This window comes from Pan troglodytes, chromosome 13, assembly GCF_028858775.2.
Source record: "Pan troglodytes isolate AG18354 chromosome 13, NHGRI_mPanTro3-v2.0_pri, whole genome shotgun sequence".
NCBI classification, from domain to species: Eukaryota; Metazoa; Chordata; class Mammalia; order Primates; family Hominidae; genus Pan; species Pan troglodytes.
In genome coordinates this window covers 29690318-29762406 of record NC_072411.2, presented here as the reverse complement: position 1 = coordinate 29762406, position 72089 = coordinate 29690318, and positions in this window count along the sequence as shown.

Here is a 72089-nt window from a genome sequence, read left to right as displayed (position 1 = left end):
CAGCAGCAGGGTAAAGATGTCCACTTAGCCTTCGGAAGAGGAGTGCTGTCCATTCAGAAAAGGCAGAATCTCCTGACAAGGAAGCTACAAGTCAAGGGTGGGACTATCTCCCCTTCACAGAATCAAGTTGACACCAGGGTGTTCACAGTTAGGAGTCCAAGACGGGAGTGCCCCCTTAGGATTTAGCTTGTCTGAAAATAAGTTTCCTGGAGTGGGGAGAAGTGGGGAAGGGGTTAAGTCAGGCATCCATTCAATAGCTGGTTTTATCTATTTTTTTCTGAAGCAAAACCACGGGTGGTGTAGAGAAAGATTTTTTTTTTTTTTTTTTTGAGACAGAGTCTCACTCTGTCGCCCAGGCTGGAGTGCAGTGGCCTGATCTCGGCTCACTGCAAGCTCTGCCTCCCAGGTTCATGCCATTCTCCTGCCTCAGCCTCCGAAGTAGCTGGGACTACAGGCGCCCGCCACCACACTCCGCTAATTTTTTGTATTTTTAGTAGAGACAGGACTTCACCGTCTTAGCCAGGATGGTCTCGATCTCCTGACCCCATGATCCACCTGCCTCAGCCTCCCAAATTTTTGGAATTACAGGCATGAGCCACTGCACCCGGCCGACAAAGATTTAAGAATCAGACATGGGCCGGGTGCGGTGGCTCAGGCCTGTAATCTCAGCACTTTGGGAGGCAGAGGCGGGTGGATTACCTGAGGTCTGGAGTTCAAGACCAGCCTGGCCAGCACGGTGAAACCCCATCTCTACTAAAAATACAAAAATTAGCCAGGCGTGGTGGCATACGCCTGTAATCTTAGCTACTCAGGAGGCTGAGGCAGGAGAACTGCTTGAGCCCGCGAAGCGGAGGTTGCAGTGAGCCAAGATCGTGCCACTGCACTCCAGCCTGGCTGACAGAGCAAGACTCTGTCTCAAAAAAAAAAAAAAAAAAGAAATCAGACCTGAATTCAAGTCCTGGCTCCACCCTACTTTTCCCACGTGAATTCTTCCAGCCTCAGCTATGTCAGCTGAAAATGAGAACTGGGTAAGCCTAACGAGGAAAGCTTTGTGCAGTGTGTGCCCACGGCATCTAGGATGTGCTCCTGCCTCTTGTGCACACTGGGTTCTCTGCTCCTGTGGACTCTGCTCTGGCATGTGACATTTGGTCCATGCCCCTGCTTGCCTGCCTCTCAGGCTTTGTTCACTCTGCTTCATGAGTACGCCTGCTTGGACTGAAGGACCTCACCTCTCAGGGAAGACAGTGGAGAGCTGCTAATAAGTCCAGATATCTGGGCTCTGCCTCCAGGGGTTCTAATGTCACTGCCCTAGCACTGGGGTCATGCTGTGAGCTGAATGTTTGTGTGTCCCTCAGAATTCATATGTTGAAGCCGTAATCCTGAATGTGGTGGTGTTTGGATGCAGGGAAGTGATTAGATTTAGATGAAGTTTTGAGGATGGAGACCCCCTGATAGGATTAATGTCCTTATAAGAAGAGGAAGAGAGACAGAGTTTTCTATCTTCCATACGAAGACACATCAAGAAGGCAGCTGTCTGCAAGCCAGAAAGCAAGCCCATGCCGGACACCCAATCTGCCAGCACTTTGATCTTGGATTTCTCAGACTCCAGAACCATGAGAAATAGGCATTGCTTAAGCCTCCCAGTCTGTGATATTTTCTTATGGCAGCCTGAGCTGACTATGACCGGCCCCAGTGATTTGGCCCCAGTGATTCCTTTATGCAGCCACAGTGTGGTGGGAACCACAGCAGTAGGGCCTCTAAAGGTTCTCAGAAGGTAGACGTCTGAATGAGTGCAGCTCTGTTCACCTGTGTGATAGCTAGATCCCAGGTGTCAATTAGCCTCATCGATCTCAGCAGTTGAATGCCATTCTCTGGGAGCCTAGGAGGAACAACAATAAGGAACCACAGTGACAGGGTTAAAGAGACAGCATACACAGAATTTAGCACCCTCCAGGAAAGCTGAGGACAATGGATTCCTCAGGGCTTGGGGAAAGGCACCAGCAACAATTTTACTGCTTTCTCTTGCATTTTAACTCATCAGAAATTCCAGACTACATTGGGTTTTCTATTAGGTACATGTACCTATTTATATATACATATATATATATATATATTATATATATGTATATATATACTTTTTTTCTCTTCTAATCTTTACAAGTATTAACCCAGGAGGTGGATATTACTATTCCTGCTCAGAAAGATGAATTAAGTTGTTGAAGATCATATGGGTAGAAGTTCAGAAGTAAGGATTCAGATACGGATCTTTCTCGTTTCAAAATAGAAGCCCTTTCTGCCCTGTTACACCACGTTCTGATCGCAGAGCAGAAAAAACAAATCGTTAAAACTTGTATGTTATATAAAGAAATAGAAATATTTTCTGCAACCAGTAACATCAGAGGTTTGAATTCTCACATTTCCAATGTTCTCAGTGAGTACAAGGGCACTTATAAAATTTTCAAATTCAAGATTCACATAGTTTTATTTTCCTTCTTGGATAAATATATCACTACAAACTGTTTTTGCATATTCAAACATATGCCCGGAACTCCATTCAGCCTGGATTTGGTAGGGTTCAAAGTTCTTTTCATGCCCTACTTTCTTTTCATGCCCTGTGGAATGGGGATGAGGAGCACTTACCCCATGAGGCTGTTGGAAGAAAACAGTCATCATTCCACATGGCTGCCAGAGCAGGAGCTTAAAGGACATGAGTCCCTCCATATTATCCCTTCTTTAGGTATTTTTATTTAAACAGATCCCCTATAGGAGTTTGCTTTGTTATCACTTGCCTATTTCAAATGGAAGAATGATTTGTTATCTGTGTAAACCCTATGTAAACCTTTAGCATATCTTAACATTTATCAACACAAATTATTCACCCAATTTTTTTTTTTTACACAAGACAATTGGCTAGGTGCTGAGGGGGCACGACAATACCTAAGGCATGCTTCTCATTCGCTCATAATTTAATTGGGGAGAAAAAATTGTATATACAAACAGAAGAAGTAGATAATGTCATACAATATGCCAGACTAGTGACAAAAGCAATGAGTGTTACTAGAGTTTGTAGGAAGGGGTAGGCAGCCTGTGGTGGCCTGAAAATGATGTGTGGCAAGTTGGAGCTACATTTGGGTGTTGAAACACACATAGAATTGGCTCAAAAATGCAAGTATAGTTTTTTTGAAAAGTCATTATAAAAATGATAGTAGTGAATTGTGTATTATTTTCAATATTAAAATTTTTTGATTGAAAAATATTTATATTAAACATTTTAATTTTTAATTGAAAATGTAAATTAAACAAAATTTTATTAAACATTTTTATTAAAAATAGTTATATTAAAAAAATTAATATTGAAAATAGTACACAATTTTTAAATATATTACATACTAATACACAGTATTACATAATAATACACAATATTTTCAATATTGTATTTCAATATTTTGTTATATTAAAATTTTTCAAGACACAAAAAAGTACAAAAAAAGAGAGAAATTACCCATCATCCACACTCTAATCACTGGTAATATATTAATGTTTTTACTCTTAGCCTTTTTTGCAACATATAATCTTAAAATTGTTAAACAGAGTTGGAATAATTAAATGCATGCATGCATATATACATTGTTAACCTTAAGTAATAAGATTCAGTAAAGAGAATTAAGTATAGAGCATGTTCAAGTGCAGAACTTGAGGATGGCCACCTGAAAGCCACAGTCACTCCAAACTAATGGGGTCAGCGTTCTGAAGTGTATCTTGTTCAGATACGCTTAGGGCAGCCCTCTCACTTTACTATCTGCTATTGATTTCCTTTGCTTCCTGGAGTGTCTGGTTTAAATGGCCTGGAATCTTAATAATGACTAATTATTTTGGCAATAGTATGGCTTCCGATAATTCTGAAATGAAGTGCCCATTTTTCATGGATTGACTGGAAGAAGTTAAAAATCCCCTTTGTTTCTATAACATTCCAAAGTCATGAGTTAGTCTGAAAGCATATCTGCTATCTATGTAAATATTAGCAGTTATTTCTCTTGCCAATTGACAGGCTGTAATCAATGCCGTTAACTCTGTTTGTTCAGTTGAGGTCACTTCTGGAAGATGAGCGCTTTCTGTTTCCTCAGTCAAAGCTGCTACAGCATAACCTGCCCTGATATTCCAGATTCATCCTTTAAGTAAGATCCATTTGTAAACCAAATAACATCACTGTTAGTAAGGGGGGTTTCTTGCAGGTCCATTCTAGGAGAGAGAAGCTGGTTGTTTAAGAATATGCAATTATGCATCATTTCATTTGAAGGCAGGGACAGAAGAGTGGCAGGATTTAGGTTATTTCATCTGGAGATTCTAATATGGAGATAAGAAAGAAGAAGAGCTTCATAAGAAAGAAGTCTACTAACTGAATAGCATTGAATGTGGTGCGAGTTTAATGTTAAACGCACTTCCACAGAATGTGAAATAAAGGAAAGATCCCATCACTATTTCTTCAGTTACTCTTACTAGCAGGACAGTAGTCGTTACTGCCTTCATACAAGGCAGCAATCCTCTAGCCATGGGGTCCAGCTGCTAACTACAGTATCTACAGGTCTATCTTCAGGTTGATCTTCATGTTTTTGAGTCAGAATGCCTAAGGCATTTTCCTGATTTTTATGAGCAATGAAAATAAAATATTATAATTTGGATGCCCCAATGCTGGGGCTATCTATAAGACTTTTGATAATTTCTTTTAATGTTAACTGATTTTCCTCTGTTCATTCCAGAGGGTCTGTCTTACCTTGTTTTAAAAGAGTATATAAAGGTTGAGTTTTTAAGAAGTTTGGGATCCAGTTTCTAGAGTATCCTGCCAACGTCCAAAATCCTGTCAGTTGTTTTTCAGTTTTTTTGGGATAGAGAAGGCCGATATTTCTTTTGTTCTATCTAGATTGATTAAAAGCCCTTCCTTTGATATTAGGTGAAATATATTGTTTCTGATGGAATGGAAGCTTTTCCTTTGAACCTTGTGTCCCTTTAAAGCTAATAGTTGTAATAAAGAAATTCCCTCTCCTATGCAGGCTTGCCCATCCCTTGAACAGAGAAGTAAATCGCCCATGTATCATATCAAGGTGGATCTCTAAGGGAATTCAACATCCAATATGTTGGCTTTTAATATTTGTGGAAAATAAGTAGGACACTCAGTGTATCCCTGAGGTGTCTAACTGTCCATGTGTATCGTCTGTCTTCCCACATGAAGACAAAGGGATATTAACTCTCTTTATCTACAGGAATGCAAAAGAATGCACTACACGGCTTTATTGCAGTGAAGAACTCACCTTCTGTTGGGATGGGAGTCAAAAACATATGGGGCTTTGGTGCTACTTGATGTAAGGACTGACTGTCTGTAATTGCTCTCAGATCCTGTACCAATCTCTATCCTTTATCATTTGGATTCCTTATGGGGAGGATACAGTGTTACATGGGCTTGTAAAAAGAATAATCAAGCCTATTTTATATCATTCAAAATTATAGGTCTTATACCCTCTGAGTCCTCTGATCTTCGAGGATATTGTTTAAGGTTCAGAAAAAGTTTCGATGGATCTATTTGAATTTTAATAGGGTCAGCCCAGATACTTTTCACAATACCAGTGGAGATGTTTGACCACAATTAATCAGGTACTATTTTTAATAGCTCTTATAATTCTTCACATCTTCTAACTCTAAATATAGTTCCCCTTTTTGGGAGAAAGAGATGTGGGTATTTTATAATTCTAAAAATCCTCTCCCTAACAAATGGATGGGGCTGAAGAAACCAAGAAAAAACATGCATTCCTTGTAGGGGAACTGCCTGCAAAACTATAGGTTGAGATTTATATACTGATATTTAAGTATTTGTTTTACCCCCACTTGTATTTTTTTCACTCCTTGTAGTAAGGTGGAATTTATCGCTGATAATGTAGCTCCAATGTCAGTAGGAGCTTGTGTTTGGTCTTCAATTAAACTAGTTTCAATTTTCCCTAAGGAATTAGTGAGGAGAAAAGAGAAGATGTCTTTTATTTCCTCAGAGCACCCCTGTTCTCCCTCTTCTTTGGCCTGTTGCTGTTCTTTCCATTTTTAATTTTATATAATCCTTTTTGAAATATCTAGGCTTTTCCCAGTAATTGCAAAGTGGAGGACTGGGTCAGTTTAGGAACTTCTTAAGCTGTTTGGGAGCTACAAATTGGTAGGACAATTGTTTAGCTGATTTTACTGCTTTTGCTTTCTGTTTAACTTTCCTTTCCTTTTCTCCCTTGGTTAGAGTGTGGGACACTAGATCAGCAAAATTAACAAGATCATGAGTTTGAGAGGTAGCCCAAAGGGGACATTCATTGTCTCTTTATTATAATTGCCAATTCTTCATCCAATCTGTTTACAAAGTTGAATAAAGGGGATTCAAGTTGATTTTGGTATGATTTTGGTGGTTAGTATAACCTTCTTTTGATAGGCCTAAATGTTATTTAAAGACTTTTGTAAACATCTTTTATAGTATGACACTACAGGCTCACTGAAATTTCATCAGCATTGTTGTATTTTTTTCCAATCAACTACTCTTTGGAAAAGTAAAGGGATAGTGTCTAGTAAAGCTGTGGCAGTATCGTTGGCCCATTCACAATGTGCTTCAGAACATTTATGGAAGTCCTCTGAAGGATTTCTCCAATTTGCCTTTGCTATCCAATCTTTGGCTTTACTTTCTGACACCAACATGTGAACCACTGGCCCAGTAATCACTTGATTAATGAATGAAAGCTATAAAGATAAAGAATTGCAGGCATGTTGGGAAAGTAGAATGAAAATGTTATTTTCACGGGGAGGATTGAAAAACATCGCGGACAAGTTTGGAATGGACTGTGGGGTGCCTTCAATACAAGAACGACTGGTAGAATTGTAATCCTTAAACCTAGGAGACCCACAGAGGAATTCTGCAAGGGCATATCACTATGAGACAATCCCCTGGGTAACTGTGAGAAGGTTGGAAAAGGCAGACTGCAAACAGATAATCCACTGGTGAGTTTGTACCACTCAAGAGTCACCCTTAGGCTATGCCAATTTTCTACGCATGAAGTAAGCATTTCCGGGATAAGGGTGAGGGTGGGGTGGAAAAGAGGCTGGGAAGAAGTGACCTGCAGGATGTAAGAATGACTGTATGTGGACAGAAGGAGTCCAGTGGGCCTTAGTCACCTGTCCTGGAGGACTGGGGTCCTCTGGGTGTAGATGGAGGCCGCGGGAAAGGAGCTGGTTGGAGCTGCATGAGCATGCTTTTTGGTGTATTGATGTTATATGGGCTGCTGGCATCTGGATCTCAGAAACTGACCAGAGAATATCTGGAAAGCTCCAAGTGATGAACTTTGCTTAATAATGGATGCAGGAAAGTTGAGGTCTGATTAAATTTGGTGGACTTTTCAATTTTAGGAAACAAAAAGAAACAAAAAAAGAAATAAGATGTTCACACAAAAAAATTATTGTGGCAAACAGTGACTATAGACAAGAGGGTTTTCTTTATTCGTTTTAGGGATTAGGAATAACCAACATAAAATGGACTAAAACTTGAAAAAAAATCTGTGTATTGCTGGGGCCTCCCAAGCTTTAAAAAATTTACTCCGTTATTATTTTCTAATCAATGCCCACAGCCATTATGCCAAACAGGGCTAGGGGGCTGGAGGACAGGCAGGAAAGCCAGTTCCAGGAGCTACTAACCATCTGTACAGCTGAAAAAAATTCATCTAATCAGCAAACAGTCTGGAAATCCACCAGTGAAACAGAGAACAGAAGATGACAGCATCAAGAAATCAGACGGGTTCAGAGGGAAAAGGTGCATCTGGGTCCTTGTCAGAGGCATTTGGCAAAATGCCAGACTGCTGCAGCAATCAAGCACTTCATGCCCCTACCAAGGGCATCACCTTCATGATCACAGACACAGATCCTCGTGGGGGCATCAAGCAACACCATCCAGACCACCCCAGCTATGTCACCAGTGCTGCACACCAGTGTCCATGTGTCCACATTCCAGGCACCACAACCTCACCTTCATGATATGGAGCCACACAAGTGGCTGCAGAGGGGTTGCCCAGTTCTCCTTAGAGGCCATCTTAGCACAGGAGAACTGAACCCTAACAGATGCTCTGACACCAGGCGGCTGGTGTGACCTTCAAAACGCTCAGGTCCAACTCATAAGAACAGGGTATGTCCTCATGAAGAATTGCAACTACAGAAAGCAACACATAAGCTAAACAACCAGGAGTGCACTCATGGCAGGGAGGGACCTTGTGGGAGTCTAGGGCAAGTAAAGCTGGGGCAATAACAGGCCATCGACTGAGATCGTGCTTGCAGCCAGGCCCCGCTGCAGCCACCCCGTGTGTCATCTCAACCGATTCTCACAGCTGCCTCCACCCTGCAAACAGGAAACTGAAGCTCAAATACATTAAATAGATGGCCCAGAGCTTGGGGGTCCAGGAGTTCTGAGCATCAACCCTCACTCCATCTTTGGCTAGAGAAGACAAAAGGGGCCAGACCCCTCAGACCCACTCCGTGGAGGCTCTGTGTGTGTGTGTCTGAGGATGCCGCACAGTATGCAGAGGACCTGGTGAGCGCTTCCCTCTAGTGACATTCCCATTTCTAATTTAAAGCTAGCCTGATGTCAGGAAACTGGCCCTGAGCCCAGGTGTGGCTGTTTACTAACTCTGTGGACTTGGGACATTCACTCTGCCACCCCTCAGGGTAGCAGGAACGAAGAAAAAAAAAACTTTGCTGCTGCAAAGGTGCTGGCACCTTAGCACCACCTCCCATTCCTGCACCCGGAGTCTTGGGTGAGAACCTAACTACCAGGTCTGGTGCTGCCCACGCATGGAATATGAATGCCCACTTTGGGGGCATCATGGCCCCACATACAGCTCTGCACATCCACAAGTCCCATCAGAATAAGACTTTGTTTTCCATGACATTCTCTCCAAAACATTCACACACTCTCACCTCTCCGGCCTCAGCCACAGAGCTCCCTGCTGACAGAGGCAGCAGCCTCTGCAGGGCAGCCGAGGAGCCTGGAAGAGATGACCACTTTCTGACGAGAGTACCAAGGCCCTTTCATGACACCCCACAGTCCAGCGTGCTCTAAGCCTGTTTCCTCATGTGGCGGATGGGCTCATGGTTCCCCTCCAGGTGTGCCGTGAGTGTGTGGATGAGAGGACGTGAGCAAAAGCCTGGCACACCACAGGCATGCAACATTAAGCAGCTCCCATTCACTCAGCCAACCTCCTGGAGCCCCCCCCGGGTATCTGTTTCTAGGGTAAGTGCTGAGAAGCAAAGACAGTTAGGAAGAGCTTCAACTTCTGAAGAACTCCCAACCCACAGGATAGGCAGAGAAGCAGATGGCCCTGGGACAGGTGACCTAAGGAGCACAGGTCAGGAGGCTCCTAATAGAAGATACTTCATGTTGGTGCATAAAGCCTCCCGCAAGGCACCCTCCCGGTGGGGCCCCCAGTACCTGTGGGTCTCTGCTCTCCCCTGCCCCATCTGTGGGAATCGGAAGAGCCTGCCAGCCTGGTGTGATTTAGACGTGGCTGGAATGCTCACTCCCTAAGCCTTACACTGTCACAACTCAACAAGACTGAGCGGTAAAAATGGACTATCTGGTGAGTCCAGAAATAAGAATAAAACTGGTTTTCTTTGGGGAAACGCCACCTTACACTATCAGTCATTAGCACCTTAAAGAAAATCAGTTCATCGTATGTGCCCATTGCCAAGGAAGAGCTTCACAGCTCCAATTTCTCCAGCCCTGAGAGGCTTTCACTGACTGTCTTTCCCTGGAAGGCTCCAAAAGTTCATATTTATATCAGGGAGATTCATCATTCTTTTCGAAGAGCAGTCCCAGGTCGCGTGCCTCCATTGTTATGACATTTGTCCTCAGAATCGCTCATCAAGACAGACACGGTAATGGTCATTTCAAACACAGCACAAATGATGCCAGTGGCAGAGGGGGGCCAAGACTTCAGAGCCTGGAGTTGAAGTAAGAAGCCAGGCTAGGGGCTTGTCACACCCTGGAGGGAAAATAAATAAAGCTGCAAGGTCTCGGCACACATTCCGGTCTTTGACTGATTTGTAAGCTCTCCACCAGAGGCTTGGCTGGTGTGTGAGTACTCATCTTACCAGCTACATCAATGTCACTAGGTATTGACGGTGATGATTCCCAAAAATAAATTACCTGCAAGAGAAGGAAATAGCAAAAGACTCGCAAATGAAATATCACTCATTTCTTGTCATATATATTAAAATAGATATAATCTATTCTACTTTAAATTAAAAGTATATCGGTTGAACTACGTACTCTTTTAAACCATTTTATTTGAAATAAAAATAAAGAAGTTGGCATAGCAAGCAATTTATTTGTGTCTTCAGAGAGGATTTGAGGTTTCCTGCTTTGAGGAATGAGAGTATCATAATTTTTTGGTTTTCGTTTGCCAACTTGACACTTCTGTCGTGGAGACTTTTAAGGGCAGAGAATGAGCCACAGCCCTCCAAGGACAGATCTGCAAATGTCTCTGTCATGAATGTCTGGCAGCCTGGCTGATAGCCTGGCTCCCACACCTGCAAGAAGTCGGGACTCAAGAGAATCACAGTCAGCTTTCTTGGCTTGGGAGGGGACGGCAATTTGCTCTTGAGAAATGTGTCTTTACACCAAAGTGCTCAACCTTCTTTATTCTGCCTTGTTTTGTTTTTTAAAGCACTGGCAGATACTGAAGAAAGAACCCGAGCCAGAGCTCATGTCAACATCCCTGTTGGCACGTGCCCTTTGACTTTCAGGTGATGGATCGGACTGCAAAACTACATGTGCACACACACATGCACATACATGTACAGACACAACCACACAGAGAAACAGATGCACACACAGACACACATATACATACACTCACTCACATGTATGTACAGACACAGACACACACAGACACACATTCACACAGAGACACACATATACATACATACACCCACTCACACATAGACACACATACACTCACACATATGTACAGACACAGACACACGTATACAGGCAGACACATGTATCCAAACATATTTACACACCCACTCACACATAGACACATACAGGTACACACACATCCACACATACATTTGCACCCACTCACACACACACACATACGTACACACACAACCACACACATACAGACACATGCACATACTCACTGGTGCACACATACATACATCCATACATATACACACATACACCCACTCACACGTAGGCACAGACACATTCACACATATGTACAGACACAGCCACATGCACAGAGACACACACAGACACATACACACAGGCACACACATATTCACACATATATACACATACACCCACTCACACAGACACACACTCACATATATATACAGACACAACCACACACATATACATATACACCCATTCACACACAGACACAAACACTTATACATATGTACATACATAACCACACACACATACAGACACATGCACATACATACTCACCAGTGCACACACACATACATCCACACATATACACACATACACCCATTCACATACATCCACACATATACACACATACACCCCTTCACATGCAGACACACATATGCACATACATATGCAGATACACACATACACACACCCCTAACTTCTCAATTTTGGGGTGTAATTTTACTGCTCTTATATTGTACCAAGAACATAATATGAAACCAGCCATATGAGAGGTGCAAAATGAAGATCAGCTTCATTATATTTGATTTCCAAAACAGCCAAGTTTTCCAGGGCAGAGAATCCAGCTCAGTGTCCCACCTCGTGCCCTCACGGGCACCTGGACCAGCCCCAGTGGTGCCTCCTGCCAGGTTCGTTCCACCACGGAGGCTCCCAGGGCCATCTCCAGAAACATCCTCCAAAACTTTTCTTTCCAGAGCCTCCCTTAGAAGCACAGTCAACAAAAAGATTTCACTGTGTCTCTAGGAGAAAGAGATCACTTCAGTTTTCATTCTCCGTGGAGTCTAGGCTGTTTTATAAATAATTGACCCCATAGTGGGTACATGCCATTATACATTTATTCAAACCCGTATGCTAGAACTAAAATGTGTGTCAGCTGATCCCCACTGTACAGTGGGGAGCTTAGAAACCAAGCAAAGTAAGACACGGCATAGAGAAGCCAAACAAAGCTAAAGAGAAACTTTGCCTTGTGGCATGAGGAAGCAGGGACATGGTGAATTAGAGACGCCATTGCATCTCCTAGAGAACTGCTCTCAGAGGGCTCAGAGAGACAGGTACCAGAGCCACGACACTACAAGCAAGCTAAAGGCCCATTAGGATTGGAGCACAGTTCAGGACTATGGTGCTATCACACTGCAGGATACAACTCAACCTTTACAAGGCACCAGATAGATAGAGTTTAGAATATTTTCCAACTTATCACTGATTGTAAAAGGCAATATGTGGAGACATGAAGAATGATCCTATTTATAAAATACACATGTGTATATGGACATATATTTTATCATATTTACAATTTATATTATATAACACATTGTATGTAATTACATATAATGTAATACTAATATATAAGGTGTGTGTACATAGATGTTTATATAAACTGTGTGTATGTTTATAATGTATTTAATACCAATCTAGATATCTTTCAGGTAAAGGTATGCTGGAAGTTTGTAGTGAAGAAGGATAATTTTCACACGTTGCATTTTGAACTTTTGAAATGACAATGTATTTATATGTTATTTCACTAAATTATTAAAGGTAGAAGTAATTTACTGTAGATAAAAAGTTTGCAAAATTGTAATCAATTTCTTTAGTTACCAGTTGTAAAGTATCTACTGCGTATAAGGGACTGAATGTAAGTTATTACTGATTTTCATACATGACAGGCAAAGGGAATATTGTCATCCCATTTCCCACATGAGGGATCTGAGGCTCAGAGTTAAAGGAATTTGCCCAAGGACACAAAACCAGGATGGCCACCCAGGGCTGCCCACTCTGTGGCCTGGGCTCTTTCTATCTTATGCAGCCATGCTTCTACCAGGTGCTCCATGGATGTGCTGATATTTTCAGGAGCATAAAACCCAAATGCTCGCAGTCTAGCATAAGAGGCTTAAACACGAACACAGGAAGGGCTTCTTGGTGCAAAGTTAGGACGCCATAAAACTTAATCCTGGAGTCTTCCCATTTTTATTTTGGAAGCTCTACTACAATCTTAAACTCTTGGCTCTCCCAGAGTCCTATTTCACAGTCTTACCCAGAAGGTTGTGTTCTCAATCACTGCCCAAGTTAAAAGGGTCTGATGCAGAGTATGACTTTATTATTTGTCATATTTCTCATTCCCTCCATTCCACCAATATTTACTAAGTTCTTATATTCAGGGCATACACTAAGTAGTGGGCCAAATATAAAGAATATATTATCCTTACCTTCAAAGAGTATAATGTGCATCGAGAAACAATTTAGATTCCATTAAGTCACTAATGGACTCATCTATGTACATGTAAATGCATCTATGTACTAAACAACATGCTAGGAATGGGGCCACATTAAAAGCTTAAGGAGCTTAGGCTAAAACAAAAAGTAATTTGGCCTCTATAGCATTTACTATTTTATTATTTAGCAAGCTAGTAATTGAGGAGCACTTATTCTGTGACAGACTCTTTGCTAAATGCCTGGGAAGCCAATGTGCCATGCATAGCCCTCATCCTCCCAGCAGACACAGGGCAGGAAGGTCAGCTGACAATGGCAGCAATGGGCTCTTATTTAGAGCTTAGGCGTGCGCTTCAGCTGCTCCTGGAGTAAAATGCATGTGCAGGGCAGTTAGTGCACTCTGTGGGAGAGGCAGGAGTTACCAAAGAACAATATTGTTTAGCCAGTTGCCTGTAGGCAGCACTGTTTAGAGATGACCTTCATCAGCCCCTTATGTGTGTTAGGCTGTGTCCTAGACATCTGCCCAGTGCTCTGCAGATCCTTCCCACCCGCTCTGATGTGCTCAGGCTCCAAATGACCCACAGGCTTTCCTGGTCCAGGGCTTGACCTCCTCCCAGCTGAGCAGAACCTAACATTCCCGGGTATGAGCCTAACTACCCTTCCGGATGACAGTGGAGTCTCTTCACCTGTGCTTTCTAGGCTGGATTCACAGAATCGTCTGTCTCGCCGATTCCACCATGTATTAGCTTTTCCCAGCCCCACAGCAAGATCTGTTATCTAATTCTTGCCACAGTCAAATTCACTGTAACTTCATCTCATCATTTCCCCTCCAGCTCCTTGCCCACCCCTTCCTCTGGATCCCATGTGGCTGCCTGGTCTACCATCATGGCAGAATGCGAGTCTCTACAGAACTGAACACCCATCATGGGGAGGCTGCTGTGATGACTCAGGAAATGCTTCCTCCTTCATAATATTGAACCCAGCTTCATGATGTTTAATATGATTACTATCTTGCTCCATAACAGAGTCTTTTCAGCATGGAAAAATGTCTTCGATAACAGCATGAAGTGTCTCAGATAACCAACATGAAGAATGCCACATAACAAAGGCACCAAATAACAAAATAATCTGTTTTTCCACTCAGATGCCTTCTAATATTGCTCACACTTTTATGAGAGCACAACAATGTCCATCATAAATAATGCAAAGGCTTGGCATGCCCTGAGCTCTCTGTCACCAGCCAGGACTGAATTGCAGAGTAAAAATATTTCATTTGGGGTACTCTGTACACAGCCATATATTTGTCAAGGTTTTATAACTCTTAGGACTCCGTGAATATAATCAGTCCTGCATCCTCTCACTGACTGAGGATATCAAAGTGTATGTGAAAAGGCAGGTCTGACAGTGCCCTTATTCTCTTTATTGTGGTAGCGGTGTTTGTGCCACTCTAGTTAAGGGTCTGCCAGCAGTTTTATTGGGTACCACGGTTGCAAGAGTTTCTAAGTTGGCTCTGAAAAAAAAAGTTCTTTTAAGATAAAACTTGTCATGCTAGGATACATTTTTTAACTGAATTTCTACAATTTGATATGGCCATTTGAAAAGCGACAGCATTTTATGATTCTTAAAACCCACTTGGCTCATTAGATTACACTGTTACAAGAGGTCCTAAACCATCTCACCCTTTATCAAAAATAAGGTATGGAGCAGCAGAAGCAACTCATCTCAGCCCCTCTTCCCCACGGAGATGTTCTGAATGGGTCACTCTCAGACAAAGCACTGAATCTTAGGACTGAGATAGAACAGGGATGTTCCTGTCATCCATTTTCCTGCTTATGGTTGGAGAAAAATATTACTTAATTGAGTAACATTAAAAAATCTAGTTTTAAAGTCATTCAGAGAGAAAAACAGAAAAAAAAAACCTTTATCCATCTCCTGTTGCCAGTTCCAAATTTCACCCTTCGTCTCAAAAAATATGTTCTTGCATATTTAAACTTTACCCACAGCATAGGCCCACAAGCTCTGCTTCATCAGCCAGCCCACAGGAGACTCCTAAAAGTGACTCCAAAACACCTAGTGCCCATTCATCAGTTCATGTCACTAGGCTTCTACAAGGATGGCTGGGTGGATGGATAGATGGATGGATGAACAGACAAACGGATGGACTGATAGATGGATAGATGGATGGGTGGGTAGATGGGTGGATAAAAGAATGGATGGGGTGGGTGGAAGGGTAAATGGAAGAATGAATGGATGGGTGGGTGGATGAATGGATGGATGGATGGATGATGGACAAGTAGATGAACAAATAGGTGGATGGATAGGTGGATGAATTGGTGGATGGATGGATGGATGGATAGATGGACAGACGGATGGATGACTGCAGAGCTCAGCAGCTGAGGCTTTGAAGCTTGACTTCAAGCAAGTCAACTTTTATCTCCATATGCTTAACCTGCCCCCTCCAAGAGACGCAGGTGTAATCCCTGCACCACAGACTAGCTGTGATGGTAATGCACACATGAGAAGCACTAACACAGATGCTGACTCAGCTCAGGAACTAGCTCAGGCCTGCTGCCACCGGATCACCATCACTACCAATGTGAGTATGTTACACTTTGCTGTCCTGTAGCCATCAACATTTCCAGATGTTCAACACTTCTGTACAAAGCATCTTGGTCATCTTACCAAGTAAAATCATTCTGGTTTCCAGTGATTTTGCTTTCTTTTCTAAGCCTCTCCTCAGACTCTCCTTAACACACAGGTCCTGCACATTGCTCTTCCCTTGGGTAGATCAGGACTTATTGAGAGAGAGCTCAACTCCCCAGCAGGCCTTTCTGGTGGGATGCTGAATCACGGCTCTCTCTGAACATTCATGACTCAGCACTGAATTGGATGTCGAGTTAAACGTATTTTGCCAGGCACGAAGTCAGAGCTTTATTCCAGGCCTTCGGGTCTGTTAAACTTCCCATGACCAGCCCAGGAAACAGGGCTGGAACAAGCTACACTTAGCTTCTGGAAGTCAGATTAATGCACAGACAAGACATGGCTTTGCCAGACTGGCTGTCCTGGCTGTGGTGTCACGCTTGGCTTGGAGTGGTGGCGTTACTTTGAAGCACCCCTTGCCTTCTACCTCCGAGTTCACCTCCTATAGGATGTGGGGCTCTTGCACATTTCGGTCTTCATCTGGAATGTATTTACAGAACAGTTTCCAAATATATCAGAAGGGGACTTTTAAGATATATCTCCATCAGGTCTTTTCTAAATTTGATTACATATGGGCTTCTTCTAAATAATTCAACAGAAAAAGAAAGCTCACAGCTGATTTGGCTTTAAATGCCATCCCAGGGTATAATGCCAGGCACATCATATCTGCTCCAACATTTTGATGAATGAACCAGGGAAAAAATAACAAAATTCTTATCCTTCAGTATAATGAGTTAAATTTCTGGTCCAACATGAATGTATCAGGCCACAAGCCTCCTCTCTGCCTTACCCTATTCCACTTTCAGGCCCCCTAAATCTAGCTCCTTGGAGTTTCTGCACTCATCTGTTTCTGCCTCTACCACTAAGCCAGGACTCAAAATCCTATTTCCTAGCAAAGCAGATAAAGCAGCAGCCACTGCAATGACCATCTTGAACCTGGTCCAAACACATGAGGCCAGCAGGGCAATGGTGTGGGAGCCACGTTCTCATTGTGCCTGTGATCTGCAAGGGCAAGTTAAGATCCTCCCAGGCACCTGGAAGCAGCCCTTCGGCATATGGGAAGGAAGACCTGCCGGTCTTCCCTGATTCCAACCCCTGTGAAGTTTAAGCTTTCTTTATAGAGGACAAAGTTTATTTCACTGGTCCCAGAATGCAGGATAATCCCTGTGGCTACGAAGCAGCAGCCTCTGCCTGTCAGTGTAACACACAGCCATCCAGTAATGGGGCAGATAAGCAGATATCATGGAGCCGTTGAGCGGAGGTTTGTGGGTTTCAGACAGAAGTGAAATGCATTACACTGCTAGAAGAGACTATGAGTCATCTTCTCTGTTTAAAAACCAATGCTATATGCATTTGTCAGTTGTCAGAAATGTACTATGGTAATGCAATACAGTCACAGTTGGGGAAACTGGGTGTGGAGTATGTGGGAACGCAGTACTGTATTTGCAGGTTTTCTGTAAGTCTAAAACTATTCTAGAATTTTTAAAATGTATTTAGAAAAGAAGACTGTGGGCCGGGCACAATGGCTCACGCCTATAATCCCAGCACTTTGGTAGGCCAAGGTGGGCAGATCACAAGGTCAAGAGATTGAGACCATCCTGGCCAACATGGTGAAACCCCGTCTCTACTAAAAATACAAAAATTAGCCAGGCATGGTGGTGCACACCTGTAGTCCCAGCTACTCGGGAGGCTGAGGCAGGAGAATCACTTGAACATGGGAGGTGGAGGTTGCAGTGAGCCGAGATTGCGCCACTGCGCTCCAGCCTGGCAACAGAGCGAGACTCCGTCTCAAAAAAAAAAAAAAGAAAAGAAAAAAAGACTGTGACAGGGGAACACTTGAGGCCAGGAGTTTGAGATTAGTCTAAGCAACATAGCGAGACTCTGTCTCTAAAAACCTAAACTAAAGTAGCCAGCCATGGTGGCGTGTGCCCTGTGCTCCCAGCTACTTAGGAGGCTGAGGTAGAAAGATTGGTTGAGCCCAGGACTTCAGAGTTACAGGGAGCTATGATCATACCACTGCACTCCAGCCTGGGTGACAGAGCAAGACTCTGTCTCTAAAGAAAAATAATAAATAAATAATAATAGTCAATCTATTTTCTCCCAGGAGGGTTATTTTTTGCATAGCTTTGTAACGTTTTTCAAAGTTTGAATAATGTTGTATATACAATTTTGAGTACTACCTTTTAACCTTGTCTGTGAAAGTCAGCTATTATTGTAAACTATTTGAATACATTATTTTCAATGGCCTGATCATGATCATTAAACAGATGTTTAATAGTTTAATTACACATGTCTTTATGTTGAACACTTTACAAAAACAATGTTTCATGTGAGATCTTTGTTTCTATGGAGAGCCACACTATGCCAGAATATATTTCCTTCCACGTCTAATGCACTGAAGGGTAGGGCCTCACCAGACTGGGTTGCTCATGGTAAAGCTGGCCTGGGTTTTACTATCTGGGCCAATTTCTTCATAACGTTGGATGACTCTGTGACCTGGCTGCCCTCTGCCAATGGCACCCAGAAGTTTGTCTGTCTCTTAAGCCAGAGGAGGTAAAATAACCACCCAAAGGACACGTTTCACAGCTGGAGTGCTGTGTCCAGCAAGCCCAGACACCATCCCAGATGCTGTATTGGTACCAGGCTCCCAGCACAGGAGACTGGAGGCAGGAGTCCACCTTTCACAGGCAGCTGAGAAAGGGGAATCAGACAGCAAGGCCTGCTAAGGATGGCACCAAGATGCCGCCACCTATATTGTGATCTTCTAGTGGGGAGAGCAGCCCTGGGGTGGAAGTTAGGAGGCCTGAGTTCTCACTCCCACATTCTTTCACTGTATTCAACAAGTTAGTGAGAAACTGCTCCACGCCATGCCATGTGCTAGACAGGAATGCAGACAAGAAGACAGTCTTGGCTTCCAAAAATGTCTAGGCTGATTTTGTCTTCATTTTTCTTACCACCAATCTTGTATATTTTCACTGAGGTACAAGTGAGGAAATCTCGAACTCTTTGGCCTTGACCCCACAGACCCCAGCGTGGCTATCTGCATGCCTTTCGTTGGCAGCTCTCGCATGCAAAGCTGCCACTCATTGTGGCATTGGGCCCTGCTTACCACTCTGTCCCTGGCAAACCAGGCAGGAAAATGAGGAAACCAGCCACAGGTTGGACTTAGGCCACAGGTTGCTGCCACTGAACTTTACTGGGCATGAGGGGATACTACGGCATGTCAGAGAGGATGGAGCTGCCACGTATCAGCTGGGACAAAGGAAGTCCAAGAGAGCAATAGAGCCCGAATCGCTCTCCTGCTGAGACCTCTCCACGAGACCATTTGGTCTGGGTAGCAGGATTGTTTGTCTACTTTATACACCCTCTTCCCCCTTCCAAGGTAAATACTGTCCTGGCTATTTAAAATTGCCAGTGACAATGTTGCTTTTATAACAGGCCTGACAGGTTCTGTATCCCAGTCTTTGCTACAATTTTTGAGAGATAAAAATGGAACTGGAGTCCTCAGAAGGGCCTATTTTGTGCCCTGATGGCAAATGAATTAATGGAGTGATGTGACTTGCCTCCTCCCTTAGCCCACCCCCTAGTTCATCCCTAATGTCCGCCCTCTCAAAACCATTCACGGGTATAGGACCAGTGAGCTGTATTTCTTGATGTTCATTTTTTTTCCTGGCCGTTCCAAGTTTGTGTGGGGCAGAGATTGTTTTTCATGCTGAGTTATAGTCTACTGGAACTGTTACCTGACAAGAGTCTTTTAAGTGGAATTGCACTTGTTACTGCTATAATAAAATCCATCGAGAAGATGAACAGCCAGCCATTACAGGCTCATCTCCTCTTCTTTTCAGGTGAAAGTCTCACACGTGGAAAGTTTTACAGCACATTAACATTTTTAATGTTATCCCAGGTTTGCAGTTTTAATAGCCAGGAGAGCTCTTGAAAGGCCGGTGGAAAGCCCTGAGGCAGAAGCAGATCGGCGCCCCACAAGGCCAGTCCTCAAGGCAGGCAGTGGTGTTGTGGCCTGTGGAATCTTCCTCCTTCAGTGCCTCACGGGCCAGCCTGCGAGGGGCTGGCACAAGAAGCCCTGTCTCCAGGAGTCCTGGGCCAGCAGGGGGGCAACTGAGCGTGGGGCAGGGCAAGTCTGTCATATAAAGATGGGGCTGCGGAGCTCTTGCACAAGGGTGTCATATAAACTTCACCATGTAGTAACTGGTTTGAAGCCACTGACTCTAGCACGGTGTTAAGAAGGATTCTGTGAGCCCGGGAGCGGTGCCTCATGCCTGTAATCCCAGAACTCGGGGAGGCCGAGGCAGTTGGATTGCTTGAGGTCAGGAGTTTGAGACCAGCCTGGCCAACAAGTCGAAACCCCATCTCTACTAAAATATAAAAATTAGCTGGGCGTGGTGGCAGGCACCTGTAATCCCCAGCTACTAGGGAGGCTGAGGCAGGAGAATTGCTTAAACCCAGGAGGCAGAGGTTGCAGTGAGCTGAGATGGCGCCACTGCACTCCAGCCTGGGCAACAGAGCGATACTCCGTCTCAAAAAAAAAAAAAAAAAAAAAAGAAGAAGAAGAATTCTGTGATTCGTCTGTGCTCAGCAGAAAACAGGGCCTCTGTACTGCGGGTGCAAGAACGAGGGAGTCTAGGTGCACACGCCTCTCTGCCCTGAACTTGCCATCCATACCAAGGAAAGCAGACTGTATGCTTCCTACTCTCCAACCACATAAAGACAGAAAAACTCAGCACATGCAGAAACAGGGGCCTGCTCTATTCTGGTGGAGCCACTCCAGGCCTCGACTGTGCGTAAAGGGTGGATTGTCTCACGAGGCACCACGATGCCGCGGGCTACACCATGGTCTTCCAGAGGGGACAGCAGCTCTGGGATGGAAGTTAGGAGGCCTGAGCTCTCACTCCCTCATTCTTTCATTTTAACCAATAACAAGTTAGTGAGAAACTGCTCCATGCTGTGCCATGTGCTAGACATGAAAGCAGACAGGAAGAGAGTCTTGGCTTCTAAAAGTGTCTGGGCTGGTCTTCATTCCTCTTGCCACCAACCTTGTGCACTTTCGCTGAGGTGCCTCAGGAGGAAATCGCCAAGTCTTCCACTCAACAGGAATGTATAGAGGATAAGGATGGGTCAGGCACCAGGAAGGAGTGGGAGACCCAGGGCACATCTTGACCTTCAGAGGCTTAGAGCAAGAAAGCAGGCAGGTGTGTAAGGCACACAGATGCTCTGCAGGAATCTGCAGAGAGAGCTAGGAAGAGAGGAGGGGCACTACCTGGGGACAGGGTGGACAGGGTGCTAAAGGAAGGCTTTGCAGGTGCCCTTGAGCTGAGCCTTGATAGGTGGAATCAGCACTCTTCATGCAAGGAATCAGGCAACGTCAGCAGGAAGAGAAATTTCAGCAAAGTTCCAAAGGTGTGGAAATGAATCAGGCCTGAGCAGCCTCACAAATGTTTTTGTACAGCTGGAGGTAAGCAGCAGCAGCATCTGAGAGGAGCTGCAGAGGGGCAGGGGCAGGTCTGAGAGCCCTTGCCACAAGGTCAAAGTGTGTGACTTTGTCTTGAAGGGCAGAGCGCAGTCTGCAGTCCCATGTTGTCTTAGAAAGCATCCTTACCGACAGCCTGCGAGACAGAGGGCTGAAATGTGCAGGGCAGGAAGGCCCAAGAGTCTGCCCGTGGCTGCAGTCCAGGAGGGAGAGGACTATGGCTGCATTTCCACATCTGGCACAGGGCCGGGCACATAGCCATGCCTGGCAAAGACTTGCTGAGTGGATGGGTTAACAGAGAAAAAGTGGATCTGTGAGATGACACTGGCAGTGGAAATGGGGGAGGGGACATTGGTGCTCCCTAGGGAATCAGTGGGACCTGTACTTCACATGGGCATGAGAATTGCTGGCTGGGTGCCTGTCCTCTGTGGGGAGGCAGCCATGGGACCTATGGCTGCTCAGGGGCCCTGGGCATAAATCCCCAGTGTCTAGTCGAGTTCATTGTGCATGGTTTGACTCCTTTCCTCCCACCTGGTAACCTGGAACATGGAGTTTTGCCTGGGGCAAGGCCTCTGATCCATCCACCTACATGCTGTTCTACAGGGATGGGGCAAGACAAACTCTGAGTCACAAACATGTTCAGGCAGGGTTGGGGCCTGACCCAGGTCTCTCCATACCCCAGCCTCTTTCTAATTCACCATGGAGGCTGCATTCTCTGTAAAAAGTCGAAAATCATTGACCAAATCCCTCTTGACAACTGTAATATCTTTGTTGTGGTTTTCAAGAAACTACTTTTTTTCTTCTTTTATGACTTTCAGCTCAATTTTATAATTGAATTAGTTGTTAAGAAAAAATAAACACTGCACAATATAAGCTGCAAAACAGCACCATTGTTTAAGAGAAGAATCACTCTGAGCAGCTCTAGCTTCCTCAAGAAACATCTGCCTGGCAATGCCGGTGAGGGGGCACATGAGGGTCATGGGCCACTGACTCCTCCCTGTGAGCCGGTTCCCAGGGGTGTGAGGGAGGCAGTGTCTTGGACTGAGCATCTGCCACTTGCCCGTTGCTATCTGCTTCGCAGCAACCTGCTGCTGAGAATGTGTGCCACTTACGGATAATGGGACAGGCTCAGAGAAGGTCAAGGACTTCCCAAGGTCACCTGGAGAGTAAGCCTAGGCCCAGAAGCTCATGCGTTCTTAGCAAAGTTGAAGGCCAGTGATGAACAGGACTGCCAGAAGGGCTTGCATTTTGCACCCTGAGTGTCCTCCAAACCCTGCGTGGGTTTGGTCATGGCTGAGCAATGACACTGGAATGAGAGATACAGGACTGCTTGAGTCAAAAACATCAGCGCTAGCAGGCTTGAGACTCCAAGCTTCCCGGACATTTCTGAAACAGGCCTTAAAAAGGAGAGAGATGAGGACACAGATAAAGCCCACATTGCTATAAAAGTCAATGTCTTGAACTGAGTTGGAATTCACATCAACATGCCCTTCCCATCCCCAGAAGAAAGCAGAGAACGTGCTGTCAGGGCCCTAGACTGGCAAGGAAATACTTGCGACTTCGGGATGGTTTCTCTGTAATATCTGAGAAGGGATCATCCCCCAGGTCGGGCTGGTACCAAAGTACAGGCTGAATAGTTCAGACAGGATGAGAGCAAGGAGGTGCCGCTGTGGGTCAGCAAAGACCAGGGAGGAAGGAAGGCCCAGGAAAGAGACCGCAGCCCATGCCCCACACTGTCCAGGATGGCCTCAGACAGGAGGGGAGAAAGTATTTCAAAGCTGCAAGGCACTGCACGTATAGGTGATGATGTTTTCAGTTGTTTCATAACCAGAATATTTTTTAAATAAATAATACTTCAGAAACATTCAAAGCCATTTGGTAGCATGCTTAAGATGGAAAGGTTTGTAACTGAATATCTAAATGAGACCATTGCCCCGAAGGTATTCTCTAATTACTCCCAAAAGACAACTGAAAACTGCTTTAAAAGTGTCTCTTTAGCAAGCCTGTGTGTCTGCACTATAAACTATCTAGTATATAAAGTAAAAACAGAAAAGGGCACAATGATGCAATAATAAAGTCACCCAATTAAAATAAACCAAAACAGGATCTAAGAAAGTTAGAATTTCTGAGTAACATAACCTCACTCAATTTTCCTTTGCAAAATTGACTGTAATAGATAGTAGTTTAATCACAAAATTAACATGACTTTTCCAATATCAAACATGTTTCATTATTAGAAAAATCATCCTGCCTCATCCTACCATTTGTGTACTTAAATTTATAACTTCATCAGTAAGTTTCCATATTTCTCGCTCAAGGATTTGTTAAAATTTAATAAACGTCTTTGTTGATAAATATGAGTGAAAACTAAGTACTGACCAAAATGTGAGTGGCAGGGGTTTGCCAGGCAGGTAGAGGAGATACAAAGTGAGGCGCTTCAGGGAGTTGGGAGTCCGCTAAGGGCTGCCTCCGGGCAGCGGCAGCTTTGGTAAGTGGCTTGGCAGGTGCATCCTGAAATAAAATGCCACCTGATGGCTGTGCTTCACAGGAAGGGCATCCCGTGATTTTTCTCACATATCCTTTCATTGAAGTGGTCAGAAAGCAGAAAAGAATGATTACTGAATGTCAACCAGAAGACTTAAAGATTGGCATGGGAGGTCACTGCCTGGAAAGCCAGATCTCAGGGCTGTGCCCATCTTCCCCTGAGTCCACCATTCTTTTTTTGTGTGTGCTATTAACAGTTTTAATGAGATATAATTTATATACAATAAAACTCACCTAAAGTATATGAGCCAATAGTTTTTAGCATATCCACAAAGTTGTGCTTCCATGGCACAAGTGTGGAATCCATAGATTCCAAACATTTCATACAATCCCTAGATTCCAAAGACCACAATCTATTTTAAAGCATTTTGATCTTCCCCAAAAGAAACCCCACATTAGCAGTCACTTCCCACCCTACGCTCCCCGTTCCCCGACACACACACATTCCCCAACCCTAGCCAAACACGAATCTACATTCTGTCTCTATGGATTTGCTCATTCTGGACATTTCACATAAATGGAACAATACAAGATGTGGTCTTTTGTGACTGCCTCCTTTCACTTAGCAGCATGATTTTAAGGTTCATCCATGTGATAGCACGTGTTAGTACATCATTTCTTTTTAAGGCTGAATAATTTTTCATTGTATGGATATATCAAATTGTATTTATCCATTAATCAGTTGATGGACATTGGGTTGTTTCTGCTTTCTGGTTATTATAAGTAATGCCAATGCAAAAATTCATGAGCAAAGGTTTTTGATGGACAAATGTTCTCATTTCCCTTGGGTATCTACCTAGCAGGGGAATTTCTGGGTCATCTAGAACTCTATGTTGAACTTTTTGAGAAATTACCGAAGTGTTTTCCTCAGTGGCTGCACCATTTTACATTCCCACTGAAAATTTACGAGGATTTCTGTTTCTCCACATTTCTGCAAGCACTTTTTTTTTTTTTTTTTTTTTTAGAATTACAGCCATCCTTGTATGTGAGAAGTGATATTTCATTGTGGTTTTGATTTGCATTTCCTTAATGGCCAATGCTGTTGAACATTTTTTATATGCTTGCTTGCCACTTGTGTATCTTCTTCGAAGAAATGTCTATTCAATTCACTTTCCAATTTTTTAATTGAGTTGTTTGTCTTTTTGTTGTTGAGTTGTAAGAATTCTTTATACATTCTCAATATTAAACCTTTATCAGATGTATGAAATGAAAATATTTTCTCCCTTTCTGTATGTTTTTTCCCTTTCTTGATAATGTTCTTTCATGCACAAAAGTTAACTTTGATGAAGTTTGTTTTCTCTATTTTTTCATTTCTTGCTCACATTTGCTGTCAAATCTAAGAGTCCATTGCCTAGCCTGGGGTCACAAGGTTTGTTCTGGTAGTTCTTTAAGCTGTATGGTTTCAGCTCTTGTATTTAGTTCTATGCTTCACTCTGAGGTTTTTTTATTTTTTTATTTTTATTTATTTATTTTTTGAGACGGAGTCTCACTCTGTCTCCCAGGCTGGAGTGCAGTGGTGCGATCTTGGCTCACTGCAAGCTCTGCCTCCCAGGTTCACGCCATTCTCCTGCCTCAGCCTCCTGAGTAGCTGGAAGTACAGGCACCTGTCACCACACCCAGCTAATTTTTTTGTATTTTTAGTAGAGACAGGGTTTCACCGTGTTGGCCAGGATGGTCTCGAACTCCTGACCTCGTGATCCACCTCCCTCGGCCTCCCAAAGTGCCGGGATTACAGGCCTGAGTTAATTTTTGAGTATGGTATGAGGAAAGGGTACAACTTCATTCTTTTGAATGCAGATATCCAATTGTCCCAGCACCATTTGTTATGAAGACTGATATTTTTCTTATTGATTTATTGGCACTCTTGTCAAAAATCAATTGACCATAAATGTAAGATTTATTTCTGGACTCTCCGTATGTGTTGTTGATCTATGTGTTTATCTTTATGCCATACCACACTGTCTTGATTATTGAAGTTTATAGCAAATTTTTAAATTGGGAACTCTGAGTCCTCTAATTGTGTTCTTTTTCAAGATTGTTTTTGCTATTCGGAGTTTTTATACTTTCATATTAATTTTAGAATCAGCTTATCAGTTGATATAAAAAAACCCACCTGGGATTTTATTAAGAGCTGAGTTGATTTCATAGATCAATTTAAGGAGCATTGCCATCTAAACAATAGTAAGTGTTCTGATCTAAGAGCATGGTATGTCTTTTCTTTCATTTAGATCTTCTTTTATTTCTTTCAACAGTGTACTTTTCTATGTACAAGCCTTGCATTGATTTTATGTAATTTATTTCTAAGTATTTTATTCTCTTTGTTGCTGTGGTAAATTAAATTGCATTCTTAGTTGCATTTTTGGATTATTCATTACTAGTGTATAGGAATACAATGGATTGTTTTTCAATTTCTGATCATGGCAAAACACACATACCATAAAGTTTACCATTATAACCATTTTAAGTGTGCCTTTCAGTGATATTAAGTGCATTCATATTGTGCATCCATCACCATCAAGTATCTCCATATATCTTTTCATCTTGTAAAACAAACTCTATACCCATTAAACAATAACTCCCTGTTTCACCCTCTCCTGAACCCTTGTCAACCACCATTCTATTTTCTAAGGTTGAATAGTATTCCATGGTATTCCATTGTGTGAGTATGTGTGTGTGTGTGTGTGTGTGTGCATGTATGTGTGTGTGATATCTTGTTTATTCATCCACTGATGGACATCTGGGTTGCTTCCACATTTTGGCAATTGTGAATAATGCTGCTATGAACATGGATATACAAATATCTCTTCATGACTCCATTTTCAATCCTTTTGGATATATACCCCACAATAGTATTGCTGGATTATGTAGTTCTATGTTTAATTTTTTGGGGAACCACCATAATGCTTTCCACAGCAGCTGTACCATTTTATATTCTCATCAAAACAAGGGTTCCAATTTCTCCACATGCTCACCAACACCTGTTATTTTCTGCTTTTTTAAATGGTAGTCATTCCAAGAGGTGTGAGGTGGTATCTCAAACATATCCACATGCACAAGAATGAAGTTGGGCCCTTACATAACATCACATACAAAATGAACTCAAATTGGATCAAAGGCTGGGCACAGTGGCTCACGTCTGTTATACCAGCACTTTGGGAGGCCGATTACCTGAGGTCAGGAGTTCGAGACCAATCTGGCCAATATGGTGAATCCCCATCTCTATTAAAATACAAAAAATAGCTGGGCATTGTGATGCGTGTCTATAATCCCAGCTACTTGGGAGGCTGAGGCAGGAGAATTGCTTGAACCCAGGAGGCAGAGGTTGCAGTGAGACGAGATCATGCCAATGCACTCCAGCCTGAGTGACAGAACGAGACCCTGTCTCAAAACAAAACAAGACAAAACAAAACAAGAAAAAGAAGTGGGTCAAAGAGCTAAATGTAAGATCTAAAACTATAAAACTCTTAGAAGAAAATGTAGGACAAAAGCTTCACACTATTGTATTTGTTGGATATGACACCAAAGGCACACTCAACAAAAGAAAAAAAATACAAAAATTGGACTTCATAAAATTTTGTGCATGAAAAAACAACATCAACAGAGTAAAAAGGCAGCCAACAGAGTGAGAGAAAATATTTTCAAATCATATATCTGACAATTAATATTCAGAATATATAAAGAACTCTTAAAACTCAACAATAGTTTTTGTGCTGGCAAGATGGCTGAATAGGAACAGCTCTGGTCTGCAGCTCTCAGCGAGATCAAGGCAGAAAGCGGATGATTCCTGCATTTCCATGTGAGGTACCTGGTTCATCTCACTGGGACTGGTTGGACAGTGGGTGCAGCTCACAGAGGGTGAACCAAAGCAGGGTGAGGTGGGTCTCACCCAGGAAGTGCAACGGGTCGGGGGATTTCATTTTCCTAGCTGAGGGAAGCCATAAGAGACTGTACCAGAATGAACAGTGCATTTTGGCCAATACTGTGGTTTTCCCATGGTCTTCACAACCAGCAGACCAGGAGATTCTCTCTGGTGCCTGGCTCAGTGGGTTCCACCCCCATGGAGCCCAGCAAGCTAAGATCCACTGGCCTGAAATTCTTGCTGCTAACACAGCAGTCTGAGATCAGCCTGGGACGATGGAGCTTGGTGGGGGGAGGGGCATCCACCATTGCTGAGGCTTGAGTAGATGGTTTTACCCACACGGTGTAAACAAAGCCACAGGAAGATCGAATTGGGTGGAGCCTACCTCAGCTCCATAGGACAGAGCACCTGGGGGAAGGGGCGGCTGTGGGTACAGCTTCAGCAGACTTAAATGTCCCTGCTTGACTACTCTGAAGTGAGCAGCGGTTCTCCAACCACAGCATTTGAGCTCTGATAAAGGACAGACTGCCTCCTCAGGTGGGTCCCTGACCCTCATGTATCCAGACTGGAGACACCTCCCAGTAGGGGCCAACGGACACCTCATACAGGAGAGCTCTGGCTGGCATCTGGTGGGTGTCCCTCTGGGATGAAGCTTCCAGAGGTAGGAACAGGCAGCAATCTTTGTTGTTGTGCAGCCTCCGCTGGTGATACCCAGGAAAAGAGGGTCTGAAGTGGACCTCCAGCAAACTCCAGCAGACCTGCAGAAGAGGAGCCTGAGTGTTAGAAAGAAAACTAACAAACAGAAAGGAATAGTATAAACATCGTCAACATCAAAGACCAAGGTAGATAAATCCACAAAGATGGGGAGAAGCCAGTGCAAAAAGGCTGAAAATTCCAAAAACCAGAACACCTCTTCTCCTCCAAAGGATCACAACTCCTCGCCAGCAAGGGAACAAAACTGGATGGAGAATGAGTTTGACAAATTGACAGAAGTAGGCTTCAGAAGGTGGAAAATAACAAACTCTTCTGAGCTAAAGGAGGATAGCAAGGAAGCTAAGAACCTTGAAAAAAGGTTAGATGAATTGCTAACTAGAATAACCGGCTTAGAGAAGAACATAAATGATCTGATGGAGCTGAAAAACAGCACGAGAACTTCGTGAAGCATACGCAAGTATCAATACCCGAATCAATCAAGCGGAAGAAAGGATATCAGAGATTGAAGATCAACTCAATGGAATAAAGTGAGAAGACAAGACTAGAGAAAAAAGAGTGAAAAGAAATGAGCAAAGCCTCCAAGAAATTGGGACTATGTGAAAAGAGCAAATCTACGTTTGATTGGTTAACTTGAAAGTGATAGGGAGAATGGAATCAAGTTGGAAGACTCTCTTCAGGATATTATCCAGGAGAACTTCCCCAACCTAGCAAGACAGGCAACATTCAAATTCAGGAAATACAGAGAACATCACAATGATACTCCTTGAGAAGAGCAACCCCAAGACATATAATCATCCGATTCACCAAGGTTGAAATGAAAAAGAAAATATTAAGGGTCACCAGAGGGAAAGGTGGGGTTATCCACAAAGGGAAGCCCATCAGACTAAGAGAAGATCTCTCTGCAGAAACCCCACAAGCCAGAAGAGAGTGGGGGCCAATATTCAACATTCTTAAAGAAAAGAATTTTGAACCCAGAATTTCATATCCAGCCAAACTAAGCTTCATAAGTGAAGGAGAAATAAAATCCTTTATGGACAAGCAAATGCTGAGAGATTTTGTTACCCCCAAAGCCTGCCTCACAAGAGCTCCTGAAGGAAGCAATAAACATGGCAAAAACAACCAATACCAGCCATTGCAAAAACATACCAAATTGTAAAGACCATTGACACTATGAAGAAACTGCATAACTAACGGGCAAAATAACCAGCTGGCATCATAATGACAGGATCAAATTCACAAATAACAATATTAACCTTAAATGTACATGGGCTAAATGTCCCAATTAAAAGACACAGACTGGCAAATTGCATAAAGATTCAAGACCCATTGCTGTGCTGTATTGAGACCTACCTCACGTGCAAAGACACACATAGGCTCAAAATAAAGGGATGGAGGAAGATTTACCAACGAAATGGAAAGCACATACACAAAAAAGCAGTGGTTGCAATCCTAGTCTCTGATAAAACAGACTTTAAATGAACAAAGATCAAGAGACAAAGAAGGGCATAACATAATGGAAAGGGATCAATGCAACAAGAAGAGCTAACTATTCTAAATATAGATGCACCCAAAACAGGAGCACCCAGATTCATAAAGCAAGTTCTTAGAGACCTACAATGAGACTTAGACTCCCACACAATAATAGTGGGAGAATTTAACACCCTACTGTCAATATTAGACAGATCAATGAGAAAGAAAATGAACAAGGATATCCAGGACTTGAACTCAGTGGACCTAATAGACATCTACAGAACTCTCCACCCCAAATCAACAGAATATACATTCTTCTCAGCACCACATCACACTTATTCTAAAATTGACCACATAATTGAAAGTAAAGCACTCCTCAGTAAATTCAGAAGAATAAAAATCATAACAAACATTCTCTCAGACCACAGTGCAATCGAATTAGAAGTTAGGATTAAGAAACTCACTCAAAACCACACAACTACATGGAAACTGAACAACCTGCTCCTGAATGACTACTGGGTACATAACAAAATGAAGGCAGAAATAAAGATGTTCTTTGAAACCAATGAGAACAAAGACACAACGTACCAGAATCTCTGGGACACATTCAAAGCAGTGGGTAGAGGGAAATTTATAGCACTAAATGCCCACAAGAGAAAGCAAGAAAGATCTAACATTGACACCCTAATATCACAATTAAAAGAACTAGAGAAGCAACAGCAAACACATTCAAAAGCTAGCAGAAGGCAAGAAATAACTAAGATCAGAGCAGAACTGAAGGAGATAGAAACACAAAAAACCCTTCAAAAAAATCGATGAATCCAGGAGCTGGTTTTTTGAAAAGATCAACAAAATTGATAGACTGTTAGCAAGACTAATAAAGAAGAAAAGAGAGAAGAATCAAACAGACACAATAAAAAATGATAAAGGGGATATCACCACTGATCCCACAGAAATACAAACTACCATCGGAGAAGACTATAAACACCTCTATGCAAATAAACTAGAAAATCTAGAAGAAATGGATAAATTCCTTGACACATACACCCTCCCAAGACTAAACCAGGAAGAAGTTGAATCTCTGAATAGACCAATAACAGGCTCTGAAATTGAGGCAATAATTAATAGCTTACCAATGAAAAAAAGTCCAGGACCAGATGGATTCACAGCCAAATTCTACCAGAGGTACAAGGAGGAGCTGGTACCATTCCTTCTGAAACTATTCCAATCAATAGAAAAACAAGGAATCCTCCCTAACTCATTTTATGAGGCCAGCGTCATCCTGATACCAAAGCCTGGCAGAGACATAATAAAAAAAGAGAATTTTAGACCAATATCCCTGATGAACATCGATGCAAAAATACTCAATAAAATACTGGCAAACCGAATCCAGCAGCACATCAAAAAGTTATCCACCATGATCAAGTGGGCTTCATCCCTAGGATGCAAAGCTGGTTCAACATACACAAATCAATAAATGTAATCCAGCATATAAACAGATCCAATGACAAAAGCCACACGATTATCTCAATAGATGAAGAAAAGGCCTTTGACAAAATTCAAAAACCTTCATGCTAAAAACTCTCAATAAACTAGGTATTGATGGGACGTATCTCAAAATAATAAGAGCTATCTATGACAAACCCACAGCCAATATCATACTGAATGGGCAAAAACTGGAAGCATTCCCTTTGAAAACTGGCACAAGACAGGGATGCCCTCTTTCACCACTCCTATTCAACATAGTGTTGGAAGTTCTAGCCAGGGCAATTAGGCAGGAGAAGGAAATAAAGGGTATTCAATTAGGAAAAGAGGAAGTCAAATTGTCCCTGTTTGCAGATGACATGATTGTATATCTAGAAAACCCCATCGTCTCAGCCCAAAATCTCCTTAAGCTGATAGGCAACTTCAGCAAAGTCTCAGGATACAAAATCAATGTGCAAAAATCACAAGCATTCTTATACACCAATAACAGACAAACACAGAGCCAAATCATGAGTGAATTCTCATTCACAATAGCTTCAAAGAGAATAAAATACCTAGGAATCCGACTTACAAGGGACGTGAAGGACCTCTTCAAGGAGAACTACAAACCACTGCTCAATGAAATAAAAGAGGATACAAACAAATGGAAGAACATTCCATGCTCATGGGTAGTAAGAATCAATATTATGAAAATGGCCATACTGCCCAAGGTAATTTATAGATTCAATGCCATCCCCATCAAGCTACCAAGGGCTTTCTTCACAGAATTGGAAAAAACTACTTTAAAATTCATATGGAACCAAAAAAGAGCCTGCATTACCAAGTCAATCCTAAGCCAAAAGAACAAAGCTGGAGGCATCACTCTACCTGACTTCAAACTATACTACAAGGCTACAGTAACCAAAACAGCACGGTACTGGTACCAAAACAGAGATACAGACCAACAGAACAGAACAGAGACCTCAGAAATAATGCCACATATCTACAACCATCTGATCTTTGACAAACCTGACAAAAACAGGAAATGGGATAAGGATTCCCTATTTAATAAATGGTGCTGAGAAAACTGGCTAGCTGTATGTGGAAAGCTGAAACTGGATCCCTTCCTTGCACCTTATACAAAAATTAATTCAAGATGGATTAAAGACTTAAATGTTCAACCTAAAACCATAAAAACCCTAGAAGAAAACCTAGGCAATACCATTCAGGACATAGGCATGGGCAAGGCATGTTTTCATGTCTAAAACACCAAAAGCAATGGCAACAAAAGCCAAAATTGACAAATGGGATCTAATTAAACTAAAGAGCTTCTGCACAGCCAAAGAAACTACCATCAGAGTGAACAGGAAACCTACAGAATGGGAGAAAATTTTTGCAATCTACTCATCTGACAAAGGGCTAATATCCAGAATCTACAAAGAACTCAAACAAATTTACAAGAAAAAAACAAACAACCCCATCAAAAAGTGGGCAAAGGATATGAACAGACACTTCTCAAAAGAAGACATTTATGCAGCCAAAAGACACATGAAAAAATGCTCATCATCCCTGCTATCAGAGAAATGCAAATCAAAACCACAATGAGATACCATCTCATACCAGTTAGAATGGTGATCATTAAAAAGTCAGGAAACAACAGGTGCTGGAGAGGATGTGGAGAAACAGGAACACTCTTACACTGTTGGTGGGACTGTAAACTAGTTCAACCATTGTGGAAGACAGTGTGGTGATTCCTCAGGGATCCAGAACTAGAAACGCCATTTGATCCAGCCATCCCATTACTGGGTATATACCCAAAGGATTATAAATCATGCTGCTGTAAAGACACATGCACACATATGTTTATTGTGGCACTATTCACAATAGCAAAGACTTGGAACCAAGCCAAATGTCCATCAGTGATAGACTGGATACAGAAAATGTGGCACATACCCACCATGGAATACTATGCAGCCATAAAAAATGATGAGTTCATGTCCTTTGTAGGGACATGGATGAAGCTGGAAACCATCATTCTCAGCAAACTATCACAAGGACAAAAAACGAAACACTGCATGTTCTCACTTATAGGTGGGAATTGAACAATGAGAACACATGGACACAGGAAGGGGAACATCACACACCACGGCCTGTTGTGGGGTGGGGGGAGGGGGGAGGGATAGCATTAAGAGATACACCTAATGTTAAATGACGAGTTAATGGGTGCAGCACACCAACATGGCACATGTATACATATGTAACTAACCTTCATGTTGTGCACATGTACCCTAAAACCTAAAGTATAATTAAAAAAAAAAAAGAAAATGGGACACATATACACCACAGAATACTATGCAGCCATAAAAAACGATGAGTTCATGTGCTTTGCAGGGACATGGATGAAGCAGGAAACCATCATTCTCAGCAATCTAACACAGGAACAGAAAACCAAGCACTGCATGTTCTCCCTTATAGTGGGAGATGAACAATGAGAACATATGGACGCAGGGAGGGGAACATCACACACCGGGCCCTGTCTCGGGGTGAGGTGCTGGGGGAGGGATTGCATTAGGAGAAATACCTAATGTAGATGATGGGTTGATGGGTGCAGCAAACCACCATGGCAAGTGTATTCCTATGTAACAAACCGGCGAGTTCTGCACATGTATCCCAGAACTTAAAGCATAGTTAAAAAAATAAAAATAAAAAATTAAACTTAAGAAACTAAAAAAAAGAAAAAAAAAGTTTTACTATTATATTTCTTCTAAAAGTTTATAATTTTAAGTTATTTATTTAAGTTTATAATGTATTTTTAGTGACCTTTTAAGGTCTGAGGTTCAGATAAAAGTTTTTTTTTTCTTTTCATGGCATATAGATGTCCAGTTGTTCAAAAGCTATTTATTGAAAAACTATCCTTTCTGCATTTTGTTTCTGTACTTCTGTCAGAAAGCAATTGTGTGGGTCAACATAGACTCTCTATTCTGTTTTTTTGATCTATATGTTTATTAATTTAAAAATAATACATTCACTTTATTACTGGAAATTTAAAGTGAATCTTAAAATTGGGTATAGTGAATCCTCTAAATTTATTTTTCCTTTTCCAAAATTATTTTCTTACTCTAATTCCTTTGACTTTCCATATAGGTTTTATAATCAGCTTGTCTATATCTTTCAAAAAAAACTCCTGCCGGGATTTTTATTGAGTTTGCATTTAATTTACAAATCAACTCAGGAAACATTGTCATCTCTACACTGCTGTCTTTCCATCTGTGAAAGTGTTATCTCTCCATTCATTTTGGTTTAAATAGAAATCAAAGATATTTTTTCACCAACATCCTGTTGTTATGAGCATGTAGACCCCAACTATGTTCTGTTAGTTTTATATATATATGTATATATAAAATATATATGAATATTTCATTTGTTGGAGCTATTGTAAATGGTATTATTATTATTTAAATTTGATTTCCAATTGTACATTGCTGGTAAATAGAAGTATGATTTTTGTGTGACCTATAACACTGTAACTTTGTAAATTCACATACGAGTTCTAGGAGGTGTGAGTGTGTCTGTGTGCACACATGTCATTTCCTCGGTATGTTCCACACAATTACATCAGAGAAATGATTTTATCCCATTTCAATCTACATGTTTTATATATTTATGTATAAATTCCATTACAAGTTTGATAGGAATAGCTATTTATTGTGAGAATAGCTTTGTATCTCGTTTTGGGGTAAAATTTTCCATCTTTCACCATGAAGCATATTGAGAGCTGAAGGTTTTTTTTAGTGAAGTCCTGTTCTCAGGTTGAGGAAGTTTCCATCCGTATTAGTCCATTTGCATTGCTATAAAATAATACCCAATGCTGGTACTTTGTAAGTAAAATAGGTGTATTTGGTTCACAGTTCTGCAAGCCGTGTAAGAATGGTGCCAAGCATGCTTGGCTTCTGGGGAGGGCTCGGGGAGCTTTCAGTTGTGGCAGGAGGAAGGAGAGCCAGCGTATCAGATGGCAAGAGTGCGAGCAAGAGATGGAGAAGAGGTGCCAGCCTCTTTTAAACTACCAGCTCTTGGTGAACTAATAGAGTGACAACTCACTCATTATTGCAACGAGAGCATCAAATCATTCATGAAAAATCTGTCCTCATGGTCCAAACACCTCCCACCAGGTCCACCTCCAACCTTGGAGGTCACATCTCAACATGAGATTTGGAGGAGCATATCCAAACGACATCACGTTCCTAGTTTTGTTTACTTTGCTTAATTTGCTTAGATTTTATCATGTGTGGATGTTGCTAGTTCCCTTAGATTTTATCATGTGTGGATGCTGGATTTTGTCTAATCTTTTTCTGACAAAGCTATGGTAACATGTGTTTTTCTTCTTCAGACTGTAAATATGATGAATTACATTGTTGATTTTAGAATACTGAACAGTCTTGAAGTCCTGAGATAAAACTCCACTTTCACTTGGTGTTTTGTTTTGTTTTGTTTTTCTGAGATGGAGTCTCACTCTGTCACCCAGGCTGCAGCGCAATGGCATGGTCTTGGCTCACTGCAACCTCCACCTCCAGGGTTCAAGCAATTCTCCTGCCTTAGCCTCCCGAGGAGCTGGGACTACAGGTGCATGCCATCACATCTGGCTTCTTTTTTTAATTCAGTAGAGACAGGTTTTCACTATGTTGGCCAGGCTGGTCTCGAACTCCTGACCTTGTGATCCACCCACCTCAACCTCCCAAAGTGCTGGGATTACAGGCGTGAGCCAGCATGCCTGGCCAATTGTGTGTTTTCTCTCTTCTCTTCCTCTCTCTTTCTTTCTTCCTTCCTTTCCTTCCTTCCTTTCCTTCCTTCCTTCCTTCCTTCCTTCCTTCCTTCCTTTCTTTTCTTTCTTTCTTTCTTTCTTTCTTTCTTTCTTTCTTTCCTTCTTTCTTTTTTTCTCTCTCTTTCTTTCTCTCTTTCTTTTTCTTTTTCGACAGAATCTCACTCTGTCACCCAAGCTGGAGCACAGTGGCATGATCTCGGCTCACTGCAACCTCCACCTCCTGGGTTCAAGTGATTCTCCTGCCTCAGCCTCCCGAGTAGCTGGGACTACAGGGCTGGTGCTGCCCGGGTAATATTTTTTGTATTTTTATTAGAGATGGGGTTTCATTATGTTGGCCAGGCTGGTCTCAAACTCCTGATCTCAAGTGATCCACCTGCCTTGGCCTCCCAAAGTGCTGGGATTACAGGCATGAGCCACTGTGCCCAGCCTTATTCTTTTTATATATTCCTACATCCCATTTGCTAATACATTGCTGGAAGTTTATGCCAGTTTTTCATGAGGAACATTGGTCTATAATTTTCCCCTTTTGTGCTGCCTTTGCTTGATGAATCAGGATAATTTCTAGCTTCATACGATGAGATGTGAAGTGTTCTCTCATCTTTGATTCACTGGAAGAGATAATTGAATTGGTGTGATTTTTATCTTAAATTTGTATAGAAATTTTCAGTGAAATCTTCGGCTCTTTTTTGGTTCCAGATGAATTTTAGGATTATTTTTTCTAATTCTGTGAAAAATGACATTGGTATTTAATAGGAATTGCATTGAATCTGTAGATTGCAAATTTTTATTATTGAAATATATTTTTTAATTTTCATTTTAATAGCTTTATGGGTACATGTGGTTTTTGGTTACACGGATGAATTGTACAGTGGTGAAGTCTGGGCTTTTAGTGTACCCATCACCTTAAGAATGTACATTATATCAAATAGATAATTCATCTCTCACCCCTCTGCCACTCTACCTACTTCTGTGTTTCCAATGTTCATTATACCACTCTATATGCCTTTGCATATGCATAGCTTAGCTCCCATGTGTAATTGAGAACATGTGTTATTTGGTTTTCCATTCTTGAAAAACTTAGTTTAGATAAAGGCCTCCAGTTCCATCCAATTTGCTGCAAAAGACATTATTTCATCCTTTTTATGGCTGAGTAGCATTCCATGATCTTTGTGTGTGCACGTGTGTGTATGTGTATATATATATATGTTTGTATGTGCACATGTGTGTGTATATATATATACCATATTATATATATATATACCATATTTTCTTTATCCATCAATAGGCACTTAGATTGATTCCATGTATTTGCAATTTTGAATTGTACTGTGATAAATATACACATGCAGTTGTCTTTTAAGTATAATGACTTCTTTTCCTTTAGGTAGAAGCTCAGTAATGAGATTGCTGGATTGAATGGCAGATCTATTTTACAGTTTTTGAGAAATCTCCACACTGTTTTCCATAGAGGTTGCACTAATTTACATCCCCACCAAAAATGTATAAGTGTTCCCTTTTCACTATATTGGGTCCGACATGTATTAGTTTTTGACTTTTTAATAACGATCATTCTGAGTGGAGTAAGGTGGTACCTCATTGAAGTTTTAATTTGCATTTCCTTGATGATTAGTGATGCTGAGCATTTTTTCATGTTTGCGGTACCCTTGTATTCATGTCATTTGCCCACTTTTTAATAGGATGATTTGTTTTTGTCTTGCTGATTTGTTTGAGGTCTTTACAGATTCTGGATATTAGCTCTTTGTGAATGTATTTTCTCCAATTCTGTAGGTTGTCTGTTTACTCTGTTGATTCTTTCTTTGGTGGTGCAGAAGCTTTTCAGTTTATTTAAGTGCCATTTATTTATTTTTGTTTTTGTTGCATTTGCTTTTGGGTTCTTAGTCATAAATTATTTGCCTAGGCCAATACCCAGAAGAAATTTTCCTAGGTTTTCTCCCAGAATTTTTATGATTTAGGATTTTTAGATTTGTCTTTAATTCATCTTGAGTTAATTTCTGCATATGGTGGGAAATAGGAATCAAGTTTTTTTGCTTCTGCATGTGGCAATTCAGTTTTTCCAGAACAATGTATTTAACAGCATGTCCTTTCTCCAATGTATGTTTTTGTCTGCTTTGTCAAAAATCAGTTGGTTATAAGTATTTGGATTTATTTCTGAGTTCTCTATTCTGTTCCATTGGTCTGTGTGTCTATTTTTGCACCAATACCATGCTGTTTTATTGACTATCACTTTGCAGTATAATTTTGAAGTCAGGTAATGTGATGCCTCAAGGTTTGTTCTTTTTGTTTAGGATTGCTTTGGCCACCTAGGCTCTTTTTTGGTTCCAGATGAATTTTAGGATTATTTTTTCTAATTCTGTGAAGAATGACATTGGCATTTAATAGGAATTGCATTGAATCTGTAGATTGCTTTGGGCAGTATTGTCATTTTCATAATATTGAATCTTCCAATTCATGAGCATAGAATGTTTTTTCATTTGTTTGTGTCTTTTTTTATTTCTTTCATCAGTGTTTTTTAGATCTCTTTGTAGAGATCTTTTACCTCATTTGGTTAAAAATATTCCTAGGTATTTTATGCTGTTGCAACTACTGTAAAGGGGATTGATTTCTTGATTTGATTCTCAGCTTGTTTGTTATTGGTGTATAGTGGCGCTACAGGTTTGTGTACATTGATTTTGTGCCTGAGACTTTACTGAATTCATTTATCAAATAAAGGAGTCTTTCGGAGGAATGTTTGTATTTTTTATGTATAAGATTATATCACCAGCAAGCAGATAACTATTAAAACTTTTTAACTAAAAATGCAATGTTTTTCACAATCTAGTACCATTTGGGTTATCTTTGTAGTCTTGGGTGACTTTTAGTAGTTTTTAGGTTTTGAGGAGTTGGTCCTTCTGTCTGAGTTGTAGAATTTATGTACCTAGTTGTTCACGGTATTCCTTATTATCCTCTTAATGTATGTAGAGTCTGTAGTGATATCTTCTTTTGCATTCTTGATAATAGTAAGTTGTATCTTCTTCTTTTTAATTAGTCAGTCTTGCTATGTACATCAATTTTATTGATCTTTTTTTAAGAACCAACTTTTGGATTTGTTAATTTGTTCCAATATTTAATTTCATTGATTTCTACTCTTATGTTTATTGTTTCCTTATTTCTGCTGCTTTAAGTTTATTTTGCTTTTCTTTTTCTATTTTATTGAGGCAGCATATTAGGTTATTGATTTGAGAGTTTTTTTTTAATAATAAACATCTATCTAAGCACTACATTTGCTGCTTCCTATAAATATTTATTTTAATTTTTGGTCAGTTCAGATTATTTTTTAATTTCCCTTGATGGTTCCTTCTTGATTCATGGATTATTTATAAGAATGTTATTTAATTTCCAAATGTTAGGAGATATTATTGCTATTGTTCTGTTATTGACTTTTAGTCTAATTTAATTAGGGTCAGAGAAGATACTCTATAAGGCTTTTTTTCTTTTTTCACTTTTAAGATTCGTTTTAAGACCCAGGATGTGGTCTGTGTTGGTGAATGTTACATGTGTATTTAAAAAGAATGTGGATCCAGCTATTATTAGGTATTCTGTCAATGCCAGTTAGGTTCAATTGTTTGATAATAATGTCAGACCATATATATCCTTGCTGATTTTCTATATCAATTTTTATCAATTATTGAAAGAAGGGTTTTGAGGTCTCCAAATACAATTGTGGATTTTTCTATCTCTCCTTTCATTTCTGTCGTCTTTTGCTTCATGTATTTTGCCACTTTGTTTTCAGGTACATATGCATTTAGGATTCCTCTGTCTTCTTTGTGTATTAACCCTTTTATGACTATATAATGTCCATCTTTGTATTCGTCTCAGGGTTTTTTTTTCTTTTTTGGCCATGAAGTCTAATTTGCCTGGTATTAAATTAGCTATTGTAGCTCTCTTTTGGTTAGTGTTTGCAAAGATTTTATTTTTTCCATCCCTTTATCTTTGTGTAATCATTGTTAAATGTATAAAACAGAACGTTTACAGTTTTAACCACAGTTAAGTATGCAATTCAGTGGCATTAAATACATTCACAATATTGTGCAACCATCACCACCATCCATCTTCAGAACTTTTTCATCTTCCCAAACCTAAACTTTGTCCCCATAAAAAAAGAAACTCCCCATTTTCCCCTTTCCCTAGCCCCTGATAACTATGATTCTACTTTCTATCTCCCTATATTTGACTACTGAGTGTACCTTATATGAGTGGAATTACACGATATTGTCTTTTCATGTCTGGCTTATTTCACTTACCATAACATTCAAGTTTCATCTATACTGTAGTATACAATGGAATTTTCTTCCTTTTTAAGGCTAAATATTTCAGTGACTGCATGTACTGAATTTTATTTATCCATTCCTCAATCAACTGACAGTTGGATTGTTTCTACCTTTTGGCTATTGTGAATAAAGACGCAATAAACATTGGTTTGTAAAGACCTAATCAGCTCAACTTTCACTTCTTTTAGATATATAGCTGGGAGTGGAATTTCTAAATCATATGGTAACTCTCTGTTTAATTTTTTAAGGAATCTGTTTTCCACAGTGGCTGCACCATTTTACCATTTTACATTCCCACAAGTAATGTACAAAAGGTTCCAGTTTCTCCACATCCTCACCAACACTCATTATTTTCCGTTTTTTTTTTTAAATAATAGCCATCCTAACGTGAATTGGATGGATGTGAATTGGTATCTTATTGTGATTTTGATTACCATTTCCCTAATTGTTAATGATGTTGAACATTTGTATGTGTTTATTGGTGATCTCAACCTATTTGGAAAAATGTCTATTCAAGTCCTTTGCCCATTTTTAAATTGGGTGTGTTGGTTTTTTTGTTGAATTGTAAGATTATTTTTCATTTATTGTAGTTTTACCTTTCAGTTCTAAAATTGCCATTTGCTTCTTCTTTTTGTGTTACATTTTCTATTTTTTTCTGAAACTTTTTGTCTTTTCCTTAAGAGTGTTTGTCCTTACTTGTTGGGGAATTTCTATGACTACTTTAAAGTCTTTGCCAGATAATTCCAACATGTATCATCTCAGTTTTGGAGTCTCTTGATTGTTCTTTCCCATGAGAGGTAAGATTTTGCTAGTTTACTCTATGCTGAGTAACTCTGGATACTATCCTGGATATTACGTATACTGTGTTTTGAGATGCTGGATCCCATTTAAATTCTATAGAGAAAATAGACACTCTATTTTAGCAGCCAAGAGACCCATTTTGGTAAGAGCTGCAAGTTCCAATCAACCTTCTGCGTGTTGTAAATGGTGTTTACAGCTCTCCTACATATGTACGCCCAGGGATCAGTGTGCCTGGACAGTAGTCTAGCTAGAGCCAAGTGCTCAAAATCTATTCTATTCTTGTTTGAATAAGACCCACATATAGTCAGCTCAGGAGTTTCCCCTGGAGTTAAACAACTTTGTGGATCATTTTTCCTGAGCTTTATCATGCTGCTGAAGTCTATTGCCTGGTATTGATACTTTGCAGTTCTCAGGTGCTCCCTTTTTCAGTACCCTGGTGAAAAAGCAACAGATGGTATCTGCATCTGTACCCTTGCTAGATATTTCCAAGTTGCCCTTCCAAGGAGTGGTACCATGATTTTAAAATTCCTACTGGTAATTGGGAATAAATGTCTTTCCTCACATCCTCCCCATGGGCAATAGATATGTTCTTTGGAGGGGAGCCCCTGCACCCCTACAGGGGTATGAGTTAGATGAGGTGCTCTACCCATTCAACTTCAGCTCACCAACTTAGCCACCATTTACCAATTTCCCCCTGTCACTACCAGGAATGTGTGATGGGAACCAGCATTTCATTAGTTGCAGAGCTGTCTCCTCTGAGCATTCCCTTGCACTTCTAACCAGTTATGGAACAGACACACACATCCCCTCTGTAAAGATTGTGGTGCCTGGCCTTACTGCCATTAAAGCTTCATGTTCTCTAAAAGCAGAAACAGTCTTTAATCAAGTGTCCAGTGTGCTCTTGGGGCTATGTACACACTAACTCAGTGAGGGCCCTTTAGGTGTGGTAGGGAAAGGGGTTTACTCCCATTTACGCCCAATTTACAAACATTAAAACTGAGTTCAAAGTTTGGTAGCTGGAAGACTTAATGGTCCTAAAGAGCAGACTTGGAAACCCAACCTGTCTGATGTGCATCAACCATTATGAAATATGGAGCACTGGACCCAGCCACAGTGCCCTGTCCCCAACGTAGTTAATTTGCAGTCCACTTCTTCAATGCCCAAGATCCTGAGACCTGTGTGCACTTGACCCCAAAGTGCCTGCTTTTATTTCCTTTCCTGCAAAGTGACAACACAATTGACTTTAACAGTAGGGTTTGGTTCCTGAAGTGAGAAATGAATGAAAGGATAAAGGTAAAGGCTGGCTAGAGTGGAGGGCTAAATACATACCTGATTAAATAAATGACTGTCATACTACTTTGGAGTATGGAATTAACTCCCAGGATCCACTTACTGCCCAGGCTGACTGTTGTTAGAGGTCTCATATCCTCCTCTGAACAAGGAAAGAGGAATGGCTCCAGATGGCTCTAGGCAAGGACAGCAGGACTGTCTGTGATTACAACAGGGCATTTTGGTGCTGGCTCTCACTGCAGCTCCTGCTTCATAGTGATCAGCCAGGATGCACGGCAAGGAGGAACTGTCCAGTATGACAGTAAGGTCAGCTTGGATGTCTGCAATGAGCCCACACTGATCAGCTCTATCCAGGCCCACCCTGGGTATAGCTTTACCTCAAGTTTTCAACAGGTAGTTTTCAAAAAACAAAAGTGAGTGTATTCCTGCTTGGTCCTGTTTCTGCCTCTTCCCTCTCACTGCCAGCCCCTCTGATATGTATGCAGATAAAACTGAAATAGCAATTCTCTAAAAACTTTTCATGCCACACATCAGTTTTGGGGAGGTGGTATGGATGAGGGCCAGAAACCTAGCCTACTTTATGCTCTCAAAATTCATAAATTTCTCATTCAGCCTGGTATAAATCTGGGTTATTCCTATTAAGGTTCATGTGAGAAATCTTTTAGATTTATTGTTACCAATTTCTGCAAGCCAGTCCTGACAGAGGAATGAAACATAATTGAGTCAGGTCGGCCTCTTTTGTTCTGTAGTGTTTGGGGTTTACATGTATGTATGCACATGTTTTTAAGAAAATAGGACAGCTGCATCAATTCAAGCCCACTAAGGAGAAAGAGAGTCCATTCTGCAATGTTGTTTTGTGTCATCCAGTGCTAAATATTCCTTGCAGGGTTTGTTCCCCTTTTCCTCCCTGGTTTACACTTGTACACTGAGGTAAGCTGACCCAGGGAGAAGCCATTCCCCTGCACCCTGGGATTCCCTCGGTAGCAGCAGAGCATGAAGGGAACAGCATCTCACGCATTTACACTGCATTATCAGTATTTTGGGGAACTATCCACATTCTGCATTTCATGAGCAAACTCACAATTTTCAAGAAAGAATGATGGACATGGATGTCCCAAGATGTGGTCTTTGCTCTGTTTCCATATTAGTGTCATGATCCTACTTAGAGTAACAGAACTACCACCCTTCTTCGAATCAATAACAAACTATTACTTGGAGGCACTCTCTTTCCAGCCAGGCAGCCTTGTGTAATGGAATGCATTTGGTTCCTGGGGTGTAGATAGACCCTACACTTGAAGGGAGTCCTCTCACTATCTGTCATTCAATCTTTCCAAGGGGCTGGCGTCTTCAGCCTGTTGTCCTCCATCTGTTACTTGGGAGATGATGCCTACCTCATGAGGCTACTCTGAGGATTCTCTTGGCAATGTTGGGTGGTGCCTGGACTGTGATGCAAGTGCCTGTACTCTTTTATACCACAGAACAGGCAGCTTGGAAACCAGGGTGGGAATACTGGGGTGCATAGTCCCTCCTACCTGCAGGGGCTGACACCTGGGTAAAAATCTTTACCTCTGCCTGAATTTTTCAGGGCACCAGCTCTTACCCATCACACCAAGAAGAACAAATGCATTTCATTTTTATCATTAGATTGAAAAGAAGACTTCTAAATCCAAGCTCTAGCTCAGCAGGAAAGCATGCTGTGGTTGATTAGTGATGTCTGCCCTGGTCAAGTGCGGGGTGAAATGGGCACCTGTGCTGCACTTAATCTATCCTAGAATGCTATGGTGATCTCCTCAAAAGTGAGCAAATGTGTTAGCAATACCAGTGCTGTGTCTTCAGTTCTCAGCACAAGGCGGGGTATGGCAAATATATCATTCATGATTATGAAAGAATGGAACCATTTGGGATTTGATGAGTTTTGCTCTGATAAGACCCTGACAGGTGTCTGGCATGACAGCCTACACTCGCCAGTGGGGGTTATTCTCAGGGCCAAGAAATGACTGAAAATCAGAAAGAAATTCTCTGGTGGAAGGGAAAAGTGATAGCAGTAATGTGAGTAAAATCCTTTGGGGTGACAGCTAACTAAGATTAAATTAGGGTAGAGTGGGAAAATTAATTAATGTCCAAACTGTGGAGCAGATATCTGAAGGTCTCTAGTTTATGAAGATTGATGTGAACACAGGTGAGGTTTATTGAAACATGTGAACACAGGTCTACGGCCTACAGAAACAGATGTGGGTGCAAGTCTGTCATACTACTATTGTCTGTGGAAACAGAAAAGGGCACAGGTTTACAGTCCATGGAAACATGTGGATGCAGGTCTAAAACCTGCAGAAAAAGATTTAAGCACAAGTCTACAAAAATAGATATGGGCAAAAGTCTATAATCTATGAAAACGGGTGTGGGCACAGGTCTATGGTCTATGGAAACAGATGTGGGCACGGGTCCATAGGCTCTAAAACAGACATGAGCATAGGTCTATGGTCTGTGGAATCAGACGTAGGCACGAGACTATGATTTCTGAAACAGACACAGGCATGGGTCTATGGTCTATGGGATCAGACGTAGGCACAAGACTATGATCTCTGAAACAGACTTGGATGTGGGTCTATGGTCTGTGGAAACAGACTTAAGCATGGGTCTATGGTCTGTGGAAACAGACTTGGCCATGAGTCTATGGTCTCTGAAACAGACTTGGACATGGGTCTATGGTCTGTGGAAACAGACTTGGACATGGGTCTATGGTCTATGGTCTATGGAAACAGACTTGATCATGGGTCTGTGGTCTCTGAAACAGACTTGGACATGGGTCTATGGTCTGTGGAAACAGACTTCCACTATAATTTTCATTTCTAAAGAATGAGAAACCAATAAATAAAACATGTGGGATGCACAAAACATACTCCAAGAGCAACCCCATGCTTAGCCATAAAGCAAGTCTGAATACATTTAGAAAAACTGACATTGCACCATCCATGCAGTCAGACTACAGTGGAATAAAACAGAAATCAATACCAAGAATATCTCCCCAAACCACACAATTATTTAAAAATTAAACGACTTGTTCGTGAATGACTTTTGGGTAAACAATTAAATTAAGGCAGAAATGAAAATCTCCTTTGAAATAAATAAAAACAGACACAACATATCAAAATCTCAGGGAGGCAGCAAAAGCAGTATTAAGAGCAAAATTTATAGTGCTAAATGCTTACCTCAAAAAGTTTAAAACACTTCCAATTAATGATCTAACATCACACCAATAACTAGAAAAATAAGAACAAACAAACCCAAAAGCTAACAGAAGAAAATAAATCACTAAAATCAGAATGGAACTGAATGAAATTGAGACCCCAAAATCCATGCAAAAAAAAATCGATGAAACCAAAAGTTGGTTCTTGTAAAAGATTATCAATATTAATTGGTTGCTAGCTAGATTAATAAAGAAAAAAAGAGAGAAGGTCTGAGTAAACACAAACAGAAATAAGAAAGGTAACGTTATAACTGATCCCACAGAAATAGAAAGATCCTCAAAGACTACTGTGAGCACATCTATGCACACAAACTAGAAAATGCAGAGGAAATGGATAAATTCCTCTTAGGATTGAATCAGGAAGAAATTGAAACCCTGAACCAACCAATATCAAGTTCCAAAATTGAATCAGCAATAGAAAACCTACCAACCATAAAATGCCTCAGACCAGATGGATTCACAGCCAAATTCTACCAGACATACAAAGAACTAATACCAATTCTACCAGATATACAAAGAAGAACTAATTCCACAAAATTGAGGAGATCCTAACTCATTCTACAAAGCCAGTATTACCCTGATAGCAAAACCTGGAGGTGACACAACGGAAAAAGAAAACTTCAAGCCAAAATCTCTAATGAATATAGATGCAAAAATCCTCAATATAGTATTAGCAAGCCCAATCAAGCAGTATACCAATAAGTTAGTTCATGGCTGGGCATGGTGACTCATGCCTGTAATCCCAGCACTTTGAGAGGCTGAGGCAGGTGGATCATTTGAGGTCAGGCATTCAAGACCAACCTGGCCATCATGGTGAAACCTCTCTCTACTAAAAATACAAAAATTAGGTGGGCAGTACTGCCGTGTGTCTGTAACCCCAGCTACTCGGGAGGCTGAGGCAGGAGAATCACTTGAGCCTGGAAGGTGGAGGTTGTGGTGAGCCAAGATCCTGCCATTGCACTCCAGTCTGGGCAACAGAGTGAGACCCTGTCACAAAAAAGGAAAACACAGTTAATTCACCATGATCAAGTAGGCTTCCTTCCTGGGATGCAAGGTTGGTTCAACATATGCAAATCAATAAAAATGACTAACCACATATAATTAAAAATACATATAATTTCAACAGGCATAGAAAAAAAGCCTTCAATAAATCCAACATCTCTTTATGATAAAAACTCTCCCCAAACTAGGCATTTAAAAAACATACCTCAAAATAATAAAATCAATCTATGACAAGCCCACAGCCAACATTATACTGAACAGGCAAAAGCTTGGATCATTCCCCTAGAGAACTGGAACAAGACAAGGATGCTTACTCTCACCACTCCTATTCAACAGAGTACTAGAAGTCCTGGCCAGAGCAATCAGGCAAGAGAAAGAAACAAAGATCATGTATATAGGAATAAATGAAGTCAAACTATCTCTCTTCACTGATATGATTTTATACCTAGAAAATCCTACAGATTCCACCAAAGGGTTCCTGGAACTGATAAATGACTTCAGTAAACTTTCAGGATACAAAATCAAGGTACAAAAATCAGTAGTATTTCTATACACCAATAATGTTTAAGCTTGAGAGTCAAATTAAGAGTGCAATCCCATTCACAATTGCCATACACAAAAAAATGAAACACCTAGGAATCTAACCAAGGAGTTAATGGATGACTGCCAGGAACACTACAAAACACTGATGGAAGAAATCATAGATGACAGAAACAAATGGAAAAACATTTGATACTCATGGATTGGAAGAATCAATATCATTAAAATGATCATACTTCCCAAAGCAATGTACAGATTCCACAATATTCCTATCAAACTACCAATGTCATTTTTCACAGAATTCCATAAAACTATTCTAAAATTCATTTGGAACCAAAGAAGAGCCTGAATGTCCAAAACAATCCTAAACAAAAAGAATAAAGCCAGAAGCACCACACTATTTGACTTCAAACTATACTATAAGGCTACAGTAACCAAAACAGCATGGTAATGGTAAACAAACAAACAAAAAAACAGACACATAGGCCAATGGAACAGAATAGGGAACCCAGAAATAAAGCCTGACACCTACAGCTATCTGATCTTTAACAAAATGGACAAAAATAAGAACTGGGGAATGGACTGTATTCAATAAATGATGCTGGGATGACTGGCTAGCTATATACAAAAGAATAAAACTGGACTCCTACCTTTTACCACATACAAAAATTAACTCAAGATGAATTAAAGATTTAAATGTAAGACCTTAAACTAGAAGAATTTCAGAAGAAAACCTAGGAAACACCATTATGTACATTGGCTTTAAGGAAAGAATTTATGTTTAAGTTATCAAAGGCAATTGCAACAAAGAAAACTGATGAGTGGAATCTAATTAAACTAAAGAGCATTTGCACAGCAAAAGAAAATATCAACAGAGTAAATAACCTACAGAATGGGGGAAAATATTCACAAACTATGCATCTGACAAAGGCCTACTATTCAGAATCTACAAGGAACTTAATTCAACAAGCAAAAAACAATCCCATTAAAAAGTGGGCAAAGGACATTAATAGACACTTCTCAAACAAAGACATACAAGCAGCCAGCGTGTATTAAAAAAATGTGCAACATCGCTAATCATCAGGGAAATGCATATCAAGACCACAATGAAATATCATCTCACACCAGTCAGAATGGTGATTATTAAAAAGTCAAAAAACAACAGATGCTGATGAGGCTGAGGCAGGAGAATCTCTTGAGCTGAAGAGTTGAAGGCTGCAGTAAGCTATGGTCTGATCATGCCACTGCACTCCAGCCTGGGCCACAGAGAAAAACCCTGTCTCTACAAAAAGAAAAAGAAAGCAAAGTTGGCTATATCTTGATATGTTGAAGCAGGGATGAGAATCCTTAAAATTCTCTCTACTTTAAAATTTATTTGAAATTTCTCATAATAAAATTTCAAACATGAGATTGTGTTCTATAATGAGCAGGGCCATGTTCAGCCCCACCTTCATTACATCCTTATTGTCTTCTGTTAGGCAGACAAGCTCCCGAAGAGCAAAGGGCGTGGGGTCTGCAGCATTTAGGCTTCCCAATAAAGCACTAGCAGGTAATTAGGCAGCAGCAGAACCATGGCCAGCAACTTACACTGCTTATAAACAAGATGTTTCACACCTGGAAGGTTCTCATATGTTCTTTGAAATCAAAACAGTATGGCAAAATCTAAAGACAATTTTCTATAGGAGATTCTTTGGAATTATCTGGTTATTTCCTTATTAAGAAATGGGGAGGTAGTTTTTCAATCTTCACCCTATTATCTGGGTGACAAAATAATCTGTACTCCAAACCCCCATGTATTAGTCTGTTTTCATGCTGCTGATAAATTCATACCTAGACTGGACAATTTACAAAAGAAAGAAGTTTACTGGACTTACAGTTCCACGTGGCTGTGGAGGCCTTACAATCATGGTGGAAGGGGAAAGGCACGTCTCACATGGTAACAGACAAGAGAGGGAAGGAGCTTGTGTGGGGAAACTCCTCATTTTAAAACTGTCAGATCTCATGAGACTTAATTCACTATCATGAGAACAGCATGGGAAAGACCTGCCCCCTTGATTCAATTGCCTGCCACTGGGTCCCTCCCACAACACATGAGACTTAAGATGAGACTTGGGTGGGGACACCTAAACCATATCTTTCCACCCCTGGCCCCTCCCAAATCTCATGTCCTCACATTACAAAACCAATCAGGCCTTCCCAACAATCCCCCAAAGTCCTAACTTATTTCAGCATTAACTCAAAAGTCCACAGATCAAAAGTCTCGTCTAAGACAAGGTAAGTCCCTTGTGCCTATCATTAGTCTGTAAAATCAAAAGCAAGTTAATTAGTTCCTAAATACAAAGGGGGTACAGGCATTGAGTAAATACAGCTGTTCCAAATGGGATAAATTGGCCAAAACAAAGCTACAGACCCCATGCAAGTCCAAAATCCATCATGGCAGTCAAATCTTAAAGCTCCAAAATTATCTCCTTTGACTCCATGTCTCATATCCAGGTCACGCTGATGCAAGAGGTGGGCTCCCATTGCCTTGGGCAACTCCACTCCTGTGGCTTTGCAAGGTATAGCCCCCCTCCTGGCTGCTTTCACAGGCTGGCGTTGAGTGTCTGTGGCTTTTCCAGGCTCACGGTGCAAGCTGTTGGTGGATCTACCATTCTGGGGTTTGGAGGATGGTGGCCCTCTTCTCACAGCTCCACTAGGCTCTGTGTTGGGGCTTTGACCCCCTTCTGCACTGCCCTAGCAGAAGTTCTCCATGAGGGCCCTGCTCCCGCAACAAACTTCTGCCTGGGCACCCAGGCATTTCCATACATCCTCTGAAATCTAAGTGGAGGTTCCCAAACCTCAACTCTTGACTTCTGTGGATCCGCAGATTGAACACCAGGTAGAAGCTGCCAAGGCTGGGGCTTCCACCCTCTGAAGCAACAGCCCAAGCTGTACCTTAGCCCCTTTTAACCATGGCTGGAGAGACTGGAATGTAGGGTACCAAGTCCTTAGGCTGCACAGACCAGGGAGGCCCAAGGCCCAGCCCAAGAAACCATGTTTTCCTCCTAGGCCTCTGGGCCTGTGATAGGAGGAACGGCCATGAAGACCTCTGACATTCCCTGAAGACATTTTCCCCATTGTCTTGGCAATTAACATTCAGCTCCTCGTTACTTTTGCAAATTTCTGCAGCTGACTTGAATTTCTCCTCAGAAAACTGGATTTTCTTTTCCATTGCATTGTCAGGCTATAAAGTTTCGGAACTTTTATGCTCTGCTTCCCTTATAAAACTGAATGCCCTTAACATCACCTCCATGCTTTGCTGCTTAGAAATTTCTTCTGCCAGATACCCTAAATCATCTCTCTCAAGTTCAAACTTCCACAAAACTCTAGGGCAGGGGCAAAATGCACCCAGTCTCTTTGTTAAAACATAACAAGAGTAACCTTTGCTCCAGTTCCCAACAAGTTCTTCTTCTCCATCTGAGACCTCCTCAGCCTGGATTTCATTGTCCATATCACCATCAGCATTTTGGTCAAAGCCACTCAACAAGTCTCTAGGGAGTCCACAACTTTCCCACATTTTCCTGTCTTCTGAGCCCTCCAAACTGTTCCACCCTCTACCTGTCACCCAGTTCCAAAGTTGCTTCCACATTTTCAGGTATCTTTTCAGCAGTGTCCAGCTCCACTGGTACCAATTTACTGTATTAGGCCATTTTCACACTGATGATAAAGACAAACCCGAGACTGGACAAATTACCAAAGAAAGAGGTTTAATAGACTCACAGTTCCATGTGGCTGGGGAGGCCTCACAGTCATGGCAGAAGGGGAAAGGCACATCCCACATGGTAACAGACAAGAAAGAGAAGGAGCTTGTGCAGGGAAACTCCTCCTTTTAAAACCATCAGATCTTGTGAGATTTACCCACTATCACGAGAACAGCACAAGAAAGAACTGCCCCCATGATTCAACTACCTCCCACCAGGTCCCTCCCACAACACATGGGAATTCAAGATGAGATTTGGGTGGATAACCAGCCAAACCATATCACCCGACAACACACAATTTACCTATGTAACAAAGTAGCACTTGTACCCCTGAAACTAAAATAAAATTATAAAAATAAAAACTATAAAAATAACCTCAAGCCTAAAAAAAGGAAAAAAGAAATGAGGAGGAACTCAAGTGCCGAGACCTTATTCACCATGACTTTTGAGGACTACAAATTAACCAGGCCAGTGGAGAAATCTACCTGAGTCCACTGTTCTGTCTCCCCTCATTTTGCCTTTAAGCAAGTTTAATAACTGTGTGTGCTTATTTCACACACAGAAGGTAAAGCCAGCACTGACTTCTAAGGATGTACACCCAAGGCCAGCAGGGGAGACCGTGACCAGGTGACATCCGCATCACATCACCAATTGTGTGTGTGTTAATGCATCCTCTTACTCTAGGGCCCTTGCAAGAAGTCTTTTCTTGTTTGAAATAGGGTTTATTTGATTGGCAGATGGCTTTGTGAAAGAGCAAAATAAGAATTGAAGGTGGGAAATGTCAGGGGCCCACTGACTCCTGCTCTAAGTATGGAGCCCTTCCTTGAGCTGGGATGTCTGGCCTTTGCCTAGATTCCTTGCCCCACCCAGATCCCTGCCCCTCCATGGTTTCTACTGTGAAAATTGGAGAGTCACTTCTGGTCTCTAGATGGCTGCGACTTTAAATCAGAGGTTCAGAAGGAAGACTTGAACATAAATGGAAGTTAAAGAGATGAGCTGGTTCACTAAGGTGCTGGGTGACACGGAAGCCCTACGGGGCAGGAGGCTCCCCCGTCTCTCTGCTGACTCTCCCTGCTCTCCCCTTCTTCCCCCGACCCTGTAAAATATGCCTCCTGTGACTCTCAATATCTCCTTATTCGCTCTCTTTTTCTCTTTTTTGTTTTGTTTTCCCTTATTCATTTTTCTTCTTTCCCTTTTTCCTCCTTTTATCAATTTTTATTTACATTTTTGTTTTTTGAAACAGAGTCTCACTGTGTCATCCAGCCTGGAGTGCAGCGGTGCAATCTTGGCTCACTGCAACATCTGCCCCCGGGTTCAAGCAATTCTCCTGCCTCAGCCTCCCTACTAGCTGGGATAACAGGCATGCACTATCACACCCGCCTAATTTTTGTATTCTTAGTAAAGATGGGGTCTGGCCATGTTGGCCAGGCTGGTCTCAAACTCCTGACCTCATGCAATTCGTCCATCTCAGCCTCCCAAAATGCTAGGAGCCACTGCACCTGGCCTAATTTTTAATTTAAAAACAACGTAATACTCATTTTTTAAAAAAAGTCAAGCAATTCCAACATAGAATAAAGGACATGCATGACGTGTCCCACCATCCAGGCCCCTTTCCTGCCTGCAGGGGTGTGTTCTTAAGTAATGAGTGGTGATTCTAATTTAATAAAGCAATTGCCTTGTTTGTTAGACAAAATTTGCTTGAATTATTTAAGGGCCATTTCAAATTTCTCTTATAGATTCTCAATAATGCTTAGGTAAATTAATTTGAGATATATGTTTTACTTTTGCCTTATGGACCTAAGATTATATTTTCTGCATCAATGACCCTCAATAAAAAGTGGTTTAGCCACCACTGGGTTGAGTCAGGGCCATAGGACAACCTGTCTCCTTTCTGCTTGGGAGTTTGGTTGTAGTTGGACAGGCAGGGCAAAGTGCATCCACATGCTAAGCATTTAGTACCTCTTGTCTCAGAATCAGTCCCTGCAGGGAAGGAAACTGATATAACTAGGGTCGAGAATAGATCCTGAGATCCGAGTTCCATGATCCAGGCAGCTGCATTGATCCTGGGATCTGAGCTCCATGATCCAGGCCACGGCAGCAGGTGTCGAGCCCAGAGTCCAAGATTGGTCCTGGGTGGTGAGCCTTGCTTGCTGACGGAGCAGAGGAGGCAAAAGTAGCTTCACTGTCAGGAGCCCCTCATCTCCTCTTAGGTGAGTCTCCCTAACTCAGGGCTCCAGAGCTAGCCATGTGTGCTCCTTCCTTGGGAATAAAATTGGGGGAAGGGGTCTGGCCCAGCTGGGGTAGGCCCACAGGTTTCTATTTCACTTGGAAATTAGCTGAGTGGGAGATCCCCCACTCTCAAACCAGGGAAGTGCCAAGTAGTTGAGGGACCCAGGGGCCTTGGGAATTTGGAAGCCCAAGGTCACAGGTGACTGTCATGCTCAGGGCCAGAGCCAGAGAATCAGAGAGAGGTGATGGGGGTAAAAATCAAGAGACAGTGGAGAAAGTGAGAGGTATGGCATAGGTGACCGCTGGTGCATTGACCCTGGGGTCATCTAGGGTGGATAGATTAGAGGGCAGAGCGACACACAAAAGAGTGGATCGTTTCTCCTGAGTTGTGCCTTGGACCATGAGGGAATCCAGCGTCAGACAACTGGGGGTGTGCGACTGCTCCAGGCCCAGCTTCCCTTGCCTCCTTTGTCCATGAGGAAAGCAACACTCAACACCAGCATTAAGGGGCATTAGGGCTGAGGGTTGCTCGAGGCCAAACCCAAGGACTCTGTTCTGGGGTGAGAGCTAAAGCGGTCAGTAGCCTCACCCACCTGGGATTGGGGCCCACTGGGCATGGTCACTGCCCGTGGGGGGAAGCCAGGCTGCATTAGTCACATTAGCATGAGCTGCTGCAAGCCAAGAACTCTAAAATCTCAGTGCCCCATACAACAGAAATTTGTTTTTTGCTCATGTAAAGTACAATTAATAAGGGAGTGGGTGTGGAGGGGAGGCTCTGCTTCACCCAGTTATCTGGGAACCTGGCTGAAAGAAGCTCCTGAGGTCATCATCCTGGGTGTCACCCTCTGCAGGGAAGGCCAAGGAAGACAGAACAGAGAACACAATGGGTTTCTATGGGCCGAGGGTCAAAGCGGGGCACGTTTGCTTCCACCCCATGCCATTAGCCAGACTCAGTCCCCTGGCTACACCCAATTGCAAGAGCTCTGGGAAGAGTCATCCAGCTGAATGTAGGCCTAAGAGGAGGGAGAGAGCACGGATTCAGCGGAGGCCTGGCTCCTGCCACACCCACTATCTGCATGCCTCAGTCCCAACTCAAAGCACACAATCACATTGGGAGGTCAATAACTATAAACTCACCAATGTAGGTGGCTTTTCTCATTCACTGTCTACATCCATACCAGAGGAAAAAAAATGCTAGTGGCCAGTGGGCCACATTTCATCTGTACAATGGTTTTACTTAGTACATACGGTGTGTAAAAATATATTTGTAAAGGCAAAGCACACAAAAGCGACTTAGTTTTTCCTTCGACATTAGAAAGTCCAGAGTCTTCACAGATAAGGCAGGTGTCCTACCTCTTGAGTCACTGAAAGGTTCACCTTCCGGGTCAGCAGCATGATGAAGCCACATCATGCTTCACACAGGGTGAAGACACCCTATCACAGTCTCTGCCACTCCCTATTGTCCCCCAGAACAAGCTCACAGGTTCTACATGAGACACCCATGTCGTTTGTGTGCACGTGAGGGGTGCCCTCGAGACCACACTGCTATATCTATCTACTCGGGGACAGATTGCTCCTGGGAATCAGAGGGTACTGGGTCCCCTGGGGCAACACTCTCAACCTGCCAGAGGCCTCATAAGAGATTCCTGAACAGAATGATGTCAGTGCTGTGCTTTGAAGTCCATTGCTTAAAGAACGGTGGTGGTCTATGGGGGCTGTTTATAGAAGCCTAACAGTGGAGATACCAGAAGGGCCATCTGGCAGGCAGTGCAGGGCGGGGTGAAGTAGTGGGAAATGATGTTGGGGAGACAGGAGAGGCCAGACCTAGCAGGAGTCCAGCTAGACGAAGAGCTTGACTTACCTTCCAGGGCAATGGGAAGGCCATGAAGCATTTTTAAAAGGGAAAGTTGTGACCAGATTTGCATTTTAGAAAGCTGATTTTCCTTGTTGTCAACTGAGGGATGGACAAAGTACAAAATAGGAAGACATGGTGCGGAAATGCAGGTGTCAGGTGAGGCTTGTTCGCTACCTGCTGGATGGGGCATGAAAACAGGACCCATCTGACAGAATGAGGAAGCCCAGGGCACCTGGTCTATCTCACACAGCAGCATTTATCATTTCAGGCCCAGGGGAGCAAATGGCAACATCTTGTCCGGAAGTTTCTATTTGATCTGGGGCCCCAGGGACTGACTCAGAAGTCATCATCACGAAATGAGCTCCTGAGTGGAGCTTAATGCTTTCCAATGGATCACACACACTCGAGTGGTAATTAATGATTTGATTCATTGTGCTTTGGGGAGCCACTGTTCAACAGAATAATCCAAGTAATTTAAATCTGCAATAAACTAGGAGTGCAACAACATTTCATGGCTGCACACAGAAATGATTTGCTAGAGAGGGGAAAAAAAGCATTTTTATTAAAGCCACATCCAAATGGTCCACAGGAAAGCAATATTGAGTTCACAAGTGATTTGATTACGTTCCTCCACAATAGTCCTCCAAGGCAGACCCAAGTCCAAATGCATTTCTGTGAATGTGCATAATACCAAAGGTTCAGTAAACCAACACGTTTCATCAAAATTACTTTGTGCATGTCTGAGATAGAAAATGTTTGCAGAATGTTAACCGCCCTTTTATTCAGAATAACTTTCTTCCACCATTAGCATCTGGCATCTGCAACTGATATGAGCTCAAATGCATCCCCTGTGGAGTTGGGTCTTCCTCTACAAGCCCCTCTCCATCAGTGTCCCTGGCTGCTGGCATATGTACGCAAGCCTGCCTGTCCTTCACACACCCACGGAGGGACTAAGCTCTGCTCTGTGCCAGGAGCGCCCTGAGCTCAAGGAGCATCTAGGTAATAGAAGAGGCAGACACACTCTGAAATGGGCAAATGCAAATGAAATTATCAAATTGCAGGGCAGGAGGGCACCAAGAAGAAACCTCATGCTATGAGGATCAGCAAGTGCTCCCTAAAGGCAATAAGACCTCAGAAGTTAGCTATAGGCAGAGGTGGGGAGGGTCAACTGGGTATTTCAGGTGGCAGCTGGTATTCCAGGTGGTATGGAAAGCACACACATTTCTTTAACAGACCACTGACCTTAAATGGGAAAACATAAAATAGCTAAATCAATAATCCATTATAGATTCAATGAGCCTTCAAGGCAAAGAATCCTCAAAGGGGCATCTGTGGAGCCCTGCTTAGTTTATTTACTCCTTGGATTCATGCTTACTGAGTGGCAGCTGTATTCCAGGCACAGTCTTAGGTGCTGAAGATGAAGGTAAGACCGGTCATTGTCTTTGCAGATTTCACATGTAAATGGGTACGAAGACAATTAGCTAATTATTGCAATAAGAGCCATGGAGGGAATTATCTTGAGGTGTGCTGACAGTGAGAACTTGAGAAGAGCCAACTTTGGATACTGAGGTGTTAGAGTCAGGAAGACATACAAGAACTGAGGTCAGAAGGGTGAGAAGGGTCAAATTGGAGAGGAGACACAGCAGGTAGAGGAAACTATGAGCACTGAGGCTTGAGAGTGACAGCCTGGGCATGTTCCAGGGCCAGTACAGCTGGAGCTGAATGAGGAAGCTGGGAGGGAGGAGGAAGAGGGGCATGGGATGAGGCACCTGGACTTCTGACATGCTCTGCAGCCCTGATCATTTCCCAAAGCTGTCATCCTTCACGATGCCTTCCCTTGACCATAAGCTATGGTCATTAATGAAATGCCCTCTCTTCGTTCATTCACAAATACGTCCTGGCTTAGATTATAAATTTTAGAGTCAATCTAGCTATGAACAGGACAAAATTTTCAGGCCAAACCTATATAACCCACTCAGGTGACTTGTTTTCCCTCTCTCATGAATATGAACACTATGTAAAATCTGTAAACACCCAAATCATAGCCACTTGGTCTTAATCAGAAAGCCCTGGTCCAAAACAGTTTTAGGCTGGTGTTATATTTCACTGTATCTAAAAAGATAAATTTTACCAAATTTGGAGATGACACACATGACATCGAGTTCAACTTCCATTCATAAACATATTTTTAAGACTATACTAGACATCCCATGTTCATAGATTGAAAAATTAATATTGTTGTCTATACTATCCAAAGCAATACACAGATTCACCACAATCCCTATAAAAATGCTGATTGCATTCTTTACAGAAGAAAAAATATCCTAAAATACTTCTGAAACCACAAAACCCTGAGGAGCCAAAGCAATACTGAGAAGATAAAACAAAGTTGAAAGCATTACACTTCCTCATTTAAGACTATATTACAAAGCCATAGTAATCAAATAGTATGGAATTGGCATAAAAACAGAAACATAGACCAATGGAACAGACTAGAGAGCCCAGAAATAAGTCCAGATGTATATGGTCAACTAAGTTTTGACAAGGGTACTAAGAGGACACAACAGGGAAAGGACAGTCTTTTCAATAAATGATGCTGGGAAAACTTATTTTCATATGCAAAAGAATAAAACTGGACTCTTGTTACACACTATACACAAAAATAAACTTGAAATAAATAAAAGACCTAAATGTAAGATCTGAAACCATAAAACTCTGGCAAGAAAAAAATTGGGCAAATGTTCTTTGACACTGGTCTTTGCAATGAATTTTTTGGATATCACACCAAAAGCTCAGGCTACAAAAGCAAAAACAAATGAGGCAATATCAAACTGAAAAACTCCTACACAGTAAAGAAATCAATAAGTGAAATGATAAGGTAACCTACTGACTAGGTATAAACATTTGCAAACCACATATCTGATAAGGAGTTAATATTCAAAATCTACAAAGAACTCTTATGACCAGTAGCAGAATAACATGATTTTAAAAATGAGTAGAGGACCTGAAAAGATATATTTCCAAAGAAGACATTAATAATGACCAATACATAGATGAAAAGGTGTTCAATATCACTAATCAACAGGGAAATGCAAATTAAAACCACAAGGAGATAACTAACACCTCATAGCCAATAGAATGGCTATTATCAAAAAGATAAGAGATAACAAGTGTGGTAAGGGTATAGAGAAAAGGGAACCTTAGTACACCGTTGATGAGAATGCAGATTGGTACAACCGTTATGGGAAAGAGTATGGAGGTTCCTCACAAAATTAAAAGCAGAACTACCATATGACCCAGCAATCCCATTTCTGGCTATATACCCAAAAAAGATGAAACCACCACCTCATAAATATATCTGCACTCCAGCATTACTCTCAATAGCCAAGATAGAAAACAACCTAAGTGTTTGCTGATGGACAAATGGCTAAAGAAAATGTTGTATAGATATGCAATAGAATATTATTCAGCCTTAATTTTTTTTTAAAAAAAGCAGATTCTGCCATTTGCCACATATGAATGAACCTGGATGACATTATGCTAAGTGAAATAGACCAGACCAGAGAGAAAAATACTGCATGATCTCACTTATGTGTGTAATTTTAAAAATCAAACATACAGAGATAGAGAATAAAATAGTGGTTACGGTGGGCAAGCGGGGAGAGCAGGGCAGAGGGATAGAGGGTGGATGTAGGTCAGAGGATACAAAGTAGCAGTTATGTAGGATGAACAAATCCAGAGACCTAATGAACAACATGAAGACTGTAGCAAATAAACCTGTATTGCATTAGGGATTTTTGTTAAATAAGTAGATATTAGCTGTTCTTGTCACACACACACACACACCCCTATGTGAGATATTAGATATGTTAATCTTCCTCACTATAGTAACAATTTCACTATGTATCCTTATAACATCATATTGTAAACCTCAAGTATACACAATAGTTTTTTTTTGTTTTTTGTTTTTTGTTTGTTTTTTAAAGACTGTACTACATGTGCCAGGCACTGTTCAAAGGGATTCACATGAATGACCTCACTCTATCCCACAAGATCACGCTCCCTGTTTCACACTGAGGATTTGGGAATCTTACCCAGGGCACAGGCTGATGACTTGAGCTGAGCCAGAGGCTCCAGGGATCGTGCCCTCCCCCAGGTATCTGCAGCCCAGCCCTCTCTCCTGAGCTTCAGACTTCGTCCCCAGTTGAAACTGGTCATATCTACCGGGACACCTCACAGACATTTTAAATCCAACTCATCCAAACTGGAACTCTCCTTTTCTTCCCTCCCATATCTTCTCCTTCTGTGTTCTTCAGTGGCAGATTGGCGGGGAGGGTGTAGATGCCCTCGAAGCAATCTTCACCACTGCACTTAACTTTAATGCCACCCAACTGCCTGCACAGACTCCCAGCTGCATCCTGCTCTGCACTCTCCCCTGTCTGGCTCACTGCCCCAGCTCGGAAGCCCTAACCTCGTTCCAGTCTGTGTACTCTTCTCAAACTCAGATGCTCCCCTCGACGCAGCCCCTTGTCCTGTGTCCCAGGCTCCTGGGCACTGCTGTCTCACTGGCCGGACCCCATCAGATCAGCCTTTGGAGTGACAGCACAGCAAACTAGAAAGAGTAATGGGAAGAGACTCCACAGTCATACAAGGGCCAGGGGAGCAAATCCCAACTCTGCCACGGACTGGCGCTGGGACCTTGCGTAAAGAACTGGATCTTACTGGCCTTCGGCTTCCTCTTCTACTCATTGGTCCTTCATGGGATTTTAGTGAAGTTAGCAACATGCCCCGTCAGTTGTTCAACAAGTAAAAGTTATCTCTAAACACACAGACAGTCCAAATATTCAATATCCCTCTCCCTCCCTCATTCTCTCTCTCTCTCCCATCCTTGTTCTCTCTTTCTCTTCTTCTCTCTCCCTTATCTTCTCTCTCGTTTCACTCTTGTTGCCCAGACTGGAGTGCAATGGTGTGATCTCGGCTCACCACAACCTCCGCCTCCCGGGTTCAAGAGATTCTCCTGCCTCAGCCTCCCGAGTAGGTGGGATTACAGGCGTGCACAACCATGCCCGGCTAATTTTGTATTTTTGGTAGAAACTGGGTTTCTCCATGTTGGTCAGGCTGGTCTCAAACTCCCGATCTCAGGTGATCCACCTACCTTGGCCTCCTAAAGTGCTGGGATTACAGGCATGAGCCATCACACTTCTCTCCTTTTCTCTCTCATCCTCTCTCCTCTCTTCCTCATCCTCCCTCCCCTCCCTCTCTCTCTCATCCTTGCTTCCTCTCTCTTTGTCTCTCTCCTTTTCTTTCTCATCCTCTCTCTTTCTCTCTTTTCTCTCTCTCTCTCACAGACTCTCTCTCTCTCTGATTAAACCGAGCACTTAATAAGTGGCAAGGGCTGCACTCTGCATTTTTCAAGCTCCTCAACCTCACCCTCTGAGGAAGACACTACTCTCTCATTTTATAGATGGTTTGTGACTCATTGGCCTTATTTGACACCAAAACTCTAACAAAGCAACTGAGCCTACTTTTGTCTCATAAGTTCACAAGCTGAACACGGCGGGAAGTATTGAATAGAAGTAGAGGTAGTGCCAAGCAGAAAAACCCAAAGACCTTCACCCAGGTGCAAGGGAGAATCATGGAAGCCGGCAGCCAGGTGACTTAATGCACAGCCCTGCACACCCCAGAGCACGGGGAGTCTCAGGGAGGATAGAAGAGCCAGTCCCTACTCATCCCCTCCTGTGTGCATGCCGATGTGATAGCCACACCAGCACGTCTCTGCATTTACTTCACAAAATAAAATTACAGGAAACAGCAGCAATTTGTGAGGTAGCCAGGATATCTTTGAGCTAAGTACTCTGCCAAATAGAGAAACAAAGACTCAACTAAGTTTGGTGCCCTGGCCAGGCTTCCACGGCTAGTACTGCAAGAGCAATACTGTCAGTTCAGCCCAGCCCTGGGGACATACTCTGTCCCTGAGATGTACTTGTGTGTTTGATGTGACATTGTCTAAAAAAAAAGCTTCAATTCAGAGAGAAACTGTGTACCTCTGCTGACACACTATGACACGTGCTCCATCACCTTCTCACACACCACGAGAGTGGGATGCTACAAAGAAGACTCAGCCCCTCTGCTGCCTACTTAGGTGAAATTAGTGGGAGGAGAAAATAAAGATGAGAATTAGGACCAGTTTTTGAAGGGACCTCCCTCCTCTCAATTCATTTGTTAGGTGACTGTCACCCATCCTCCCAACCCTCCTGTTGGAAGGACAGTGGGCTGCCTGGGCAGACAGGCTGGGCAGAGCCCTGGAGACCCATCTGGACCCCATCACTGCCTGTCTAAGCAGAGCCAGGTGTAGTCTCGGAGGCCACACGCCCAGTGGAGTTTCAGCTGAATCACCTCCAGGCAGCATCCTATACTGAGTGCTGTGACACCACCAACCAGGGCTGCAGGAGGGGCTCCCCCTCTTTGTGGAACACCACACAGTTGCTCTCTCCAAAAGCCTGTGGGTCACTCTTCATCCTGCTTTTGCCCTTGCTTTCTACGTTCAGTCACTTAGCAAGACTGTGGACTTTGCCTCCACTGTATGGCTGGCCCACAGCCACTCGTGTCCCAAGTTAGCCACTTGCAGTATGCCCAGGCCATGGGGCCCTTGTGGTATCGCCAGGCCATGGGGTCCTCGCAGTATCTCCAGGCCACAGGGTCCTCACAGTATCATCAGGTCATGGGGTCCTCGCAGTGTCGCCAGGCCACAGAGTCCTGCCACAGGGAGGCTGAGCCTGAGCTCCCAATCCCTGTACCCTCACCGGTGTCCACCATGGTGGTCCCAAAATTGTTCTTGGCTCCTCTTTTTCTCGGGTGCTGCAGAGGGTCCCTCTGGCACTCTTTGGAGTCCTCCTTCCCACCTGCCCCACTCCTGCAGAGGCCGACTGGCCACTCTCCCTTTTTGTGCTGTTGGCCCCTCACACTATTCCAGGACAGGAGCCTGCAGGTAAGTCAGACCATGTCATTCCTCTGCTTAACACCTTCTCAACTTTTCCCATCTCTCTCCAAATTAGCAGTCTTGGCCTACTGCACAGCCACAGGGCCGTGCCTCACATCCTCGTTCCCTCACCCCGGGCTCGGCCCCCATTCTCCCTGCACCCGTCCCTGGCCTGCCTCTCCCTGGAGGACCTGCACCTGCCTGGGCATCCTCTCCAGGGCCATGCCTCTCCTTGTTCACACTCTACCCAGTGTCCCCCAGCAGAGGGGCTCCCATCTGACCTTGCTTTTAGGATCAACACGCCCAGTTACTCTCTATCCCCCCATTCGCATGTCTTCTGCCTGGCAACACTGGCTGGCACTGGCATACCACACAGGTGCGTCCTTATTGCATCTCCATGGGGCAGGGCAGAGGCTCACCTGGGCACAGCCATGCCCCACCTTGCACCTGGTGCACAGGAGAATCGTCTTGCCTGTGGAATAAAGGAGGGCACACAACTCTGACATCACCTCTAAGACAGTTCTCTTGGCTAAACTAAATAAATGCCTCAAGTGTTAAAACTCAAGTCTGTTCGCATGATTCAGATTCTATCTCAAGAGGAACACGGTCTGCCTGATGCCAATCCTGTCCTATTTTCAAAAGGACTTCCCTCATCACAAGGTGCCCAGTAGCCTGAGTGTCTTGTCCTCCCTGGGCTCCCATGGGGCCAGACCCACAGCTGGCACAGAGCAGGGGGTGCAGCTGCTGACTGGATGATGTTAGGGAGGGGACTCCAATCCTCAATCCCTACAAATTGGACTGGTAGAAGGGTTTGTGTTGTTGCTTCCATTTGTGTTTTTAAATTTGCATTTGTATTGTCTGCCCACAATAGGCTAGACTTGTGTGATTCATATAAAAATGAGTAACAGGGAGTCCCTGTCTCCAAGGACTTCATAACCACAGAGACAGAGTGAGGTGGCAAATCCTTAGGGAGCCACATGATAAAAGCTGCTAGAGGTATCAGAGGTGGTAGAGCACAGCTCAACTGGGAGAGATGTGGCTGGTTGGGGGCTGGACAGAGATGCTCTCCTACAGGAGTGGGGCATTCTGGGGCTGAGACTCATTGAGGGGTGCTAAGGGAGCTGCGTAGAGAGCAGGCAGATAGTCAGCAGGAGCAGGAGCATGGTGGGGCTAATGGCAAAGGCAGGAGTGAGTTCATGGAGTGATGTGCAGGTCATGGCATGCATCTTAGGGTGCCCATGCCTCAGGTGAAGTCCTTTGCACAGATATCCCATAAGGGAAAACACTAATTAAATCTGCCTTTGGCTTTGCCCTCAGAGTCTCTGGCCCACTTGCAATGTTCTTCCAGGGTTTGCTTCACTGTGGTTTTCAACAGAAGCATGAGAACATTGAGGAGATTCCTTACATTCAGCTCTTGAGACGCTTCTGTGCAGGTACCTGCAGCCCTCAATGCCCTGGCCACTCATCTCTCCCTTCCTCCCGAATTTTCAGCTCAGCCCATTTTTCTTTTTTTCTAGAAAAAGAACACATTGCTAATAGGTAACGTCAATTTCATCTTGCTGGAGTAGAGCTTGAAACATTGAAGACTTCAACATGTACAAAATAAACAAGTTTTGAGCTTAGTTAACTCTAAGTCTGAAGCTACATAAGGTGATTTGCCCAAGGAGACTTGTTTTTGACAAGCCAGGTCTGAACACATGGAAACTGGAGACCCTGGCCCTGTAGCCATGAGGTCTTCACCTCTACGAGGCTGAGCCAGGGGCTGTGGCCCACCAAATCTGACCTTCCAGGCTCATGGGGAGAAGCCACTTGGCAAGCCCATTTTAAGCACTTTTAATGTTCTATGGAAATGTGTTTTAGCTGCGCTCTGATAAGCCTGCCTCCTAGCTGGTGCTGAGCTGAATCAGAAACAGGTCAGAGAGACTGCCAAGCCTTAGCTAAGAACTCAGCTGAGCTAGGTTTATTCTATAAATGTTGCTCTTTTTAAGGTGGTCAAAAACCACCAGCTTTAGCTATCAAAAGACAACAAAAGTAAACAAAAGACATCGATGGATAGGCTGCGGAGATCAATCTCAAAGGAATCAGTGAGAGGTTAAGGTTCTGCCATTCTGGTTATGTGTGTGGAAGGAGCCATGGATTATTAATCCCCTGCTTTAATAAGGGTGATGGGAGATGGCACGACTTCCAGCCAACTTGAAGCCATAGCCTTCGTCTCCTGAAGTGGGAGCCTGGGCACAGCAGAGCTCCTGTGTGTCTGTAAATGCCGGATGATCTCACATTTGAGGAACTCTCACGTACAGATTTGAATGTAACACTGAGCAGTGGATCCTGCATCTATGTCCTGCCCTGGGAGGAGACAGTCCAGGGATGTTTCTGGCTGCTGGGTCTGGACCATTTGATATTGGCACTATCTGACCATTTCCACCTGCAAAACTCGCAACTTTATGTGGTTCAACCTAATATTAAGTCCAGGCTGAATGGGAAGCAGGTCTGTATTACTGCTTAGCCATTTTCTCGGAACAAAATCACACATAATATGGTAAGAGTACTACATTTTATTCTAAAAGAATGTAGAGTATTCATGATCTCATAGAGCACCATTAATATGCTCCATCGATGGCAAGGTGTCTCCACCTAGGCCTGGGCCTCTCGGTGGCAGGGCCCGTGTGCTGGGCTTACACAGCAATGTGTTCCCCTATTGCATTGTCAGGCAGAAAGTGACACTTAATCAATGTGGGTTTATAAATTAATAATTGAATAAATTAACCAAGGAATCAGCACTGCTTTCCTCCTTTTTTTTTTTTTTTTTTTTTTTTTTTTGAGATGCAGTCTCGCTCTTTCACCCAGGCCGGAGTGCCATGGCATGATCTCGGCTCACTGCAACCTCTGCCTACCGGTGTGTCTGGAGTTTGTTCCTGCCGCTGGGTTCATGGTTTTGCTGACTTAAAGAATGAAACCGCGGACTTTCACAGTGAGTGTTAAAGCTCTTAAAGCTGGCACAGACCCAAAGAAGGAGCAGCAGCAAGATTTATTGCGGAGTGAAATAACAAAGCTTCCACAGGGGAACCTGAGCGTGTTGCCCTGCAGGCTGGAGTGGCCAGCTTTCATTCCCTCATTTGTCCCCGCCCATGTCCTGCTGATTGGTCCATTTTACAGAGTGCTAATTGGTCCATTTTACAAACTTCTAGCTAGCTACAGAGCGCTGTTTGGTGTGTTTTCACAGAGCGCTTATTGGTGCATTTTACAAACTTCTAGTTAGCTACAGAGTACTGATTGGTGCATTTTACAAACCTCTAGCTAGCTACAGGGTACTGATTGGTGCATTTTACAATCCTAGCTGCGGAGTCCTGATTGGTGCATTTTACAATCCCCTTGTAAGACTGAAAAGTTCCCCAAGTCCCCAGTCAACCCAGGAAGTCCAGCTGGCTTCACCTCACACCGGCTTCAAGTGATTCTCCTGCCTCAGCCTCCTGAGTAGCTGGGATTCATGCCTGGCTAATTTTTGTATTTTTAGTAGAGACGGGGTTTCATCATGTTGGTCAGGCTGGTCTTGAATTCCTGACCTCATGGTCCGCCTGCCTCGGCCTCCCAAAGTGCTGGGATTACAGGCATGAGCCACCATGCCTGGCCCAACTACTTTCCTCTTAAGTGACATAGTGTGTGAAACATTATCTCAAGCATAGCTCCACCTATGAGTTCAGATTTGGGCACATCTCCTGACCTTGCAGACTTTCCTATTTCTTGGCTACTCAATGGAGAAAGAAAGATGTGATTTCAGTCAGTTCCTCAGTTCCATCTTCTACCAAGTCATGTTCCTTGGGAAGAAATCACATAACCAGATGACACTACTTTCTACTCAGGCCTGGCCTCCTGTTGTTCTCACTGCCTCCTGCAGTTTGGATGACAAGAACAAAGACACATGTCACTGGGACCTTTGTAAGTGGCCTCAGTGCAAAGACCACCAGTTGGGTCTTCAGAGACTTCGTGTTGGGACCTCCAAACTGCAGCTCCTTCACCTCCTGCCTTTTTAAACAACCGTTGCAGCTGCTGCTCCTAATGGTCAGCCCTGCAGGCCCCTCACCTGGGCAGCGGCTTAGGTGGGGCATTCCAAGACCTCTGAGCCTGCCCACCTTCCACAGCAGCTACAGGCCCCATGGGGAACTCGCACATTCTTGCTGTCCAAGCAGGTGGGATGCACCTGGCTCCGCAGCAGCCCAGTGCCCTCACCCCCTGCCATTGGATGCCCAGCCAGCCTGCCCCTCCAGACTCCTCCTGGTGAGAAACAGGCCCCAGACACCCTGCCCACATGTGCCACCCCCACAACTCTAGGGGCTGCCACCAGGTGGACTGCACTCTAATTTGATCGTAAAAGCCTGAATTAATCTACATGAAGCCTAACCCTGCTTGAGCTCCATGGAAAGTCCCTGAGATGGTGACCACCAGGTGCACCAGAGAGAGGAGCTGTTTGGGTAGGTAATGCTGTATAGATGACCCTGGCTACCACTCTGAGCCCCAGTTTCCCTCTCTGTGAAATGGGTATGACAATGGCCTCCTTTAGTATGGAATAAGTGAGTCAAGCCTGGGCGCTCAGGTCCTCAGTGAATGATCATTTGCTGCTGAAGTTATTCCATGAAAGAGGATATACAAACACAGGGCAATAAACATTCATGGTCTGTTCATATAGCAGAAACGGCCAAGGACCTTGTTAAACACCTGCCTGCCTGTTAAACACCTGTCTCCTCATATAGATTGAGAGCTTGTGAGGCCTGAGATTTCGTCATCATCTTTCCCAGTGTCTGGCATCCTGCCTGTCCCTGAGGAGATGCTGGATGGATGGATGGACACACGAGTGAAGGAAACTTCGGGGATCCCAGTCCACCCTTCAAGCAGCTTCGGAGTCCACCTGCACAGGCTCTGGAAGCCATAAGGCCACTTTATTTGGTGAGGAAGGGGAAGAGGCACAGAGTGGAATGTGGAATACAGGACATTTTAATAGAAAATACTTTAACTCTTCTAAGGCTGTGTCTGGCAAGAGCCAGACATTGCACATATCCTAACTCTGACCAAAGTCTGACAGGCAGACAGGAAGGTTTTATATGGTCTGCTGTGGGCTCTTTAGGGTGGGGAAGGGGGACCTTGTCATCAGCACCAAGATGCAAGTGCTTTATAGCTGCCTTTCTGGAGGTTTTGTTCAGGGAAGAATAAGCTGGTATGATCATTCTGGAAATCAATTCAAAAACATGCATCAAAACCTCATAAATACCCTTCATCTCTGCAACAGTAATTTTCCCCGCTAGGAGTCTACACCAAGGAAAACATCAGTGGTGCAGGCAGAGGTGGATGCAAATAGATGCCCCTGGCAGCATCATTTACAGTACTGACAACCATTACGTGCCCCGGACATCCAACATGGGAACTACTAAATCAATAATGGCTAAAAATTATGGTTAAAAATAGCATCTGGGGCTGGGTGCGGTGGTTCACACCTGTAATTCCAGCACTTTGGGAGGCCAAGGTGGGGGGATCATGAGGTCAGGAGTTCAAAACCAGCCTAGCCAACATGGTGAAACCCCGTCTCTACTAAAAATACAAAAATTAGCCGGGCATGGTGGTGTGCACCTGTAGACCCAGCTCCTCAGAAGGCTGAGGCAGGAGAATGGCTTGAAGTCGGGAGGCAGAGGTTGTGGTGAGCCAAGATTGTGCCACTGCACTCCAGCCAGGGTGACAGAGCAAGACGCCATCTCAAAAAAAAAAAAGAAAGAAAGAAAGAAAAATAACCTCTGATGTGGAGGACTGGTACACTGTTGATTAAAAAAAGAAAACAGGCCAAAAAATTGTTCTTATTGAATCATTCTTGATGTTAAAAACACAACATATACATTTGAGAGAGCCTAAAAAATTCAAAATGCCACTAGCAGTTACATGAGACGTGAAATAATGAATGTCTTTTGCTATTTTCTTTATACCTTTTGGGATTTAGATATTTGCTATGTCCATTACTTATATACTAAAATATAAGTTTTCCTAAAGCAAAAGAAATAAGCTTTGTGTAGTGAGATTGAAAACAGAATTTTTCATAAACTACAACTGCATTTGTAATATTTTATCTCCATGAGCTTTGAGTTGTTAATGTATCATTTAGGAAGGCTAAGACTGAGTTTTAGAAAAGGCAAAAATAGGCTTTTTGTATGTCTTGCAAAAGTGTCCTAATAATGATGGCAATTTTTACATAATGAAGGTCAGGTTACTGTCACATATTGTCTTAGGTGCCTTGCGCTGCCATCACGAAGTATCATAGATTGAGTGGCTTGTAAACAACAGGAATTTATTTCTCACAGTTCTGGAGGTTGGAAGTTCAGGTCAGGGTGCTGGCAGGGTTGGGTTCTGGTGAGGGCCTTTTCCACGTTGCAGACAACTAACTCTTCCTTATATCTCACAAGCGGAAAGAGGATGGGAGAGCTCTCTGGGGTCCCTTATATAAAGACAGTAATCCATTTATGAGGGTGGAGCCCCCTTGTGAATGGGGGGCTCCACCTTCATGACCTGATCACCTACCAAAGACCCCACTTTCTAATATCATCAAATTGGGGATGAGGATTTCAACAAAGGAATCTTGGGAGATGCAGATACTCAGTCCATCGCGCTTATTTTGGAAAAACTTAAGAGTTAAATATTAAAACTGTAAAAGAGAAATTGGATTTGCTGTATTGTTTTTGCCATTATATCATTTGTTAGTCACTAAGGGCTACCAGCCCCTGCGATTTGGGATACTAGAATAATGTTAGCAAATATAGCAAAGCCTCAATATTCTTATTTTGGCTTACTTTCTTGAGATAACTAAAAATTTGCACATTGGTGAGTGAGCTTGGCCTCATGATCTTTCCTCCAAAAAGTAAAAAATATGTGATCATGTTTCCACGTCAGAAACATGGCAGCGATTCTGTTTCCCTTTGCGTTATCTGTCAGAAGACACCAGCGACTTACACCCTGCACTCCATAGAATGGACAGATTCTAAGAAAAGAGGAAGAGCATGAACCAGACAGGCACGTAGCAGAGACATTTCAACACTCAGTAGGTGTAGATATCAGCAAGTCACTTGTTAGAAAGAAGATACTCAGTCTCTAAAGGTCTACCCAGCACTAGGCTCTAGGCTGGTCACAGAGCTGACCTCAGGGAGCCTAACGTCAGCTACCACATTATCCATCATAAGGATGGGGAAGGAGCGAGGAGCTAAGTAAAGCCAAGGGGAGAGGGTTATGGTGTTGAGGGTATGGGTGTCTTTGACTGCAGGGGAATGGGCTTTGCCCCCGTTTATCCTCCAGCCCTCTGCCAGGACGTGGCAGGCCCTTGCAGGTCATGGTGTCACCTCGCTGTGTGTCAGTCCTCTTGCCCTGCCTTCACCCTACTCCTACAGGCACTTTGTTCTATGAAACCCTGAGCTTTCTAGGGGTTTGCCTGCAAATACAGAGTCAATTTTTGTTTTTTCTGCTACTGGTTTAGGAATCTGCTTTCTTGGATTTGCTTAGTTCACACTCATTTCTTTCTTGTCTTGCTTTGAAATGGATTTAGTAAATAATCCCATGGTGGACACTGAGACCCCATTGCAACATTACTCTTTTTCCTACACTGTCCAGAATCCTGCCAGCCAGGTCTCCATGTTCCAGGTCACAGATCAGAGTACATTTCTCTAGAGAATCTGGCCAGCCCAAGAGAAAGACTTAAAGATATTGACATCAGGGCATCTTCAAGGAAGTGGCCTATTTCTTTCACAGTGAACTTCATCAGAGAGCCTCATGCATGTTCTGGTGCCTTCCAGCAGCCTCTCAATGCCTCACTTTAAATGTCCTCAGCAAACCAAAGATCATAAGAAGCTTGAGGAATGTGATTAACACGAAAATTAAAGACCAAAGCTAAGACAGACTTAAAAGTTAAAGGAAAGGGTGACCATGCAGGGTAACAGCCCCACCACCAAACAGAAACCATCAAAAATATTCTCTGAGATATAATAGAAGGTACCATATTTAGGGAGAAAATGTAGGATACTGTAAAAATGGAATATGCAGGGAAGAAAAAATAACTCTTAGAAGCTAAAAATAAGACAGCAGAAATAAAAATACAATAGAAGTTTCCTCAGATAAAGTTAAGCAACTCTCCAAGGAGGAAAGCAAAAGACAGAATGGCAAATATGAAGGACTTGGGAAGCCGGGAGAGCCCAGCACATCCAGTGTATGAAAGTGAGAACTGCAAGGAAAGACAACGAGAAAATGCAGAGGAGGAAATTATCAAAGAAATAGTTCAAGAAAATTCCCTCAGGCTGACGGAGACAAATGTTGAGTTTGAGAAGGCCCATGGAGTAGCCCATACGGTGATAAAATCAGACACTCACCAGGGCACATCACCATGAAATTTCAGAACATGGAGGACAAAGAAAAGATTCAATAAGATTCTAGGCAGAAAAACAAGGCGAAATATGAAGAATCAAGGAGGGGAATGTCATCTGAGTTTTCAAAAGCCACCCTAAAAGACAGGAGACAACAAATGAATGCCTTTAAATTCTGAAAAAAGATTCTAAAACTAAAACTCAAATATAAGGGTAAAATAAATATAAGGGTAAAATAAGTAATTTTTTCTATAGTTAGTAATTTTTATAGTTTTTTAAAAATGTTTTTTATTTACATAGGTTATTCGGAAACAGGTGGTGTTTGCTTACCTGAGTAAGTTATTTCATGGTGATTTTTGAGATTCTGGTGCACCCGTCACCTGAGCAGTATACACTGCACCCAATTTGTAGTCTTTTATCCCTCATCCCCTTCCCACCCTTTTTCCTTGAGTCCTCAAAACCCATTGTATCATTCTTATGCCTTTGCATCATCATAGTTTAGCTCCCACTTATGAGTGAGAACATATGATGTTTGTTTTACCATTCCTGAGTTACTTCACTTAAAATAATGGTCTCCAGTTCCATCCAGGTTGCTGCGAATGCATTAATTCATTCCTTTTTATGGCTGAGTAGTATTCCATCATATATATATATATTCCATATGTATATATATATATATTCCATATGTGTATATATATATATTCCATATGTGTATATATATATTCCATATGTGTATATATATATATTCCATATGTGTATATATATTTTCCGTGTGTGTGTGTGTATATATATAAATATATAAATATATAAATATTATATATATATATATATATACATATCGCAGTTTCTTTATCCACTCATTGACTGATGGGCATTTGGGTTGGTTCCACACTTTTGTAATTGCAAATTGTGCTGCTACAAACAAGTGTGTGTGAGTATCTTTTTCGTATAATGACTTCTTTTCCTCTGGGTAGATACCCAGTAGTGGGATTGCTGGATCAAAAGGTAGCTCTACTTCTAGTTCTTTAAGTAATTTCCACACTGTTTTTCATAGTGGCTGTACTAGTTTACATTCCCACTAGGAATGTAGAGGTGTTCACTGTTCACCGCATCCAGGCCTACTCATGGTAATTTTTTCGTGAGACACAGTCTCAAAAAATTATCTCCCAAGCACTTTTTGTCAGGAAGCTACTGGAAG